Source organism: Ceratotherium simum, chromosome 25 (assembly GCF_057802395.1).
Source record: "Ceratotherium simum simum isolate JZ-2026a chromosome 25, ASM5780239v1, whole genome shotgun sequence".
In the NCBI taxonomy this organism is placed as follows: Eukaryota; Metazoa; Chordata; class Mammalia; order Perissodactyla; family Rhinocerotidae; genus Ceratotherium; species Ceratotherium simum.
This window is the reverse complement of record NC_141924.1, coordinates 19,711,759-19,764,200: the sequence shown is the minus strand read 5'-3', so window position 1 is coordinate 19,764,200 and position 52,442 is coordinate 19,711,759. Positions and strand designations below refer to the sequence as shown.

The 52,442-nt window shown below is 36.5% G+C and overlaps 1 protein-coding gene across 1 annotated transcript; it reads left to right on the top strand.

Annotated features, from left to right (window-relative positions):
• The first annotated feature begins 3,484 nt into the window (after positions 1-3,484).
• On the top strand, positions 3,485-47,189 carry HCFC2 (host cell factor C2). The gene is made up of 15 exons (XM_004418043.2): positions 3,485-3,657; positions 5,076-5,224; positions 6,383-6,543; positions 15,067-15,275; positions 16,302-16,386; positions 17,869-17,975; positions 18,087-18,275; positions 23,824-23,991; positions 24,515-24,567; positions 29,782-29,959; positions 33,285-33,488; positions 34,058-34,131; positions 36,073-36,210; positions 37,642-37,827; positions 38,455-47,189. Exons 1-15 carry the CDS (start codon positions 3,495-3,497, stop codon positions 38,767-38,769), a joined length of 2,379 nt encoding a protein of 792 aa, XP_004418100.1. The 5' UTR covers positions 3,485-3,494; the 3' UTR covers positions 38,770-47,189.
• Positions 47,190-52,442: the final 5,253 nt, after the last annotated feature.

The following is a 52,442-nucleotide window of genomic DNA, read 5'->3' as shown; positions in this document are numbered from 1 at the left end:
ACCACAAAGGAAAGGTCAAGAGAAATTCAGAAATTCAGAGCTGCTACCCAGCACTATGAAACCACTGAACTGCTGAACTAACCCTGGACCCACCTACCCCAGATTTCTTGTGCAACATAATTAAGAGCCTTCTCATTTAGCCAGTATATATGGGATATTCGCTACTTGCGACAGAAGGCATTTCCAAATGACACATTCTCTTGCTATACCTGAATGTTTGTGTCCCCCGCAAATTCATATGTTGAAATCCTCACCTCCAAGGTGACTGGGGCCTTTGGTATTTTGTTGCCTAGGTCATGAGGGTGGAGTCCTCACAAGTGGGATTAGTGCCCTTAAAAAGAGGCCGCAAAGAGCTCCCTTGCCCCTTCTACCATGTGAGGATACAGCAAGAAGATAGCAGTCTGCAACCTGCAAGAGGGCCTTGACCAGAACTCGCCCATGCTGGTACCCTCATCTTGGACTTCCAGCCTCCATAACTGTGAGAAATAAATTTCTGCTGTTTATAAGCCACCCAGTCTGTAGTATTTTGTTACAGCAGCTCAAACAGACTAAGGCATCTCTATTGTACCTTCAGTCTTTCCTTTAGAACTGGATCCTTCTCCCGGGCCCACAATCACGCTCAAGTCTCATCCATGCAAAATAATAGAACAGCTTGTCCTGTATCCATTTCTCCCCTCCAACCACTGTTCTTTCTTTCCTTACAAGGGCAAGTCTCTGCAAAAAGTAGACTACACATGTTATCTGTACTTCCTTACTTGTTATTCATTCTTCGATTTTCTCTGGCTTCCCTCCTCCCACTGCACTGAATATTTTAATCTAGGTCACTAAATAACCTCCTAATTTGCAAATCCAACAGACACTTCATTTTTCTCTTATCTGACCTCTCTATTGCTATTGGCTTTGATAACCACTTCCGCCTCTGTGAAACCCCCTTCACGTGGCTTCTTTGACATCACCTCACCCAGTTCTCCTTTGACCTCTCTGGCTACTCATTCTGCATTTCCTTCCTGGGTGCCTCCTTCTGTCTTTACCTCTTAAATGTTAGCTTCTTCAGGGAGCTATTCTGCCTCTCTCTTCCCTTTCTACACTCTCCTCCTGGGTGCTAACTTCCATTCCTGTAGATTCAAAGATTGAAGGTAGCTTTCTTGAGAACTGGGGACCTATTCTAGACTCCTCACTTAGGCAGAGCTGAGTCAAAGCTGTTCTGGTAAAATATCTTTCCCATTGGATTAAGCACTTTGTTATGGATTGAATTGTGTCCTTCAAAAAGATATGTTGAAGTCCTAATGCCCAATCCCTGTAAATGTGACCTTATTTGAACACAGGGTCTTTGCAAATGTAATCAAGTTAAGATGAGGTCATTAGGATGGGCCCTAATCCAACATGACTGGTAAACTTATAAAAAAAGAAGAGACACAGACACACAGGGACAACATCATGTGATGATGGTGACAGAGACTGGAGTGATGCAGCTACAAGACAAGGAACACCTAGGAGTGATGATCACCACCAGAAGCTAGAAAGAGGCAAGGAAGCATTCTCGCCTACAGGTTTCAGAGGGATCATGGCCCTCCTGACATCTTCATTTTGGATTTCTAACCTCTAGAACAACGAATTTCTGTTGTATTAAGACATGCGGTTTGTAGTACTTTGTTACAGCAGCCCAAGGAAACTCATACACACTGCCTCCCTGATACACACTTCCTCTCTAAGCAACCAGTTATAACTTGTAATCTCTCTTGTCTTAATATTTTGCCTCGTTCAGGGATTTTCAGACTTTCAAATATCATAAACCAGATTTGTTTTGTTTCTTAATTTGAATATGAACATTGGGTTTGCAATTTTTAATTTTGTCTTTTGCTGGAAGGGCATAAAAACAAAAAACATACCATCTGCTTACAGCATCATTCATAAAAGTTAGGACATTTTAACACCAAACTCTCAGAATAAAGTACAGTTTTTTAAATTAAATATTTTAAGTTTTATGAAAAACATTGCTTTATCCCAACTTTTCCAGTATTGTTTCAGATACACAATAGCTTTATAACAGAAACATTTAAGAGCCCACGTTATGTATGTGACCAAAAAAAATATTAATACATAAATATTCATAGCTTCCTTTCTTCATTCCCAGCCATCTTCCCTCTCCCTTCCCAAATTGTCTTTGACCATAATATCAAATTGGGGTAATAATCAGTGAGAGGAAGAACTTGAGAAGTAGGAGCTGGAAAGAATAGTGAAAATCCCTTTTAAAAAGGTAGAGAATCACCTCTAGAAAGTTTAGATGGATGAGAAGGTAGAGAAGTTTGAGGGAGTTGGGGCAGGGTGGATGAGGCAGGCATATGAGAGAAACTGAAAGTGATAAGAGACGAAGAAAAAAGAATTTTAGGAAATTTGATGTATGCTGTGTGTATTCCCCCTTCGGTACCTTCTTGAGCATGTGAGGCAGGGATTTAAATTGCTTTCATTTTTTTCTTTTGTTTTTCTTCCTGCTGGACTTGTATCTCTTTGAGTGTGACTCTCTCTGTGTAGGACCAGATCACAAGGCAGCCCCTCCTTACCAGGGTTACATATGACTGTGTATCGTACAGAAGTTAGAAGCAGGAGCTCTGGAATCAGAAGCCCCGCGTTTGAATCCTGGTCCCAATCCTTTTCTGCTGTGTGCCCATGGGAGAATGATTTTACTTCTCTGTGCCTCATTTCCCCATCCACGAAAGGGAGAGACAACAGTACCCACTTCGCTGAACTGTTGGGAGCATCATACAAATTAATTAATACACATAAGGTAATTAGGACTGTGCTTGGCAATGGAAGACCTTCAAATGTTAGCTAGTAATAAAACAGAAATCTATATAGAATCTCCCACCTGCTTAAAGAAAACAAAACAAAAAATCTTTCGCGGCTCACCGTTCCTAAACTTCTCGACCTGGCACCCCCAAAACCTGATCCACCTGATCTGCGCTTGCAGGCTAAGCTCCGATCTTCCCTCCGTGTTCTGAGCCAGAGCCGGCGCAGCGTGGTCCAGCCCCCCTCCCTCCCGCACTCGCCGGCCTCCCGACGCCGCGGGGCCCCGGGCACGCACGTCTCCCCTCCGCGGAGGCAGACTGCCCTTTCTCCTCCCGCTCCGGCACCTCGAACCTCGACACGAGCTTCTCTCCCGCCGGGTTGTCATTGTTTAAAGGGTCTGACTCGCCCGCACATCCTAGATGCTCAGTGGAAGTGGCCATAAAGGAAAACGCTCTACCTTCTCCCGCAAATACAAAACGGGAGGCTCTGGCTGGGGAGGGGAGACTTGGCCGGTAGGAAACGTCCTTCCACCCTAAAACCGGGGGTGAGGGCGGGGCTCCCCGCAGGCCTCCAGCCTGGCCCCGGGCGCCCGGTCACGTGACGCCCCCGCCGGCGCACAGCTGGAGGCGGGTCCCCGCCCTCCCCCGGGAGCCGCGGCGCCCGAGCGCGCGCGGTGCATTGTGGGCAGAGGGGCGGGGGTTGGGAAGATGGCGGCTCCCAGCCTCCTCAACTGGAGGCGGGTTTCCTCCTTCACGGGGCCGGTCCCCCGCGCCCGGCACGGACACCGGGCCGTGGCCATCCGGGAGCTGATGATCATCTTTGGAGGGGGCAACGAGGGCATCGCGGACGAGCTGCATGTCTACAACACGGGTAGGCGCGGCGGCGGCTCTTCGGCCCCGCCTGTGGGAGCCGCGGAGGGGGAGGGGAGGCGAGGCGGCGGCCGGGGCCCTGACAGCTGTCACCGCCGGGTCACTGCCTCCTCGGGCCGGCGGCGGGGAGCGCGGCTCGGCCGGGCAGCCCCGGTCCCGCGGTGTGGCGGCAGGCGGCTCCGTTCCCCGGAACCGGCCCTCGGGCAGGCGGTCCCGAACCCCCCCGCCGCAGCCCTGTTGGCAGACGGAGGCGAGAGAGACTGTTTCCACCCGCCTGGGCCTCTTCCCGAAGTCTCGCCCACTCCGGGGCTCCGAGGTCCCTCCCCTGTCAAAACAAAACCGACTCCCAACCCAAGCTCCTGCGGGCCTTTCCCGTCTTCGCCTCCCTTCCTTAGGAAGAAGAGAATCAAGGGCGGGGGGCGCCCGGTGAGGAGAAGAAACAAGAGGCCTTCTAGTACTTTCATCCCCAATACGGCCCAGGATCTAGCAGGTGGCAGTGCAGATTTTTGCCCCATGGGTATAGCCCTCTTAACTGGCGGGGAAGTGGTGCTTGGTGGACGGGCGCCTGTCTCTGCATAGCTGGGTGTGTGCGCCCAAGCTCAGCCAGGCAGCGCTGGGACAGAGGACTGGCAGCTTGAGCACCGCTGCAAATCACAGGTACCCCTGGGCAGGGAGGCCCTGCCTTTGAGTACTTCCCTGGAATAGAAACGGGATTGGAATTTCATTTTTCCCACTTGTAAATAGGCTAGTTTTCGCGAGAAAGCTGTTTCCTTGGTGTAAGGCTCATTGTTGAATTTTGAGTCTATGTCATGATCAATAACTTGTCTTTGACCAAACAGCTTAATCACAGTGGTCATTTAAGGGTTAATAAAATAGTGGTGTAGGGGAAATTTATTTTGTCACCTTCTCCTCCTCCTGGCACCCCAGTATTTAAAGTTAAGAAGTTATTTGACAATTGGGTAAAGTGTAAAAACCCTAGCTTTGGAATAAGTTCGACCTGGTTTGAATTTTGCTCTGCTGGTCACCCAGGATGAGCGCTAAAGTTACTAAACGTGTCAGATTTTCACTTGTAAAATGGAGATAATGATGCTTACCAAGCAGGGTTTTTGTAAGAATTAAATGATATAGATCAAGGTTTTTCAACAGCACCACTATTGACATTTTGACCAGAGAATTCTTTGCTGTAGGGGGCTGCACTGCACGTTGTAAGATGTTTGGCAGCATCCCTAGCCTCTACCCACTAGTTGCCAGTATCACGCCCCCCGCCCCTTACTCTAGTTATGACAACTAAGATTTTTTCATTTGCCCTTGGGGGGTGAAATCATCCCCAATTAAGAACCACTGATATAGATGATACGTGTAAAGTACATACTCGTGGTTTGTGGTAACTGTTTATTATAATTTTATTTTGGCAACTAGTTACAAATCAGTGGTTCCTACCAGCTGTTAGAGGAGACATCCCTCCAGGCTGCGCTGCCCATGGATTTGTCTGTGATGGTACCAGAATATTAGTATTTGGGGGAATGGTTGAATATGGAAGATACAGCAATGAGTTATATGAATTACAAGTAAGTCTATTTCAAATTTTTATGTCAGTTTCAAGCTTTGCTAATGATATTGCTCATAATTCTTAGAAAGATTGCAAAGCATTTTATTAACATACTTAGTGTGAGCTTCACATTTTATAGTTTCAAAGAAAGTGTTTCCATTTCATTAAAAAACCAACGTTTCTATTGTAAGTCTTTTTTCAAGACCGACTGCAACATTTGTTACATTAGGATATCTGTTAGTATCAATTGTACATGTTGTATGTTTAGGCATTTGTATCTTAGTGGTAGTTCTTCAGCTTTAGCCTGGAGGGCTTGTGAAAACACAAATTGCTGGGCCCTGCCCCTAGAGTTTCTTAATCAGTATTGTCTGTATTGTCTGTAGTGGGGCCTCACCGTTTGCATTCCTCCCAGAGTTCCCCACCTGCTGCTGCTGGTTCCCAGACCGTACTTTGAAAACCTCTGCCTTAGTTATAGAAATTGTTACCCTCACACTAATAATCACTTTTTTTTTCCTGGCAATACATACAAAAGAGGGGTAACAGTTTTATATATCCTTTCTAAATTTGACTCTCTACTAAACCAGATTTAGAGTCCTCTGTGACAGCCCTAGTTGAATTTTCTTCCTGAACTATGCGTATGTTCCCAGGTCTGTGATCACGAGGGCATCTGGTAATTGGCAAATGTAGGTGGATTATACCTATTTATAAGCAACTCATTTCAAAAATAGTTTTAGATAAAGAAAGCATTCATGGACAGAGAATGAGTTTTGGTGTTTGGTTTGTTAAATGATCTTTATGCTTATTTAAAGGTTAAAATATATACCATTCATAGATATCTAATTTCAGAAAATAAGAATATATAAATTACATTAATTTTAAAGCTATACATAATATTTAATTTTTCATTTAGAAAATATTTTAGAACTGTTAATGTTTATTATTTAAGCTTAGTTTGCCATTGTGGAAATCTGTGAATAAGGAAGACTAGACTGAATTTTTATTGGAACATTTATTTTAATTCTAGAAGTTATCTGCTTACTTGTCATCTGTCCCCAAAGTAGCTTATTGGAGCTTTCTGATTGGATTTGGATTAAAATGTATTGGTATGATGTTATACTACTGACAATATAAGAATGCTTTCCTAATTTTGTCTGAGTGTATTTATTCTCTTTTTTAGGCAAGTCGTTGGTTATGGAAAAAAGTGAAACCCCATCCCCCTTCTTCTGGTTTACCTCCTTGTCCTCGGCTTGGACATAGCTTCTCTTTATATGGTAACAAATGCTATTTGTTTGGTGGCCTGGCAAATGAAAGTGAAGATTCTAACAATAACGTTCCCAGGTATGCAGACTCTTTTTCAGACCAATGAACAAATTTGTGTGCATTTGTGTTTTCCTTAGTCCCTGGAGTGTGTGTGTGTGTGTGTGTGTATCTGTTTCCAAAACTATGCCTTTTCTAATCAGAAACCATCGTATTAAATTGATATTAATATAACTACTTGTAGGAACACATTTGTATATATTGAGCCATAGCATATTTTAGTTAAGTCATAAATGATAGTGAAAGTAACAATTGGTTATTTTTCAAGTTAGGTTTCTCTGGGAATTTAGTGACAATGGTTTGACTATAAAATGAAGGCCATCATTTTCATTTTTCATACAGGAAGCTGTTGGAGTGGTTCACACAAGCAAATACTTTTTGAACTAATCCCCTCCTCCTTTTTCCCAACAGAATTAATCACTGCCTCTTTTCACATAATGTTTTGATCACATTGTCATTATAGCACTCAGGATTTGGAGATTTAGAGTCCAAAAGGCTGTTTTCTGATTCACTGATTATCGTGTGTCCTTTAGTGGAAGTAATCTAAGCCTGTTTTCCTTCACTGTGAAATGGGAGTGATTAAATACCTACCTTACAGTGTCGTTGTGATGGCTAAGTAAGATCATTGGCATGATTTTCAAAGCACTTTCAAATTGCTGACAGCATATAGTCCAGTAGTTGTTATTACCATTATAATGTGTCTTTTTACCTACATTCAATGGATCTTAGAGTCTTAGCTTTTTTTTTCCCCCAAACTTTTAAAAATAACATATACTAAAACATCATGGAAAATTTGGAAACTGGAGAAAAGAAAAAGGCAAAAAAAAATTATCCCATCACACTAATCCAGATACTTTTAGGGCATATCTTTTTTCATTTTTCCATTAACAGATTTTTTTCGATACAAACTTGTAAAAATTCAAGAAATTAGAAAGAATATAAAGTTCTTTCTCACAACATCACTGACCCCCAACGTAGGCAAACACGTAGTTCAATTTGATATGCATCTTTTGGGGTCTTTTTCATGTAACACATTGTATTAGTCAGTTTTTGTTAGGTTATTGTATATAATGGACAAGCTTCTCAAGTTTATGCTGCTTGAGTGAGCAGTAGATACATGCGATGCTTTTTAAAGCCTCTGATGAAAGCTAGCACGTTCATTTCTGTTCACATTCCATTGGTCAAAGCAAGCTGTAAGGCCAGGCCCTGAGTCACTGGTCTAGGGATGGATGTTCTGCTTCCTGGGAGAGGATGGTGGGGAACGTTAATCCAGTCCTCCACACAAACATGTATTTTCTTTTATACAAGTGGGATTTTTCCTTTTTTGTTTTTTTGGTTTAGGGTGTTTACTTGTTTTTGTTGTTTTTTTTCCTTTAACAGTATATCTTGGAGGTCTTTTCATGGCAGTAGATATAGATTGACCTTAATTTTTTTTAAAGGGTGAAAAGTAGTCTGGATTATGCAAATTATTTAACCATTCCCCTACTAATAGACATTTAAATATTTCCTTTTTTTTTTTTGTGAGGAAGATTAGTCTTGAGCTAACATCTGTTGCCAATCCTCCTCTTTTTGCTGAGGAACACCGGCCCTGGGCTAACATTTGTGCCCATCTTCCTCTACTTTATGTGGAACACCGCCACAGCATGGCTTGACAAGTGGTGTGTCGGTGCACGCCTGGGATCCGAACCCCGGGCCACGGCAGCGGAGCGCGTGCACTTAACTGCTACGCCACTGCGCTAGCCCAAGATATTTCCATTTTTTGCTATTATAGTCTTTGCACATGTATAAATATTTTTGTAGGATTGAGGCTTTTAATTGGAATTGGGGAGGTCAAAGGTTATTTACATTTAAGTTTGCTGGGTACTCCTGAATCAAGCTCCACAGAACCATTATATACTCCTAATAACTGTGTACGAGAGTGCCTACACCCTGGGCATACTGAATTGTCTCACATTTCTTAGTTTTTGCCAAACTAATAGGTGAAATATATTTCATGGATTTTAATTTTTTTTAAAACCAGGAATGAGCTTGATTAACTGTGTTTATTGGACATTTGCAATTCCTTTTCTGAAATCGTTCATATCCTTGGTCTTTTTTCTTTTTAAAAAAATTAAAGTATAAATTATATGCCATAAAATTCATTCTTTTTTATGTACAATTCAATGATCTTTTGGTAAATTTACAGTATTATGTAACCACGACCACAATCCAGCTTTAGAACATTTCCATCACTCCAAAAAGAAACTTCTTACTCATTTGCAGTCAGTCCTGATTCCCATCCCAGTCCCCAGGCAACATTAATCGACTTTTCATCTCCATGGATTAGCCTTTTCTGGACATTTCATGTAAATGTGATTTTCTGCATTTATCTTCTTTCACTTTGCGTAATGTTTTTGAGGTTCAACCATGTTCTTTTTTTTTTTTTTTTTTAATTTTTAAGGAGTTTATTTTATTTTATTTTTGTGTGTGTGTGTGAGGAAGACCAGCCCTGAGCTAACATCCATGCTAATCCTCCTCTTTTTTGCTGAGGAAGACTGGCTCTGCACTAACATCTGTGCCCATTTTCCTCCACTTTATATGGGACGCCGCCACAGCATGGCTTGACAAGTGGTGCGTCAGTGCGCAACCAGGATCTGAACCGGCGAACCGCAGGCTGCCGCAGCGGAGCACACTTAACCGCTTGCGCCACTGGCCTGGGCCCTCAAGCATGTTCTAGCATGTATCAAATGTTTCTTCCTTTTTATTGCCAAGTAGTACTCCATTGTATGAATATACCACATTTTGTTTATTCATTCATCAGTTGATGGACATTTGGATTGTTTCCAGTTTTCAGCTTTTATGAGTAATTTTGCTGTGAACATTTGCATACAAATTTTTGTATAGACATGTAGTTATTTCTCTTGATTAGATATCTAGCAGTAAAATTGCTGGGTCATATGATAAATTTATGTTTAACTTCCTAAGAACTACTAAACTGTTTTCCAAAGTGTACCATTTTACATCCCCCTCAGCAATGTATGAGGGTTCTAATTTCTCCATGTCCTTGCTAACACTTGTTATTGTCTGTCTTTTTGATTGTTGCCAACCAAGTGGGTATAAGGTGGTATCTCATTGTGGTTTTAATTTGCATTTCCCAAGTGACCAATGATGTTGAGCATCTTTTCATGAGCTTTTTAGCCATTCATATTTCTTCTTTGGTGAAATTTCTATTCAAATCTTTGCCCATTTTTAAATTAAGTTGTTTGTATTATTATTGAATTGTAAGAGTTCTTAATATATTCTGGATACAAGTTTGTTTTTGTAAATATTAGAAGTGTGATTTGCAAATATTTTCTTCGAGGCTATAGCTTGTCTTTTCATTTTCTTTTCGTGTGTGTGTGAGAGGAAGATTAGCCCTGAGCTAACATCTGTTGCCAATCCTCCTCTTTTTGCTGAGGAAGATTGGCCCTGTGCTAACATCTGTGCCCATCTTCCTCTACTTTATATGTGGGACACCTGCCACAGCATGCCTTGAAGAGTGGTGCATAGGTCCACACCCAGGATCCGAACCTGCGAACCCTGGGCCACTAAAGCAGAGTGTTCGAACTTAACCACTATACCACCAGGCCGGCCACATGTGTTTTCATTTTCTTAACGGTATCTTTTGAAGCACAGAGGTTTTCATTTTGATAAGTTCAATTTATCAAGTTTTCTTTTACAGATCATGCTTTTAGTGTTATGTTTAAGAACTCTTAGCTTATCTCAAGGTTATGAAGATTTGTTCCTCTATTTTCTTCTAAAAGTTTTATAGTTTTAGCTCTTACATTTATATCTGTGATTCATTTAGAGTGCATTTTTGTGCCTGGGGTAAAGTAAGTGTCTAAATTCATCTTTGTACCTGTGGATATCCAGTTGTCTCAACACCATTTGTTGAAAAAGACAGTCCTTTTCCCATTGTATCGCCTTGGCATCTTTGTTGAAAATCAATTGACTATAAAAGTAAGGCTTTAATTCTGGGCTCTCAGTTCTGTTCCATTCATCTATATGTGTAGCCTTATCCCTGTACCACACTGTCTTAATTACTGTAGATTTGTAGTTAAGTTTTTAAATTGGAAGATGTAAGTTCTCAAATTTTATTATTCTTTTTCAAGAGTGTTTTGGTTATTCTGGGTCCTTTGCATTTCTATGTAAATTTTAGGATCAGCTTACCAGTTTTATTTTTATTTTTATTTTTTTTTAATAATTTTATTTATTTATTTTCCCCCCAAAGCCCTAGTAGATAGTTGTATGTCGTAGTTGCACATCCTTCTAGTTGCTGTATGTGGGACGCGGCCTCAGCATGGCCAGAGAAGCGGTGCGTTGGTGCGTGCCCGGGATCCGAACCTGGGCCGCCAGCAGCGGAGCACGCGCACTTAACCGCTAAGCCACGGGGCTGGTCCAGCTTACCAGTTTTAGCAAAAAGTTCTGCTGGGATTTTGATAGGGATTGTGTTGAATATATAGATCAATTTGTGGAGAATTGCTATCTTATTAATATTGAGTCTTCCAATCCATGAACATGAAATGTCTTTCCATTTATTTAGGTCTTCTTTAATTTTTCTCAGCAATATTTTGAGGTTTTCAGTGTACAATCTTGCTCTTATTTTGTTAAATTTATTCCTAATTTTTTATTCTTTTCAATGATGTGAATAGATTTGGTTTCTTAATTTCATTTTTGGATTGTTAGTTGCTAGTATATAGAAATACAGTTAGTTGATCTCTGTATATTGGTCTTGTATCCTGTGACCTAGCTGAATTCATTTATTATTTCTAATCATATTTTCATGGATTTCAGTTTTTCTTTTTATTGTTGATTCTTAGAGGTTCTTTATGTATTTTGTTTCATATGTTCCAAATATTTTTTCCAAGTCTTCTGTTTGCCTTTTTCTTTTAAGGGTTTTCATTTTTATTTTATCAAGTTTGATGATATTTTCTTTTATGGCTTTCTGGTTAGGAAAACTCCTATCCCCAAAATTATAAAAATAATTTTTCTGTATTCTAGTACATTCACAGCTTTGTTTTTTATGTTTAAAACATTAATACATTTGGAATATATTTTTGTGACTAGTGTGAGGCTTTTTACTTTTTCTTCCTAGTGGATTTCCAATTCTCCCACCACCATTTATTAAATAAGCCATGTTTTTTTCCTGTTGATTTGAAGTCCTGTATCTGTCATACCTTAATCCTCATATCAATGGGTCTTTTTCTAGGCTCTTTAGACTGGGGGTTACAAACTACACCTGGTGGTCCAGATTTGGCCTGCTTCCTGTTTTTGTTAATAAAGTTTTATTGAAACATAGCCATGCCCATTCATTTACATATTGTCTCTGGCTGCTTTTATATTAAAAGAGCAGAGCTGAGTAGGTGTGACAGACTTTATGGCCTGCAAAGCCTAAAATATTTACTATCTGGTACTTTACAGAAAAAATTTGTCAACTCTCATTCAGACTCTATTCTGTTTCATTAACATATTTACTCTTCTATCATTAATGGTGATGTTTGCTGTAGGTTTCTTGTGTATGCTTTTGATTAGATTAAGAAAGTTTTCTTAAATGTCTAGTTTGCCAATTAGTTTTTTGCTCTCCTTTTCACCAAAAATGTGTGTTGAGGTAGTTCTGATTCATTTCAGGTATGGAAATGAGCTTACCGTTTCTTTCCTTTAATCCATTAATTTTGTGACATATATTATTAGTTTCTGAAATATGAGCCACCTTTTTATTCTTGGTTAAACCCCACTTTATTGTGTTACAGTGTTCTTTTCATACTTTGCTGAATTCGCTTTGCTAATATTTGTTTATACTATCTATAGTCATTAGTGATTTTGCCTGTATTGTCTTTATTTGGGGGAGTAGGGTGCTATTCTAATCTGATTTGAGTATCAAGATTATGTTATCCCTGGAAACATAATCGAGGCTATGTTCTGAGGTTATGGGCCACTCTCCATCTTTTATTATACTTAAATAATGTCATTTCTTGAATATTTAGTAGAAATTTCCCTAATTGTCTAGGATTATAGTTTAGGGGGGGATTTTTGACTGCCTTTTCTATCTCTCTTATAGTTATTGATCTATTTAGATTTTCTACCTTTCCTTGAATCATTTTGATAATTTATGTTTCCTTTGAAAAATCACTCATTTTATCTAGATTTTTTAATTTATTGATAAAAATTATAAGGTAATTCTCTGGATATCTTTAAAATCTCTGTATCTGTAGTTATATCTCTTTTCTCATTTCTAAATGTATGTGTTATCTTTTCTTTTTTCTAATGGTTTGTTTCTGATGGTTTGTTATTTTATTGGTGTTTTTAAAGAACCAATTTTTAGTTTTATTAATGATCTGTTTTTCTTTTTCACTTATTCTCTTTGATTTTTTCATTTCTTTAAATTTTTTCCTTTTTTCTAACTTTTAAACTTCTACTAGTTTGAATGCTTTTTCTAACCTTTTTTTCTAACTTCTAATAATTTGACTACTTATTAGTTCATTTATTTTCAGTGTTGTTTCCTAATAAATGCTACACATTTTCCTCTGGTTACAGCTTTAGCCATGTTCCGTAGGTTTTGATATGTAGTGCTCTTATTGTCATTAATTTCTGTTTTCTCTTTAATCCAAAAGCAATTTGACATAATTTTTTAAAATTTCCAAATGGAAAGTTTTCTTGTTGTTGCTAATATCTAGTTTTATTATATTGTGGTCAAAAAAGCATTCTATGAGTTTTCTCCTTTTTGGAGATTTCTTTGTGGTCTATTTCACAGTCAATGTTTGTGATTATCCCAGAAGGGTTCATAAAGATTGTCACTCTTGACTGTTTGGGTACAAGATTCTTTATTAAATCAATGTTTTAATTTATTGTTCAAAGCTTTTTTATTTTGTGGTTCTAGGTCATATCTACTTCTGAATGACATGTTAAAAATCTCCCAGTGTGATTGTGAATTTGTGTTTTGTTCCTTGTATATCTAATTTTTCAACCTGTGTGTATTATTTTGTTGTAGACTTATCTTTTGTAAATAGGACTAACAACTAACCAATATGAACTGGTATAGCATACTGGCAGGGATCCATTCTGGTCTTTTTATGTCTATGCCCTATCAATTGTTAAATAGTTTTAATATCATCCTTGCTATTAATAGCTTATAGCTGGATTCAGAGTTCTTTTATTTTGTTTCCCCTACACACCCCTTACCCCCAAGAGACTTTGTCTTATAATAGGGAAGTTTTTCCTGCCCTTGTATTTTATGGCTTCCATCTACTCTGCTTGTTGTTGCTCCCTCCACTTCCCTTTTCCTGCTTTGGCTAGATTTTTAAAAACTGTGATGAGGTTGAACATTTGTGTGTATATGTGTTTGTATATCCATGTCTGTGTGTGTATATGTACATATTTATGTAATTTTTATTTCCAGTCTGTGAACTGTCAGTTTATATCCTTTTATCTATGTCTATTGTGTGATTGGTCATTATCTTGATTTTGTAGGAGCTCTTTTACATGAAGAAAATTTGATCTTTTTCTGTGATGTGTACCAAATTTAAGTTTCTCTTTTTTCTTTTGATATTGTTTATAGGGTTGTTTTTTTCGAACCATCTTAATAATTGCTTTCTGTAGACTATGCTTTGCTTATTTTTCCTTTTTTTCTTTAACTTTTTCTTGATTTGTTGTTTTTCTTTGATTCTTCTTTCCTTTCCTTCTAATGATTTGAAAGTTACACATGCTAATTCTGTGCTTCACTTAGTTGCTCAGAAATTATCACACACATTTAAACTGAGAATGTCTTGTCATATTTGGGAATAGATTACTATACCTTTAGCATTCTTTTTCTTACCCCCTTTTTCCATATGTTCCATATATTCTTGACTCTTATTCCAGATAACAATAATGTGAAGAAATTAATTTTTTGGTCAGTTGTTCTTAGTGATTATTTAGACCTCACAACCACAGTTATCAACATCAATTTAAATATAATTATAAATTACTGGTTTCTTTGTACTGCCATTTCTCTTATTCAATGTATTCTTTCTTGGTTTTCTTTTTATTTTTCCTGGATGACATCTAGAATCATTTTTCCCAAAATAATTACACAGCTAAATTTGAAGTTTTATATGTCCTAAAATGTTTTAATTTTGCCCTCAAACTTGAGTAATAATTTGATAGGAAATAGATTCCTATTAAAGTCACTTTGCTTGAAACATTGAAAACATCCATGTCACAGATGAGAAGTTTAATGCCAGTTTCTAGAGTAGAAAAGTGGAATTGCTATGACATTATAGATTGAAAATTTAAGAAGACAAAGAAAGTTGCAAAGCAACCTTTGTAGTATGCCTCATTTATACATATGTGGATATCCATAGAGGGATAAACACATAGTTTTGATAAATATGTGTTGAATGAATGAGATGGGGTTTCTGCTTTCCTAATGCCTTTCTGAACTATATGAATTTTTCACAGTAAGCATGTATTATCCTTATAAATAGAAACAAAAAGCAAATGAAAGGTATATATTATGTTAATGTTTTAATTTCTTTCATGATATCCTAGATATTTAAATGATTTCTATGAGTTAGAGCTACAACATGGTTCTGGTGTTGTGGGTTGGAGCATTCCAGTGACTAGAGGGACTGTGCCTTCTCCAAGAGAATCCCACACAGCTGTTATATATTGCAAAAAAGATTCTGGAAGTCCTAAAATGTATGTTTTTGGTGGAATGTGTGGTGCTCGCCTGGATGACCTATGGCAACTTGACTTAGGTAAGCTTAACTTGACTCAGGAATTGGTTATGATTGATAAAGGCAACTATAAAAATTACTTTGGGGGCTGGCCTGGTGGCGCAAGCGGTTAAGTGCGCGCGCTCCGCTGTGGCGGCCCGGGGTTCGCCGGTTCAGATCCTGGGCGCGCACAGACGCACTGCTTGGCAAGCCATGCTGTGGCGGCGTCCCATATAAAGTGGAGGAAGATGGGTACGGATGTTAGCCCAGGGCCAGTCTTCCTCAGCCAAAAAAGAGGAGGATTGGCAGATGTTAGCACAGGGCTGATCTCCTCACAAAAAAAAAAAAAAATTACTTTGAAAATATTTTTGATTACAGTATTCATTTAGTTGCAGTTAGATTTATAACTAGCCCTTGTAGCCAGCCCCAGGGTCAGCTGAGGTGTAATGTGAATGGTTGCTGGTCAATCAGGTTGAACAAATAAATGTTTGATTTATGACAGTAACTCTCCTGCACTCCCTATAAGTAGGGTCACCATATGTCCTGGCTTGCCTGGGATGGCCTTGGTTTGTGCTTATTGTTCTGTGTAATTATCAGTAGTACCCCCTTTTACTCTGTAAGGTGTCCCAGTTGGGGATGATCAAATTTATATGGTTACTCTATCTACAGGAAATGTCGCATTAGTAATGTTATTGCTGATCAGTGAAAAATCTTTGGGTAGCTCTTTTTAAAGGAATCCTAGGAATGAATGATTGGAGGGTAGGTGTGCCTCTCACTTTTGACTATCTTCTACGCAATGTGCTCTTACTTAAAATTCCTAATTTGGTCTTAATTCAAAATTGGTAGCACCCTAAGTACACCTCTTCTTTACAAGTATTAACATTTTAAAGTATAAATAGATTTCGGGGATTGGCAATTATGTCAGCTGGAAATGTTTAAGACAAAATTCAAGTAATGGTTTTGAAATATTTTTGCTTCGTTTTGGTTGTTTTTTTTTTTTAGTTCTGCAAGTTGAAGTAATTGGCTCTTATTATATCAAGTTGCTAATTTACTTATTTTTACTTTTAGAAACTATGTCATGGTCAAAACCAGAAACTAAAGGGACTGTGCCACTTCCACGAAGCCTTCACACAGCCAGTGTTATAGGAAATAAGTATGATTTTTTTTTTTGTTTTTTGTTTTTCCTTTTTTTTTTTAAACCAACTTAAGAAAGATACAAAGAAGAGTGATGCTACTAGTTTCTTGGAAATAGATTATTGAATTTAGTAATGTTCAATTGTGCTTACTGAAGCTAAAATAATATGCCTGCGGAAGCTAAAATACCTATGTGCCTTTTTCTTACCATGATGCCTCTTATGCTTCTTTACGTTCCTTACAGTGCCTTGCACAGAGTAGGTATTACGTAAGTTTGAGGCAGTGTTGTCAAACTGATCTGTTCTCCATCAGCAGGTTTGACACACCTAACTCACTTTCTTTTTACATACTTTTGGTAGTGCTTGATTTGTACTCAGGTATGTACTCAGTATGTACACTCAATGATTACACTTTGGCTAGCGTTATGATTAGAATACAGACTCTGTAAGCAGATTGCCTGAATTCAAGTCTCAGCTTTGGTACTTGTCCTGTATGACCTGGGGCAAGGAAATTTAATCTGTCTGTACCTCAATTTCCTCAGTATACAACGTGGATAATAGTAAAAACTGCTTCACAAGGTTGTCATGGGGTTAAATGGACTCATACATATCAAATGCTTCAATGTCTGGTACATAGAGAGCACTCCATAAAGGTTAGCTATTGCTCTCATCAACAAGTTACCTTATTTGTGCAACACTGAGCCAGGATTAGGGGTATTGTTTAAATAGAATTTAATTATATACTTGTGTAGGGACTATACCTAAAAGCAATGTTTTAGGAAACAACTAGTTGTAATTTAAAACTTTATTAATTCATTTTAAAAAATAGCCATAAACAAAATCTAGTAAGATAAATTTTTTTTCAAACAGCAGAACCCTTTTATAAAATGTGGTTTTCCGTTGGAACTCTAATATATAAAATGGATTAAAAATAGGGCTTTTCTGGTTGGCATGAGGTCACATGGATCCTAAACTCTACCTGATGAGCCTTTCTCCTTCAGCAGCCATTAGGCATGTCTCAAGAGCCCCTAGGGCCCTGAGGAACATAGTTTAAAATTTTTTATTTGAGTGATATCAGTGACGAAAGTTATATGAAACTTAATCCTCTTTGGTTACTATATGTATGTAATTCTAAATTTGACTTTGGATGTCATGGATCATTTGAGTATCTTTCTGACTGAGGTACCCTTAGTATATTACATATAATATTGATTTTCAAATGTATTATAATTGAAATATTCCCCACTTTAAGTAACTGGCCAACAAGAAATAATTTTGATTCTGTGTTGCTTCAGAAAATTATAAATTCTTGAAAGAAGTCCACTTTATTCATTACATTATTCCTATTATCTATTCCTAATGATGATAAGTGAATGAGTAGTCGTGAAGCTTTGAGTCAACAAATAAGAAATGTAAGTGTATTCTTAGCATTTTAAATTTAAAAAATGAAAGCTTTAGGGAAAAAAACCAACTACTTTATGTTCTCTTTTTTTGTTGTTCAGGATGTACATTTTTGGTGGATGGGTTCCACATAAGGGGGAAAATATTGAGACTTCACCTCATGATTGTGAATGGAGATGTACCAGTTCATTTTCTTACCTAAATCTGGGTGAGTCTTTTAAGAGTTACTTATTGAAATAAAATTTAATAATAAAAGAATTTTTGTTATTTTGTTGTTGAAGAACAATAGATTAGTCATGGATATTTCATGTATTTTTAGATACAGCAGAGTGGACCACCCTAGTATCAGATGCTCAGGAAGATAAAAAAAATTCTAGACCAAGACCAAGAGCTGGACACTGTGCTGTTGCAATTGGCACTCGACTGTATTTTTGGAGTGGAAGAGATGGCTACAAGAAAGCACTCAATAGTCAAGTTTGCTGCAAGGATCTTTGGTATCTTGATACTGGTAGGTAAGAGTATTTAACAAATACAGTTTTTCCTTTACGTAAATTACTCGAATAACGTCTGTCTTCTGAGACTTACTGTAAATGCCACTGCCTCTCTTTCCATAATTAAAAATGAATGGGAGAAATAATATATGTCGATACTTCTCACTCCAGGGGAGTTTCTTAATTTCCCTCTCCTTGAGTGTAGAGTGGATTTAGTGACTCCTTTCCAAAGAACAGAGTATAGAAAGGGAAAATAGTAGCTTTACAGTGGAGAAACCTGGCAAACACCACCTTAATCAAGTAATCAAGCTTAATTTCACTAGAGATAAGTCATGTTGATATCATTTATCCCCACATCCCATATCATGTGATAAGAAGAAACTTCACCTCTGTGATACTCTTCCCTAAAATCCATAACCCCACTCTATGAGAGTTCGGACAAACCCAAATTGAGGACCATTCTAGACATTCTACAGAATATGTGATCAGTGCTCTTCAAAAGTTTTGAAGTGATAAAAAACAAGGAAAGACTGAGAAATAGTCACGAATTGGAGGAGACTAAGGAGACATGATGACTCAATGCAAGGCGGTAGCCTAGATTGGATCCTGGAACAAAAAAGACATTAATTGGAAAACTGGTGAAGTGAAATCTGAGTGGTCTGTAGTTTGGTTATTTTTTTTTTTATAATTTTATTTTATTTATTTTTCCCCCAAAGCCCCAGTAGATAGTTGTATGTCGTAGCTGCACATCCTTCTAGTTGCTGTATGTGGGACGCGGCCTCAGCATGGCCGGAGAGGCGGTGCGTCGGTGCGCGCCCGGGATCCGAACCCAGGCCGCCAGCAGCGGAGCGCGCACACTTAACCACTAAGCCACGAGGCCAGCCCTGTAGTTTGGTTAATAGTATGCTCCAATGTTAATTTCTTAGTTTTAACAAATGTGTTAGGATTAATGGAAACTAAGTAAAGGTATATGGGAACTCTTTGCAATTTTTCTATAAATCTAAAATTATTCCAAAATAAAAAGATTTTTTAAAAAAGTATTACAACACCAAAAAATTTTAAAATATGGAACTCATCTATATTTATGAATATTTATTGATTGACATCTGGGTACCAGGAATTGTTCCAAATGCTGAGAATAGAGCAGTGAACAAGACTGATAATGTCCCTACTGTCAAAGAACTTATAAGAGAGTGTGAGGGCAGGGGATGACAGACAATAATCAAACAAATTAGCAAAATAAGTCCAGTTTCTATAAGCATGTGAGGACAGTAAGACAGAACATTGAGAGAGTGATGGTGGGGGTGGCTACTTCAGAATGGGTAGTCGGAAAAGGATGAGATGGCATTTGGGATGGAATACAGATGTGAGAAGATGCTATCCATGTACAAAGCTGGGGGAAAAACACTGCAGGAAGAGTAAACAGCAAGTAGAAGGGCCCTGGGATGGGAATACTTGGCATGTTTGGAAATAGATTTGAGTGGAGTAAAAGAAGACAGTGTAGAAATGGAGGTTACAGAGGTGACCACAGGATAGATCATGTAGGGCCTCGAACATCATGGTAGAGTTAAATTGTTTTGAAAGTATAATGGTAAGTTATTTATGATTGAAGGAGAGAGGTCTCATGATCTGACGTACATTGTGGAATGGTCACTGCAGTTATGAAGAAAATAAATTGTAGGAGAGCAAAAGTGCACACAGGGAGACAAGTTAGGAGGCTTTTGCAATAGTCAGAGAAGTCTTAGACTATAGTGGTGACAATGAAGATGGGGAGAAATGGATAAATTCAGAATTCCTTTGGAGTCCTTGTTGACAGAACTGGCTGATGAATTAGATGTGGCAGATGACAGAAAGAGAGGAATGGAGGATAAGGTTTTTAGCACGAATAATTTGATGGTATTTCCATTTACTGAGATGGGGAAGACTGAGGAGAAAACAGGCTTGTGGAGAAAATTAAGAGTTCCATTTAGACCATGCTAAGTTTGAAGTAAGGAGATCAAGTAGGCAGTTGAGTGAATGAAGAAGCCTGGAGGCCAGTAGAGAAATCAGATCTGGAGATGTCATATGTGTTGTTATATGAGAAAAGCAGATTATAAAACATACCTGTGACTCCAGTTTTTTTTTTAAAGTGTATAAACAGAAAAATCTGGAAGGGTATACTGTGTATCAAAGTATTACCTAAAAGGAGAGATTATACATTTTCTTAAAAGTTTTTTTCCTTACCTATATTTTCTACAAAAGCATGCATTGCTTTTGTAATGTAAAAACAGTTTAATCTTAAAATTAAGGTAATTGAAAAAACAATAAACGGAACAACTAAGAAACTAAATGCTTTCTATGGAAGAAGCACATACTAGCAAGCAGGAAAGAAATACAGAAAATTCAACTTACTGATTCATCTTTGAAATTGAGAATTATTAACTGAAGTCCAAGGATAAGCTTCAGTCTCTGAGATTGAAAGAAAAATCTGTGTGTATAAATTTTTCTTAGTAGCAAATATGTTACTTAAAGCAGATTTTCTAAAGGATCTGTGACTTTTAAAAGGTTAAAAATCATTAGCTCTGGGGCTGGCCCAGTGGCCTAGTGGTTAAGTTTGGTGGATTCCTGGATGCGGACATATATCTCTTGCCGGCGGCCATGCTGTGGTGACCCACATACAAAGTAGAGGAATATTGGCACAGATGTCAGCTCAGGCAGATCTTCCTTAAGCAAAAAGAGGAAGATTGGCAACAGATGTTAGCTCAGGGCAAACCTTCCTCAGCAAAAAAAAAAAAAAAAAACATTAGCTCTGAATGGTCAGTTTTTCCATAAACCTTTCCAAAAAAGGCTTTAGACATGAGTATCTATCTAAAAGTAATCATGACCACAATCATAAGGGCAAAATTTAGATTTTGCTTTTCCACCTGATAAGTTGGCATCAGTTTTTTGGGGGGTGTGGATAATGAGGGCTCTTTATCTTGCCCTTTTTCACTTTTATTAAACTTTCTACATTTGGTAACATTTAAAAGAATTATATAATTCTGTAAGGCTTTTTATGAAAAATAGCAGTCTTTTGCTCCCACCTTCCTCCCATTTTCCTTGCTTCACAAGTGTCTGCTTTCAACTCTGTTCTTTTGGTATTTACTTTCATATCTCCATATAACATGAATATATTGTTACTTTGATTTTTTTCAGCTTAGGCATAATATGCTCACTTTCTGCTATGAAAGTTAAGGATTTCTTTCTTCTTCCCACCATTCTTCACCTCTTTCCTATGCACCTTTCCTACCCTCTATTTTCTCAATATAATTACACCATAATTTTGTTAGATGAATATTCAGTGTTTACATTATGACTGTATAAACACTATTCACAGGTGAGCCATGTAGAATATTGTGTATACCTTCTTTGCACTATTTTTTATTTTCTATGGATTAATAATTGTCACTTTTATTTTTTTTAAAGATTTTATTTATTTATTTTCCCCCCAAAGCCCCAGTAGATAATTGTATGTCATAGCTGCACATCCTTCTAGTTGCTGTATGTGGGACGCGGCCTCAGCATGGCCAGAGAAGCGTTGTGTCGGTGCGCGCCCGGGATCCGAACCCGGGCCGCCAGCAGCGGAGCGCACGCGCTTAACCGCTAAGCCACGGGGGGCCGGCCCTGTTTGTTTGTTTTAGATTTGTATGTATTTACTGCTAATTCAAGCCATACTCTCTACTATTTGTTTAAATCTTCTCTCATTATGGTTAGATGCATCAGATATTCTATCAGATTTCACCATCTTGAAGAAATTTCTCCTGCTCCAATCTGGGATGGTTGCCCTCCACAAATCAAGCACAGCTATCATCTTGGAGTCTCCCTTCATCATCTTCTGGGGATATCTTTTGCCTCTCACCTGTGCTGAATTCCCTGTTTCCTGGATCCCATGTTTTTCCCTTTCTTAGTTTAATTCCTCGTTTTTTTATGGAACACATCCCAGGAAAAGGGTGCATAGGTGATAAATTTATTTTGAGATCTTGCATTGTTTGAAAATATGTTCTGTCTTCCTTCCCACTTAATTGGCAATTTGCATGGAAATAGAACTCTACATTGGAAGTCATTACCCTTCAGAATTGTGAAAGCGTTGTTATGTTGTATTCAAGCTTACAGTGTTTTTGTTGACAAATCCAAACCACTTCTGATTTTTAGTCCTTTTAAGTGTGAGTTTCCCCCTCATCCCTGGTAGCTTTTAGGAGTTTTTCTTTGTCCCCACTGTTCTTAAATTTCATGATGATGTGCCTTGTTGTGCATCTATTTTTAATCCATTGTGTTGAGTACTCACTGGGCCCTTTCAGTCTGGAAACTCATGTTCTTCAGTTCTGGGAATTTTCTTGATTTATTGCATTGATTTGCACCCTTACATTTTCTCTATTCTCTCTTCATGTAACTTTTATTGTGTGGGTGATGTACCTCCTGGACCTGTCTTCTTGTCTGCTTTTGTTCAGATATGGGTTGCCTTAGTTTGAGAAACAAACAAACTGGATTGTGAGTGGGATCGTGAAGGAATTTACATGAATAGTTGAAGGAACTAGGCTTAATTATCTTCTAAAAGAGGGTCATCAAATTTTTTTTGTAAAGGCCCAGATAGTAAATATTTTAGGCTTTGTGTGCCATATGGTCTCTGTTATAACTGCTCAACTCTGCTGTGGTAGCATGAACCAGTTATAGAGAATATATGAACAAATGAGCGTAGCTGTGTTTCATTAAAACTATTTACAAAAACAGGCACAGACTGGATCTGGCTCATGAGCCATAGTTTGCTGACCCCTACTCTAAAAGATACAAAGAGATAGGTGTTAGACTTGTTCTATAAGCATTAAATAATAGCTTATAGATTTTAACCACTAGAAGAATAAATTTTCTTGTGTAACTGTTCAAAGATGGAATGTACTGTCTTGGGAATTGTGAGTTCTCTGATTTGGTAGGTAAACAAAAAGAGGACAAGGATATTGTGGAAATAATCTCAGGTCCTTTTTCCCAGTTCTAAGAGTCTGTGATCGTTATTTGTTTTGGAAATGTTGGTAATATTTTATACCCAAGTAATTACCTGTTTTGGGAAGTGCAGGTTTTGATAAGAGGGTGTTAGCTTCAGAGAAGTTATGTTTTTCCAAAATATCACGTCCAAATCATCTTTGCTAACATTAGCAGTATTTCAGACATGCATGCTGTTGGCCAAAAACTGGCTCATAAATATATAAAAACTTATAAAGAAGGTAAAATAATGCAGCTATAACTATATAATACCTGGTTCCGCCCCCCACTTCTAGGATTAAACATTTTTTCTGAATTTGATGACTCAAGTAGCTTGGAATTAGATTGTAGATTTATTTGTATAAGGAATTAAATAAATAAATAGAATCAGAAACCCAAACTGTTTTCATTTGACCTACTATAGTATGTTTATCAGAGTAAATTTTCTCCCTCTTGGTAAACAGATGAAATACTCATTGCTGACGTTTTCAGAGCTTCAGTCCACGCAAACTATATAGGCAAACTGTTGATGCATTTGAAATTTAAATGTGTAATATCAATATTTTTCTTTAGAGAAACCACCAGCACCATCACAAGTACAACTGATCAAAGCCACTACCAACTCTTTTCATGTCAAATGGGATGAAGTGCCTACAGTTGAGGGCTATCTTTTGCAGTTGAATACAGACTTGCCATACCAAGCTGCATCATCAGATTCTTCAGCAGCACCAAATATGCAAGGTAACGTAATTTTCATGCTTAAAGCATGTATACTCCTATGCTTTTAAAAAAAGCTACTGCAGAAAAACCTGTGATTAGACCTGGTTTAAGAAATTTTATGTTTCTTGCCTGGTAAATCAAATATGTTGTGTTTCAACTCTGAAACTTGACTGTCTTACTGTTATGATGCAGTAGAACACAAAGACATGTAGGGTAGAATGCTTTTTCTGCAGTTCATTTTGATGTACTTTCTTAATTTGACATGCTACTTGACTTTAGGAGATGGTTTTAATTAGCTTTCAAAAATATTTCAGATTTTTTCAAAAGTATTTTTAACTAACAGGCACTTGGAAAGTAAAAGCAAAGTTAATCTTATATGTTTTTCGAGAAAGGATTTCAGTAAACTATTAAGAAAACAGGTAAAATTTGATAAAGATACTACTTTTTTAACCTTTAATGTGTAACTTCTAAAAATATTTTATTGTAATATATTTTATTGAAGCTAATTTAGAGCATATTGGTCTGAACCTTCTTATTCCTACAGGAGTCAGGATGGACCCTCACAGACAAGGCAGTAATAGCATCGTTCCTAACAGTGTAAGTTAAAAAAATTTATAATGGTAAATGAATGTTTGTGGTTATGGTCCCAATTTTTATTAATATTTTTAACATATTACCCTAGGACAGGGTTTCTCAATCCTGGCTGCACATCAGAATCACCTCTGAGACTGAAAAACAAACACGGTCCCAAGCCTTTCCTCAGATCTGGTGAATCAGAATCTTTAGGATGACACCCAGGTAGCTCTGTTTTTAAAGAAAGCTCCATAGATCATTGTGACAGTAGCCTGAGTTAAGAACTTCTAGCCCCAAGAGATTGAAGGCTAGCCTCATTACACATAGCACCAGAGGCTAATCAATTCTAATCTATACTTACAGTATCTTGAAATCTGTATTTTGACATTTCTAAGTATCATACAGACATTCGTTTTATTTTTTTTATTTTTTTAAAGATTTTATTTATTTATTTTTTCCCCCCAAAGCCCCAGCAGATTGTTGTATGTCATAGCTGCACATCCTTCTAGTTGCTGCATGTGGGACGCCGCCTCAGCATGGCCGGAGAAGCGGTGCGTCAGTGCGCGCCCGGGATCTGAACCCGGGCTGCCAGCAGCGGAGCACGCGCACTTAACTGCTAAGCCACGGTTCCGGCCCCCCACACATTCGTTTTAAATTTCTAAAGATGTGCTCCAAAAGTGTATATGAAATATATTTCTTTACTATATATTTTGTTTACCAAAGAATATGAGTTGCTAGGTTGACCACCTTTGTTTGTGAGGCTATTTCTTTATGAAATACTTCACAGTAGGTATTTGTGGAGACTAATGAATAAGTTACTAGGATTTAAGCTGTTTTTATCTGGCAAACTGCTATCTACATCCACAGTAGACTCTTTTCAAGGGAAATGATGTAGGTAGGTATAGGCTCACAGGTTCTGAACATGGTTGAGGATCAGTAAGGGGCACAAAAGGCTATAGTATGTCAGGAAGGGTATGTAACAAGTAAAGCCCCTACAGTTATTTCTGAATAGCCGTACGTATACACACACACATATATGTTATATGTTGATTATATATATTTTATGTATATATCTTACAAATTTAGATGGTACTACAAGGTTTATAATGAAGAATAGTTTCATACTCTGTCCCTCCCTGCTCTTGATTCCACCTTTCCAGAAACAACTACTTTCAACTATTTTAGCTTTCTTCTGGTATCTACCTTTGTGCTTTTAAATAAAATCCTTATGCCGCCACGTCATGACTTTCTAGTTTTAGATCAGTTGTCTTCAATAATGGAGAATGAAGATTTGATGATCTCTTAAAATATTGCCATTTCCTCCCTTTCCCCTTCCCACATCCTTTAAATATTTTTAGTTGAATCCTTATTTCATGTTTACATTATGACGATAACATGTAGTATGCTATGAGCATTGTTTCTTTTTCATGTAACTTTTTGTTTTTCCTGGGATTGTTAACTGCCTCACTTTTTCATTTGCTTACTTTTTTTCTTGTCTGTCATTAATTCCTACTCAAATTCTCCAACAAAATTATAAAACTTTTCTCAAAATATTCAAACATATAAGGTAGTTTCTCTCCCCCCTGCTCCACCTTGAAACCATCCCTCCTGAGCCCTCTGTCTTGAGCTCTAGTCTGTACTAGTTCTTCTCTAGGCCTGCTACACAGCTGTCATCTTAGAACTTTCCTTTGTTTCATATTGGGATTTTCTTTTACCTTTTTCCTGTGTTAGAACCCGTGTTTCTTGATCTCATTTCTTTCTCTTTCTTGGTGTTTTCTCTTATTTTGTTGTAACACTCCCTCTAGTAGTTTCCTGAGAAAGGGTTTATGAAAGGTAAAATTTTCAAGATCTTGCTTATCTGAAAATGCCTTTTATCTATTCACATTTGATTGGTAATTTGGCTAGGTTATAGAATTCCATACTGGAAACTCTTTCCTCAGAAATTTAAGCGCGTTTTCCTACTGTCTTTTAGCATTCAGTGTTGCTGTTGAGAAGTCTGATGCCACTTGGATTCCTGATCATTTGTATGTGACCTAATTTTTTTCTTTTTATTCCCAGTATTCTGAAATTTCAACAATGATGTCCCTTGGAGTGTATGTCTTCATTCATTGTGCTCTGCACTCAATGGATCCCATCATTCTGGAAATTCATAGCTTTCATTACTGATTATTTCTTCCCTCCATTTTCTCTCTCTCATTTTTTTTAAATTCTGTTAATTGAATAATGGTCCTCCTGAACTAATCCTCTGATTTTACTTTTTATTTCCTATTTTCTGTCTTTCTGTCCATTCTGCTTTCTGAAAATTTTTATTTATATTATAAATTTTCTATCCAATTTTTAAATATATTCAACCACATATTTAACTTCTAAAAGCCTTATATTATTCTTTATTTCTTTTATAGCATCTTATTCTTGTTTCATAAATATAATATCTTTCCTTATCTCTTTAAGAATTATGCTTTTTTTTTTTTAATTTGAAGTTATATTCTCTCAGCAATATTTCTTTTTTTCAAGTTCCTTTTTTTGAAATTTGTTTTGGTCTTGGACTTTCATGTTACAGGCTGTCATCAAATGTCTGGTAATGCTTGACTGTCCTTTCATGTTTAAAGTGAGGCATTAAAATGGAGCTTGGAAGATGTCTTAGTCCATTCAGGCTGCTATAACAAAATACCATAGACTGAGTGGCTTTTAAACAACAGAAATTTATTTCTCACACTTCTGGAGGCTGGAAGTCTGAGATCAGGGCGCCTGCATGGTCAAGTTCTAGTAAGGACCCTCTTCCAGGTTGCAGACTGCTGACTTCTCATTGTATCCTCACGTGGTGAAAGGGGCAAGGGAGCTTTCTTGGGCCATTTTTTTTTTTACAGATTTTATTTATTTATTTTTTCCCCCCAAAGCCCCAGTAGATAGTTGTGTGTCATAGCTGCACATCCTTCTAGTTGCTGTATGTGGGACGCGGCCTCAGCATGGCCGGAGAAGCAGCGCGTCGGTGCGCGCCCGGGATCCGAACCCGGGTCGCCAGCAGTGGAGCGCGCTCACTTAACCACCAAGCCACGGGGCCGGCTCTTGGGCCATTTTTTATAAGGGCACTAATTACCACCTGAAAGCCCTACCTCCTAATACCATCACCTTGGGGGTTAAGTTTCAACATATGAATTTGTGGGGGACACAGATATTCAGACTATAGCAGAAGGTCTATGCATATGGGCATGGCTTATTGATTAGTAGACCTTAAGGAGGATAATTGGGTGGGGACCCATAAATATCAATATCTGTGGGTCTTTTCTCTTGGACCAGTGAGTTTCCCCTGAGAATTCTCCAGCCTCTTGCCTAAGGGTTATAAGCCTGGCTGTTAGTATTCTGGGAGCTTAGTGAGGGAATGGGCGGGTGGGTGGTGTCTCTCTGTTCAGCATGCAGACTTTCACTTGATCCCCGTTTTCAGAATGGGTGCGTCTCCTCCGCCCTCACCTGAAGAACACTGTACCATAGTCCAGAGCCTCGCATTTCAACCTTTCTGCCTATTTCCCATTTTCAGTTAGAATGGGGGAGAGGAATTGGTCTGGCTTGGAGTACTGGAAGAGGAGAGCCGGGGCTACAACCACTTTTTATACAGTCTTCCGTCTGATGGGCGTTTACTTGCACTCTGCACCTCTGGCTCCAAAGAACCTGATGTCTCCAATTCCCAAGCCTTTCTGGACTCGGGCACAAATGGTTTGCCTCTTAGTGACTTTCTACCTACAGGCTTTCAGTTTTCAGCTTTTTCTGCTTTATATCTTCTTACCTGCCATTGTCTCTTCTCATTTTCCTTTTCCTTATAAGTATAGACCTTTATACTTTTTTTTATTCCTTTATGATCATTTGAGTTGGGTTTTTGGAGCAGTCTTCTGCAACATGTGTCTAATCTGCTATGTTTAGCCAAAAATCTCAGGGTTTATTTATTCTTGTTTCATACAATTCTAGTGTAATATCTAGGATATTATATCAGATATCTAGGATATCTGATACTGGTCTTTTTAAGCAAAGAGCACATTAGAGACGCTATAACATGGAGACTTCGGAGTGAAGTAAACCTAGGTTCAGATTGTAGCTCTGCTACTTACTGTCTGCCTAACTGTGGGTGTATTATTTAAGATCTCTGAGTCTCATTTTTTTCATCTGTAAGCTAGGGGTCATTACCCAATTTATAGAATCCTTCTGAAGATTAAATGAGATACAGACTTATAAATATGTAGCATAGTGCCTGTCACGTAGTATCATGCTCCCTAATGGTTGCAGCTGTCCTTTTCATCATTTATTAACAGTAGCACTATCACCATCAATCAGAAGAGAAGTACAAGGCATGTTATGGACAAGTATCCTTAGAACTGTGAGAAATTATAATTGACAGTATAGTTGTAATTGACAATAAAGATGGAGACAGAAAGGTAACAAAAAACAGGTACCTAAAAAGGGGCAGCAATATTGGGGTATTTGAATGAAGTCAAATCACTTTTATGGTTCAGTAGACCTATAGGTATTGCTATATAATAACTGAACTGAATAACTGAGTGTGAACATTGATGACTTGAATTATCAAAAAATTTAAATGTTTGTTTAAGAAGACAAAGTGTGTTTAAGAAGACGAAGTGTGTTTATATTGTAGTGTGTTTAAGAAGACAAAGAAAAATGTATTTAGGAAGATTCCTATCTAAAATGTTTAATGGTAAAGAATACTGATATGTATTTGTATTAAATCTTGATATCTATATGGAAAATTTAGTCATACAGAATAATTCATTTGCTTGAAGGTTTCATATAACTGAGATTTTACTTTTAGGAGTCATCAGATCTTTAGTATACATGTCTGACCTTGTTAAGAAAATTTGACCAGAATGTTAAACTCAGTAGCTTTGGTGTTATCTCCTATGCTACATACATATTTACTTGAATGCTAACTACCACTTGTAAAAATGTAGGGGTTTTTTTTTGCCTCAAAATATACCCTCCCTTTCCCCTTCAGAACTGGTCTTTTGAGAAGGGCGATTAAGTGAAAAGAAATTGTTTTTTTAAACTGTTGTAAAGTTTAAAGAATAATCCTATACAAATTGAGTATAATTTAAACTGTTTTATATTTTGATAAACTTATTTTCAAAAGCATTTAAATTGTAAATTATTTTGCATTTTAAGTTGTAAGTTATTTTTTATATGTATTTCTATTTGAATGTTGCTTGCTACAGTAAACTGTTTTATTTCTTATAGATCAATGATACAATGAACAGTGGAAAAACTGAACATACAGCTGTGAAAGGAACTTCAGTGAAAAACAAACCAGATTTCAAAGCATCAGCTGATTCTAATACCATTTTACATTCATCTTTGGCAACTAATGCTTCTAATCATAATAGTTGTGTGGTGGATATGCTAAGGAAAACTGAAGGTATAAAGATGACGTTTTAAATAAAGCTCAAGTGTTTTATAATAATGGTGGGGAATTTTAGAGTCTTTGAAAAAGTAATTGTTCTATGATTTTGATCCATTTTCAAAATAATAATATACCTACCATATTGACCCTAGGTAGAGGGATGTCAAGACACCAAGCAAGCACCAGTCAATAGTAAAGATTAGTTATGACCTATGGAATTTAAATGAGGCAAGCTCTTGTATGACGTTTGAGGTTGGCCAGTGTGTCAGTGTCACTATCTCATTACTCTGTTTTCCTAGCACTTATAACTATCTGAAACTACTTATTTTGTGCAGGGGTTTTCTCTGTCTTGTTTACCTCTATGTCCCCAGCACCCAGATCCATGCCTGGTAAATAGTCGTTGCTTGGTAAATGTTTAGCAAGTGATTGGATTATCCTCAGAAAGATAGTTTATTTATGAGAGCTGTTGATTAGTCCATTGCATTCATGGGATAGCTTGTAATTTGGTGATCCTTTTATTTCAAATAAGTTCATTTGACTATTCTGATGTCATTTGAGGTATGTTAAGCATTGCCTCTGATTTCAATATCTAAATTATTTTATAAATCTCATTCTGATATATCCCTGATGCAGGGACATGTGACTTTAATTTGAAAAAATCATGACAGCTCATATAAATCTAATTCCTCTTCAATGATTTGGACTTAACAGAATGACTATTCTTTTTATTTCCATTTTTTTATGAGTCCATGGTATATAAAAATATTCAAGGAAAATAACTTCCTATAATTTTTCTCATTTCATTACTTGTGGAAGAAGAGAGCTTTTTCTTTATTGATTTTCTGATGTAAGGGAATCTTTTGGTCAAAATCATAAAAGCTTGGTTCTGGACTGCAATTTAAATTTCTTTACTATAGTGATTTTCTATGTCTACGTTTATTTTTGGTGAGGAATACTGGCCCTGAGCTAACATCCATGCCCATATTCCTCTATTTTGTACGTGGGACTGATGAGCAGTGCATAGGTCCGTACCCGGGATCCGAACTCGCAAACCCTGGGCTGCTGAAGTGGAGCGCGTGAACTTAACCACTATGCGGGCCCTGTGTCTATCTTTTAAAAAAGTTTATGCTCTTGAAAACAAATATGAGCTTTGAGATTTCAGAGTCTTAATGCACTCTAAATCCTACACTGTAAGGCAGTTTGGATGAAATTAACACTAGGCAAGTGGGGAAACCAAGTGGTTGAACAATGATTCTGGCACACCGTGGACATTTAAATGTGTGAATGAATGGCTACCCACTCTCAGGTTAACAAGAGGAGACTAGGCGTTTTCTCTGCAGGTTGGAGTAGCTAGTATGTTTCAAAAGTGGAAGAGGAACACGATTAGCTTTTCTTTTTTTGGTTCGGGGGAAGAACACCCTAGCCTCACCATCAGGATGAACTATAGTAGGAAATGATTGGGAGATGTGTTAGGGGTTTCTTTTAGGACTCTAAGAAATGCATAGAGGCTAAAGCAGTGAGTGGGATGGAGAGGAGAGAATACATCATTTTAGAGACTTTTAGAAAGGAGCGTCTATTAGACTTGGAAACTGGTTGGATATGAGAAATAAAAATAAGTTGAACACAACTCCCAGTTTTTTGTGTTGGACATTCGATAGGTGATGATTCTCTTCATCAAGATAGGAAATATAGGAGCAAGAACAAATTTAGGAAAAAGGTTCAACTTTGAACTTACTGTTTTTGAGGCACTTGATGAACATATGGTAAAGATTTCTAAGGGGCAGTTGGTTACTTAGGTCTGGAGTCTAGGAGGCAGTTCTTGGCTGAAAGTATAAATTTAGAAGCTAAGGGTATCTAAAATGTCAGCTCACAAGAGCAGGGACCTTGTCTGACTTGTTCACTGCTTGATTCCCAGCACCTGGCACAGTGCCCCAGAAATATGTATTTGAGAGATGTATAATTAGTGAATGGTAGTTAAAGCACAGAGAAAATATGTGAAGGGAGAAAAGAAAGGGCTTAGGAACGCCTGCATTTAAAGAGTCATTTGAAGAAGAGACGCCAGCTAAAGAGATTGAACAGGGGTTCCTAGAAGGTTAGGGAAAGAACCTAAAAGATTGGTGTCATATTCTTTTTCCTCTGTTGTGAGCATCACAATTTGTGACTATACGTTTATTGTGTGTGCATGTCTCTCTCTACCGCATGACTATAAGTTCATGAGGTATGAACCATGCCTGCTTTGTTTCACCATTATAGAAACAAGCACAATGGCTGGTGGATAATAAATCTTCAATATTGTGTAATGAATGAATATAAGTTATAGAAAGAAACAGCTTCAAAAAGAAATATGTGGTCAGCATTGTTTACATGCAGAAAAGTCAAGTAGATGAAAATTGAAAAGTATCACTTAGAAATCATTGACATTTGCCAGAGCCATTTCCTTAGAGTACTATGTGCTAGAAACCAAATTTGGGGAGGTCAGGAAAGTAGAGACTGCTCTGAAAGAAATTAGCAAGAAGAGATGGTGACTGGAGAAGACTTGTGAGGTCACGGAAGATGCATGTTTGTTTGCTTGAGAGACTTGATAATGTTTATGGACTGAGGGCCAAAAACTACTGAAGAAGAATCTGAAAACCTTGAAGAGAGAGGAAGATTGATGAAAGAAGGTCCCAAAACATGGGGGAAGGAATGGGACCAGGAGCACAGGAGGACAGATTAAAACTTCCTTAGGAGAGAGGTCAGCTTATACTCTGATATGGAAGTCAGAGAAGATGGCACAATCATCGATATGTTTCTACTTCAGGGCAGGAGAAGGCAGAAAATTGATAGTATTCATGCCTGATGACCTCTAGTTTTTTTCTCTAAAGTGGAGGGCAATTAAGTGCGCGCGCTCCGCTGCTGGCGGCCCGGGTTCGGATCCCAGGTGTGCACCGACGCACCGCTTCTCCGGCCATGCTGAGGCCGCGTCCCACATACAGCAACTAGAAGGATGTGCAGCTGTGACATACAACTATCTACTGGGGCTTTGGGGGGAAAAAATAAATAAAATAAAATCTTTAAAGTGGAGGGCAAGGCCTTTTGATCTATGATCTAGTAGAGTTGGAGAACAATGATTCAGTGTTTAGAATGGAGGAAGGGGCTGAGCAGTGGGACATCCATTATGGATATAGTGCACTTAATTTTTCTAAACATTTTATGCCTAATTCATATGAATGATATTTGCAGTGCTCACGTGTATGATTTTAAAATTGAGAATATGAAGAATTGTATGACAAGAGCTATAAGATACAACAATTATGTGTAGGTATTATGTTAATATTTGATCTTTTCCCTTTAATTTTAGGTCCTCACACATCAGCAAATATAGGTGTTCTAAGTAGTTGCCTGGACTTAAGAACAGTAATCCCTGAAACTTCTGTATCCAGTACTGTTGCCAGCGCACAAACTATGGTAACCCAGCAGACCATTAAAACTGAATCATCCAGTACAAATGGGGCAGTTGTTAAAGATGAAACTTCACTAACAACATTCAGTACCAAATCTGAAGGTTTGAAATGTGTTTCACATACTGTATTTTGAACCATTTTTGTATATAAATTCATCAAACTTATTTGTTTTAGATGGGAATTGCATTTCATCTTGGATTGAATCATATATAAACAGATAAGGCATTTCAGTTAAAATCATTATATAATATACTTTTTGCTGCCTTTCATAAAATATTTAAATCAGCACACACTGAAATACAATCAGAATGTATCTTTCCTACAGTGAAGATATTCAGCAAATTTTTTTCCGTAGAAAAGATTAGTTCTAGACTATGGAGTAACAATTCTCCCAGCTTGATTGATTTCTGATTTTGTAACTTCTCATTTTATTCTTTAGCAATAGGAATTGTGTTTCATCTTTGGTCAACATTCTCTGAAGTTCTAGCCTAGTCATTAAACCCTTGAGACATGAATTTTGTGAATTAGTTGGAGTTAGAGGGGTCCATATTTCTAATTATTGTGGTTTTCTCCTTCTGGCTGCTTTTTGTATATTTATAAATTATATTTTATTGTATCTGTTTGATAAGTGATTACGTAAGTCTTATCTGATGAATTGTTTAATTTTTAGTTGATGAAACATGTGCACTGCCTGCAACTAAGATCAGCCGTGTAGAGGCACATGCTGCAGTGATGCCATTTTCTGTAAGTATTTGACCTGGAGATGATACATGTTTACAGATGGTTAAGTATGCTTTAAATGCTGAGCAACTTCAGTAGAAATTTATGAAAAGATTCTTGGGTGTCTTCTATTAATGATTTGACATAGATTGAGAAATGAAGGGTTGAATAGGAGAATGTTCACAGTCTGATGTTAAATGAAAAAAGCTGGATAAAAAATAATATATATATATACCGAGGTCCCAATTTTGTTAAAAAATACACAGAATACAAAAACTCACACTCTCCCATGAGTCCACACACATCCATGCTACAATGCTAGATGACTTTCTCCAGGTTGTGGGGCCACAGATAATTCTTATTTCTTTATGCTTTCAACATTTTTCTGTAATAAAATGTGTTACTTTCATAATGAGAAATATGTGCGTGTGTACATATATATGTAAATTACATTAATGGTTTAAAGAATAAAAGGACATGTTATGGAACATATAACTTGAATGGCTCTATTGCTAGCTACTTCATAGGAGAATACCAGAATATTGCAATATTGAGTTAGACATACCTGTAATACATACCTGTAAGGGTAGCCCAGTAATCTCTGACATTAGGTTGTTTTATGGGAGGCCAGAATTGGTCTGCGTGGCACCAAACTTAAAGTGCTGAGAATGTGCCTCACAAATATGCCAAGATTGTCTTAATTAGATAAATATAAAGATAATACATGTGTGTGTATGTGTATATACTTTTTAATTTATTTTTAAATTATCAGTCATTTCAACTGCATTGCTATGAGCAAGAGTTTTAATTTGACCTAATATTTACCTTTTAGATTCTTCAATAATTACCTATAGTTTTAGTTTTCTTTCAATCATAATTTTATGGATTTTGATTGTATATTTACCCTTCATCAGCTTTCACCTTTCCAGAATGTTAATTAAGTCCTACTGTTCTTAGATTTTTCTCAGAGAAGAATTATTAAAATGGACTTTTTTCCTCTTAAATCTATTTTGCAGTGCCTCAGCCAGAGTGGTGTTTGTTATTTTAGTTGGAGCCAGTTGTTTTATAAAAGTTGTTGAAGAGAGTTTTTACAACTTTAAAAATGAAAATTTAAAGCTATTCCTTTTTTTAAACCTTAAAGACTCTAGTTATCTCACTTTGTCATGTGTGATAGCTTAAATAACAAATAATGTGAATTATAAGCATGTACCTCTGCTGTTATATATTTAAGACAGAAATAAATAACTGAAGTGCACATTTGTTTTGAGCTTCTGGAAACAGTGTCTCATTTATAAAGAAGATGGCTTAAAAAGGTTAGTTCCAGGGATAAGTATAATTCACTTATCACTAAAAGTAGCTTAAGGTAGAGAAAGTTTATTTGTCTTAAAGCAAGGTAAAAAATGTAAAACTGTTTGATTTGCTCTCTTTAGTATATACTAAAGTATATTCAAATTGCATTTTAGTTTTGAACATCTTTTCTCCTTTTAGGTTTGGAGAATCACAGGTATTTCAAGTGCAAAGATCACTGAATTTCTGCTAGTTGTTTTTGAATCTAGAAATAAGCCAGCTTGGAATGAATTTTTTCTTATTAGCTCCTTTTGGAGCAAGTTGTAATGTCACACTAAAGGGATTATATTTTCTGAGAGAGTCTCTGAAATGACAATGTTCTATAAAACAGCTGGCATTTTAACATATCACTGATTGGAAAGCATGCTAACTCCAGCCAGGTTGATAGTACAGAGCTACTGACTTGGAGAATGCCTGTCACTCCCTATGTTTGAATTGGCATCCCTGTTTCACTGTCAGTTGACCTAATCTGTTAAGAGTTTATTTACTTATGAGCTGTTAATGTTGTGGTGTTTACCCATATACCTACTTGTAGATCACTGCATGGATTTATTAAATCTTGACATTTTGTATATGCTCAATAAGAGTCTTCATAAATTTTTCTTTCTCTGAAATTAGAAAGAAACTCCTTCAAATCCAGTGGCCACAATGAAAGCAGGAGAACGACAGTGGTGTGATGTAGGAATTTTTAAAAATAATACAGCTTTGGTGAGCCAGTTTTATTTGCTGCCAAAAGGGAAGCAAAGCATCTCAAAGGTAGCTATTGATATATTTTCTACACTGTGAGTTATAACCTCAAGAATGAGATTTTTTTTGTATAACCCTGATTCAGGTCACTTGAATGAGTGAAATTGGGATCTGTTCACAATCTATAATTGAGAGTTCTATATATCTAGTTATCTTGTATTCTTTTTTAAGGCTCTTTGTATAGAATATATCACAAGCTGGTCCTTTAAAAAATCTTATACAACCACTAGGCTGAATTTTGAGTCATAAAAAATAGTCTGGCCAGTATAGATAAGGATTTCTTGAAATATCTCTAATTTTGTTACCTGGTGTGTTTAGAGAATGGAACATTTTTTCTTACCGAGAACTTTTTTTTTCTTGATTTCACAATTAGAAAAATTTAAAAGCCCCTGTAGGCCATTGAATATAATCTAATTTCTCCTTAATTCTGAAGCCCCTTATAGAGGACCTCATATATATAAATGAGACATTAACCCTCTGAGAATTATGAAATAGATAAAGCTCCAAAGCATATTGAACTAATTTTTTTCTGCAGTAGAGAATTTCAGAGAGGGAATTGCCAAGGAAATAGATATTCAGTTTGAATCTCCCAAAGATCTGCACAAATGGAGAATATAACATTTATCATTATATTTTAGTTTCTCTAATATTGCTTCTGGTGTCCCTCTTTTTCATATTGAATTCTTCCAAATCTTGGTAAAAATAGAAATCCTGGTTAATAATTTGTTAGTATTATGCCTAATGAAATTTCTCTTTAGTTTGATTATATATATAAGGAAATATCCATATCTAAGTGCCCAGTAGCTACCGTTTTTTCCCAAAAGAAAGAACATAAAATTTGGAGCCAGTAAACCTGGATTTGAATCATTCATTTCACTGCTCAACATTGTGACCTTGGATAAGTCGCTTTAACCTTTCTGAGACTTAGTTTGGGAGAATATGTAATATCTGCTCCAATATTAATTTTAAAATTAAATTAATTTTAAAATGCTCTATACTACATGCTAGTCACTCCTTTTCTGTCAGGCTTGCTAGCCTATGTCCAAAGGGTGTTGTTCCTGGCTAGTCTATTTGGCAGTAAGTCTTCTGAGATTTCTACTCCAAGTTAAGTTTATATGGAGATGGGATAGTTGTTACTTTGTTTATAATGGTTGTGAATTTTTTTCTACCTTCATACTCTTCATGTGCAGAATACCCTTACATTTCTTTTTAAAATCAGTGATTCTCAACTGGAAAGGGCACTTTTCTTCTGGATAAGAATCACCAATTTATGGGCTTACTTGCTTTTGTATTGGAGGATTCATTCCATATGTGAAAGAGGGAAATAAGTAATGTGAACTAGAACCTTATAATGTAATTCATTCTTTAAAAGTTTTGTTGTTTAATGAAAAAATAATTAATTGCACCTTTTCTTTGACTTTTGCACATATTACATTTTAGATAGGAAATGCAGACGTACCTGACTACAGTTTACTTAAGAAACAAGATCTTGCTCCAGGCACAGGATACAGATTCAGGGTTGCTGCCATCAATGGTTGTGGAATCGGCCCTTTCAGCAAAATCAGTGAATTTAAAACTTGTATTCCTGGTTTTCCTGGAGCTCCTTCTGCAGTCAGAATTTCAAAGGTGAGACGTCAGGTTCAAGACTTGGTGATTTAAATTATTGAAACTTTGTACGTGAAGTAAAACTGTGAGTTTCGAGATTCTTGTTAGTGTCTGATGAAATGAGAGATCTCTAAAAGGGGTGAATTAAAAGTTAAAAAATATTTCTTGCTAATCACTCTTGATATTTTTAAGGATCAGATTTCAAGCAGAATTACAGCATCCAAATTACAGAAAGTCAGAGAAATCTGTATGCTTCTTAATATTAATTTTGTTCTTATTATGCAAACAAAGAGTTTGTGCTAGAGAATTTTAATAGAACACGTGAAATTGGATTATATTTTATCCTAAGGACCTGTGTCTCCTTAGAGAAGTAAAGGTCTGCTTTCAGGTAAGAAAAATCCCTTTCTTAGCATAGTACAGGCAGACATCTAAGCCTAGTTATGTTTTTGAAAAGTGGGCATAAATTAAATATTATAGATTCAATGAAGGTAGATTTTTAAAAATCAACAATAAAATTTCTAACATCTAATGTAATTGCTTTAGCGGAAAGCAGTATTTTGTGTTCTAAAGATAGATTCAACATAATAAATGATATCAGAGAAAACTTCAGAACCTTTACCTGTTTTTTTTTTTTCCCGTCTCTTCAAGAATGTTGAGGGTATCCATCTTTCCTGGGAACCTCCAACTTCACCTTCTGGAAATATTTTGGAATATTCAGCCTACTTGGCTATCCGCACAGCACAAATTCAAGATAATCCAAGTCAACTTGTGTTTATGAGGATTTATTGCGGTCTTAAGACTTCATGTATAGTAACTGCTGGGCAACTTGCAAATGCACATATTGATTATACATCCAGGCCTGCCATTGTGTTCAGGATATCAGCAAAGAATGAAAAGGGATATGGACCAGCTACACAAGTTCGATGGCTTCAAGGTAACAATAAAAAAGCACCTTTAAATTGAATTTTTTTTTTACTGAAGCTATTGTGATGATTATTTATTAGTAACTGGTTATGAAGATTTGTCATTTAAAAGAGTGTTCTCTGACTGTATTTCTGGCAGTTATGAGTTTGAGTTTGTAAATTGTTCTTAAAATGTATTTGCTCAATTCTAGATCCAAATAAAAATAGAAAAGAAGCAAAGACTCTCTGAAAATTAGTATATGGATTCTTCCTTAAAGTTATAGCTCTTTTATAAAGGAAAATAGTAAAATTAAGATAAAAACTAGAAGGCTTTATTACTCCAATATCTTTTATAAAGGCCATGTAACTCAGTCATCCTAGAGTTATTGAGATGATTCTAGTAACTGGCTGTTGTACACTGTGCAGTCTTATATGGTAAATGTTCTCTACACATTGTAAAGGCCCTGTCTTTGAGTTCTCCCTCTCACTTTATTCTATATGAGCAGTGGTCCTCTAACAGTTGTCTTCTACTGGATAATATTTGTGATACTGATTTTAGTAGCCGTTTGATTCATTTCTTTGTTTACCTACAGTTAGCACAGAGCTTAAATTAAAAAAGAAAGAGGCAAGTTCAGAAATTCTGCTTTAGAATTTTTATTATTTTCCAAGAATCATGGCAAAATACAAAAAGAATAATGGATTTTCTTGATTCAGACCAGGCTGATATATTGGAATGTATTTTTGGCCAAAGCACTTAACTTATCTGGCCCTCAGTTTCCTCACTAATAGATGAGAGAGTTAAAAGAATTTACCTTTAAGGTCCCTTTCAGCACTGAAATTCTGTATTTTCATCAGAAGTGAAGTATATCCCTGAACATTTTCATATCTGTCTTAATGACTCTAACTTTGCTTTTGCTGAAATTAAAATGTTCATAATTTAAAATCCAGAATTCAAGTATGTCCTCCTTATTGCAGAAAGAAAGAAGCACCTTAACAGGACACAGCTTTTGAAATAATGTTTTAAGCATTTGTAAGATTTTTGTAAATGCTCTAAATGTTTTATTTTTGCATTGTTTTTACCTCGAAATTGTATAAACTTTTTTACAACTGAAATATAAGCATTAGACAGCTTACTCAGGTTCCATTACAACCTTAAAGATGCAGATAGGCATTATAGATATTCTGCTACAGGTAACTTGTTTTAAACCTTTTAGGAATTTCATAGTTCCACTGCCTATTCAAATCTGGAATGAATATACAGAGCAATAATTGCAGAAAAGATATTTCAAACTAAGAGCTGCAGTAACTGCAGAGGCACAGGTCTGTCTTTTTACACCATGTAACCTTATGCCAGTTTAGGTTGACTGAGTAGCTATGTCCTCAAACTTCATGTATAATACTCCCAGCAAAGATGGATTTAATTGTGCAGAATTGATATATATGTATGTTCCAGTTACTAATTTAAAGTGTATAGAATATTTTAATATATAATTTTTGTAAAGAACTGGGGTTTTTATACTACAGTATTTGTAATTAATGTGTCTCACGAATTAAGTTTCTCTTGAAGAAAATATGCAAACTGTTAGACACGTCATGGGTGATTTCCAAACTCTAAAGGTAAAATAAATGCACTACTATGGTGTTGTTAGAATACCTTTTTTGTGGCTGTATGAATCTTTCATCTTTAAATGTGTACTTTACAAACAATGTTTACAAGGAGCTTCTCTGGTTTGTTGTCCCAGCACCTCCCTTGGTGAGAGCTTCATTCTGCATTTGTTTAACTCATATGCTTTGCTTTTGGCATATGCTTGCTTTTTGCACTAGTAGAATTTTAACTTACCTCATTATGATGTTTGTAATCATTTGTATAGCTTCCATAATATGTCTGATATAGTCTAAACAAATAATAACCAAAGTTAAAATAAATGGTAAGCAGTTTTGCACACGTTCAATGCTAGGGTTTGTTGTGTATGTGTGTGTTTAGTTATAAAAAGAGTAAGAATGGAAAGTTATAGTAACTACATGTTTTAAGCCCAATTATTTTAATGATCCATTTGCTTTATTAGGAAAAGATCTGGCTTTTAACCCCTTATTCTCTGCATTAATTAACGATTTGCATCTTGAAGCACTTCTTTTAAGGACAAGGAATAAGTTGACTTTAAGCAAAGAATAGAATATTTGTTTGAATGTGTACATTTATACTATTTAGTATTTGGTTTAGTTTACTTTGCTTAAATGCCTCTAGTATTCTAGACCAGGAGGTAAATATGAACCTGTGGTTCTAAGGTATGTCTTATTTTCTAGAAAGAAAGGCAGTCTTTCTATACCAAGGGATTCGTTAAAATAACAAATGTTTTTGCTTTGAGAATTAGCCCAGATTCTGTTATTATTTTTGGCATTTGTACATTAAGCACTAGTCACATTTATCTCTCTGATAAGATTGGTGACTGAAAGATGCCACTGAGAAATCTCTGTGGCTTTGACGTTAATAGTTAATAAGAAATCTTTGAGCTGTGTGTTCATGAATAGAATGGATTAGGGTAAATAACAAGAGAAGTGCATTTAGCTTCTTATGATTTGCACATTTTCTAAGTGAAGATCCCTTTGAGTAGTAGTGGGCTATATCATGCAGATATCTTTTGTAAGATTTACAGAGTTAAATTGCTTTCTTTACTCCTCCAAGCTGAATAAGCAATTCAGATGTACAAGCCTTTGTGCCACAGTCCTCTTCCTGGACTCTGCAACTTTGGTTCACATATATAGTAAAAATATTTTGATGTTGCATGCTCTTAGAATTATGTTTTCTGAAATATTGTATTGGCTTCATTTTAGTTTAGTAAACTGTTTCGGCAATTTAACTAGAAATAGGATATTATAAACTTGTATCTGCATTTAAAAAAAAAAAACAGAAATAATCTGATTGCATGTGTGAGGCCCCCCCTGCTCTATAACCCAATCACATAAATATTATCATCTGTAAGAAGGTGAAACTTGATCCATTATTTCAAAGACTTGTAGACTAGCAAAGATTTGTTCTGGTTAGAGATATGGTCTACTATTACTGAAGATATTTTTATTTTTAAAAATTGCAGCACTTGTAGCATACAAATCATTTGTAACATTGGATATGAAGAGATTATTAGTATTTAAAATTATTGTAGTCATCTGATCATAAATGAAATAGTTTGCAAAATAGACTTGGTCTTTGACCATTTAAGGTATAACTGACAGTTATGTTTTCCAAGACTGATTTTAGGCAGTTTTATGTATTGTATACCAATGATATGTAAAATAAAGCACCTTTTCTACCATAAGCAATTACAGGTGTTATTTATTTTGAACTACATGAAAGAAAAATTAATGATGGTAGAGTAAATCTGTAGAAATGTTGATTTTATATCATTGGCTTAAAATAATATAGGCAGTCTCATAAAGAATGGATTGTGTCTGAAAACTTGTTTTTAAATTAGTGGGTTGTGTTTGGGAGTCATTTTCTTATAGAAATGTAAAGCCTGTCTAACCCTTACTGTGGCTGAACTCATTCCTTTGAAAGTAAAAAGGCAAATGGCTCCAAGAAGCAGTCTCAACTTGTTGTCACCTCTTTTTTGTCTTCTATTTACTCTTAATTTTTTTTTCTTTATGCTTTTCACCCATTTTAATTCACAGTAGCCAGGCTTCTATCCTGCTACTTCATCAAAATGGCTCTAGCAAAGGTCAGAGATAACTTTCCAGTTCCCAAATCCAGTGTATTCTTTCGTTGTATTTAATCTAGTCATTTGAAACTTGTAACCGCTGCCTTGACACCTGCGCGTTTTCGTGGTCTCTGTGACCCCACGCTCTCTACCCTTCTTGTGTGCCTCCTCCTGCCTGCAGTCCTGTTTCCACTCTCGCCTGGCTCTCTTCCGTTTCTCAAGATTCAGGTCAAATGTTGCCAACCTGATGAGGCTTTCCTGACATACTCCATTTCCAGGTAGCTTCGACCCCTTCTTCTTGTGCCTCCACTGTCCTTTGTTAAATCTTCTGTCATAGCAGCCTAAAAACTTTGTGCCCTGACTCATTAGCATTGTTCCTCTCCCTCTGCCAGGTGGTAGGTCTTTGAGGCAGAGACTGGGTCTTTATATCTCTTCCATGTCAGCCATTTAGCTGGTACTTAACTATTTCAGTAAATGGTTAAAGAAAATGGTCTCCTTTCATCTCGCCATACTCTCATTCCCACCTTTCAAATTGGGGTCAAATTGGGAGGGCGGCTTTGACAGGGAAAGAGATTTTAGCAGATTTACTAAGCCTCTGGAGGAAATACAAACTCAAGCTTTGTCTTAACCTACCCTGCTATTACATAGGTTCCTAAGAAAATTCTGGGATAAAGAAGGGATGTGTCACATATTTACTAGGCTAAAAGGGATTTAATGTAGGTATGTATAGATTTCAAGAGGAAGTCTTTGATCTAAAAAGATCTGAGCATTTAGTAAAATCACCTGGGCATTGCTGGATTGTGATTTTTAACATTAGATGATCAAGAAAATGAGCTAAAAATATTTCCAGAGTTAATCTTTCTGGTTTCCGTATAGAAAAGCCATAGGCAATTGTGTAACATTAGAAAAAATTCCCTACCTATTTAAGCACAGGGAGCTGCTGGAAGACACGGAACACCAGCATTAGAACCACACTGGATTCTGCTGCATATCAAGTCAGGTCACTGTTGTCACCTCCGAGCTTATAGGATAAAGGATTCTTACACTCCTGGAAAACAAGATGACATTGGCACACCTTCCTTCCATGTTTCCCAGTTATAGTTGGGAGTCCCTATACTAATCTATTTCTATAACTCAGGAAAAGTTTTTGTTTTTTTATCATGCCTGGAAAAACATGAACTACAACATTCTGGGGAGGAACAATAAATTCTGTAAACTGAATGAAGAAAGAAAAGGCTATAAAATCCAAGTATACCAGCCTCCTTGTTCAAAATAGATTTCTATATTTTTTAGTATCCATTTGCTTCTTTCTTGTCCTCTGCAGAACTAAAATAAGGAAAATGTCCACTTGTGGGACTATTAATCTCAGCAAGTTCATCTGAAACTGAGTGTGAGGTTCTGTTGTTTTGTGTATTTGGTATCTTGAAGAAAGTAAATTGAGCAAGGGCCTGGTACTTAAAGGTCATCAAATCTGCAATCTGACTGCCACTCCTGCCACTACCTCAAATTGAAGAGTCTTGAGAATACAGAGTTACGAAGCCTTTGGCCTCGGATAGAAAGAAGACTAGGAAGTCACAGGTATGAGGCTGTGGAGGCAACAGAAGGATTCCCTGTTTCCCTATTTGATTTTGCTGGTTCAAGAAAAAGTCTTTGCAGAGTACTCAAAGATGTCAGGGTGTTTACATATAACCCCTGAAAATAAAAGTACCAAAAAGTATGAATTGGTGGCATATCAGATATGAAAGGTATAACAGAGAAGGAAATGGCCCCCCATCCTACCTACTTCCCCTTCCTGGTCTCCTTATCACCCAGAGACAAGAAGCTAAAGGATACATCATTCCTTAGCTTGAGAAGTGAGGAAGGCACAAAGAGAACTCTTTGGGTCTGAGCATATACAGGTTAAAAATAAAAGGTAACAGCTAGTATTTGTTTCTGAACGTAGAGTAACTCTGTCCACTAGTAAATCATGGTCCAACAAATGTCCAGCTCTGACCAAAAGGATTATCCATTCCTCTTCCTATCTGAGGAGATACAGTAGAAGTTACCTAAGAACTTGAGAAAGGTTCCCTCCTAATTTCTGTTTCCTGTTGGGGAGGGAGGAAAAAGCTACAGGTATAATAAATACCATCCAGTGTAACAAAGGTGTGGATGGTTCACTTATGGCAGCATGGCACGGAAGAGAATGGGCCGAGTTCTGAAGGTCCAACTGTTTGATCCAAAATCATCCTGCTATCCGTTGCACTTTAGCACCCCCTGGTGGCATTGTCCATTCCAGCTTAAATATGGGTAAGATTTTGGGTCTGGAACTATCTGGTGAGTTGGCACCCCTGTGTTAGACCCAGCTGGGGAGATTGGACCTGGAGAATACACTTTCTCCTTCCCCATTTCCTGGGCATGGGTTGCCAGCCATTTGCTGCCGGGCCTAGTCTACCACTTTCACCAACTCCCTAACCCAAGATGATAACTTTAGCCTGCCCTGTTAGGGTAGAGGGGATGGAGCAAATGTTTCAAGACCTATTTTTTTTTTTTTCAAATTTAAAATCGTATACCAAAATTTATAGCTAATTCCCTGAATCAGGAGAAATTGCACCTTAAGTATGTCTTGTTTAATCAGCAAAATGGCACTGCTGGAGGTGACCTTGGCAGACATGATTGCAAAATTATGATGGCATTTGTGTGACCATGCTGGCACCTGTTATTGATCAATGTGGAGAGACAGTCAATAGCCACCATGCACTTTCTGTGTGTACTTAACACATAAATGCATTGTTAGGAGAATGTGCCAAAGGGAATTTTTCCTTTTGAAAGTCAACAGAATTTAGTAAATAGGCAGTGTCTTTGTCAGTTTATTTTGGTATTTGCATCACCTATCAGTTCATTCTTTGCTTTATACAAATAATTATACCCAGTGAACAAAGTAACCCGTTAACCAGAATCATGCCAGTGACTCTGAGGCAACTTGGCAGAGCAGTCCTATCATACTGCCACCTCGTTGGATCCTGACCCTATGGGAACCTAGCTCACTTCTGTGAGGAATAGCCCATACTCATTCCTTTCTTCATATTATCTTGTGCTTTTTCCCTACCCGTTACAATAATTGGCTGATTTGCAGTGCACAGCAGTGGCTGAAACATGGGGAGATGTTCCTTCTCTTTGTTGATGATGTATTGCATAACCTTCTATCTTTTTTCTTTTAAAATATTTGTTGTGAAATAAATAAAATGATCATGCATATGCCCAACTTTCAGCTTAAGAACTATAACATTCTCAGAAGCCTAGAATCCCCCATTTTCCTCTCTCCTCACACACCACGAGGTAAACATTAATCTGGATTTTTTAATAATTCTCATGTTTTTATTTGTGGTTTTACCATCTATGTATGTATCCCTGATAATATGTTGTTTAGATTTACCTGGTTTTGAGCTTTTGTGTAAGTAGTATCATGCTGTAAGTACTCTTCTGTGACTTCTTTCTGACATTGTTTTTGAGATTCCCATCCATGTTTATGCATGTAACCGTATTTCATTTGTTTTCACTGCTGTATAGTATTCCATTATGTGACTGTATCACAGTTTATTTATCTGTTCTTCTGTTCATGGAGATTTGGATTGTTTTCAGTTTTTGGCTATTATGCATGATGCTGCTATGAACATTCTGCCAATTACAATGTAAGCTCCGTGTGGGCAGGGATTTTGTGTGATTTGTCTGATTTGTCTGTTTAGATATTCACAATGTCTAGAACAATGCCTGGCACATGGTAGATGCTCGGTAAATATTTGGGGAATGAATGAATTCTTGTACATGTCTCCTGGTGCACATGTACAAGAGCTGCTCTAGGGTAGTTGTTTTCAAAGTGTGAGGCCTTTTCAGGGGGTCTGAGGACAAAACTATTTTCATAAGAATACTAAGATACTATTTGTCCTTTTCAGTCTCGTTTTTCACGAGTTTTAAATATTTCTCAGATATATGATGACATCATCACTCTGACAGCTAACTCTGACAGCTAATCAAGTATGTACTCGTGTAATTTTGTGTTTTGAAAATGTCTGTTTTAATTTCTAATATAGTAAATATTGATAAACATAACCCACATGAACAACAGCAATTTGATGTCCTCAGTAATTTTTAAGGATGTAAAGAAGTTCTGAGACCAAAAATTTGAGAACTGCTCTAAGAAGCGGGTTTTATTTGGTCAAGCTGAACTGTTGTCTAAAGCATCTGTACCAATTTCCACTCCACTGGCAGTGGTGGAGTGTCATTGCTCCACATCTTAGCAAACACTTGGTCTTGATTGTCTTTTATATTTGCCAGTTGGATGCCTATTATATGGTGTCTTACTGTGGGTTAAATTTGCATTTCCCTGATTACTAATAATATTGAGCATTTTAAAAATATATATAAACGTGTTTCCTCTTCTGTGAAGTACCTATTCATGTGTTTTGCTCATTTTTCTATCGAGTATGTGTCTTTTTTTCATTGATTCATATTATTTCTTTATGTATTCTGGATGCCAATCCTTTGTCAGTTAAACATGTTGCCTATATCTTCTCCCAGTTTGTGTATTATCTTTTGTAATTGTATTGAATCTGTTGGTCAGCTTGGAGAAAATTGATATCTTTTCAATAATGGGTCTTTCCTAGCCAAAAACATTGTGTATCTCTCCATTTATTTGGTCTTCTTTTAATATCTCTCAATAAACTTTGATAATTTTTCTCCAGGCCTTCATGTCTTATATTAGATTTCTTCCTAGGAGTTTTATATTTTTTAATGCTGTGGTAAGTTTTTTAAAAATTACTTTCTGTTCTAACTGGTTGTTGCTGATTATGGATATATTGTTGCTATGTGCTGATTTTGGATCCAGCAACCATGCTAAAGTTTTATTAGTTCTAATAATGGATCTAGATGTCCTTTTGAATTTTTTATATAATCATATCATCTGCAAATAGTGGCAGTTTTCTTCTTTTCTGATCCTTATACCTTTTTAAAAATTTTTTTCTACATTTCTACACCAGCTAGGACCTGTAGTACAGTGTTGAAAAGAACTGATAATGAACATCCTTGTCATAGCCCCAGTTTAAAGAGAATGCTTTCAACATATCAGTTCGGTATGTTTGTTTTTTTCCATAAATGGCCTTTATCAAGCTAAGGAGATTCTCTTCTATTTCTAGTTGCTAATAGTTGTATTATGAATGGATGTTGAATTTTACTGAATGCTTTTTTTCTCATCTATTTAAATGGTGCAATTGTTTTCTCTTTTAATGTCAATGTATTAAATTATGGTAGTTGACTTTTTAATATTGAACCAACCTTTAATTCCTAAGATAAATCCAAGTTGGTCATTGTGTGTGTGTGTGTGTGTATGTGTGTTTTAATACATTGCTGGACTCAATTTGCCAATATTTTGTTTAGGATTTTTGTTCCTATGTTCATGAGTGAAATCAGCCTATAATACTCCTTTCACGTCCTGTCATTGCCTGGTTTTGGTATCAAGGTTATACTAGCCTCGTGAAATGAGTTTTTCAATTGTCTAGAAGAGTTTAAGATCGGAACTTGTCTTTAAAGCCATTTGGTCATGAAGAGAAGATTTTAACTATTGATTCCATTTCTTTAAAGGTTATAGGGTCATTAGGATTTTGTATTATTCTTGAGTCAGTTTTACTTAATAAATTTTTCTAAGGATTTCATTTCATCTTAGTTTAAATTTTTTTTGATATTGTTATCCATATTATCTTTGTATCTTTAGTTTTCCACAACATCTTTAGTTATGAACTTTTTTCATTCCTATTTGTTTCTACCTTCTCATTTTTTTCTTCCAGAGGTTTGACTATTTAACCCATTAGTTATTTTATTTTATTATTTTTATTTATTTATTTTTTTGGTGAGGAAGACCAGCCATGAGCTAACATCACACTTAATCACTTGCGCCACTGGGCCGGCTCCCCCATTAGTTATTTTAAAAGTATATTTCCAAATGCCAGGGGTGTTACAGTTGTCTTAATCTTTATTTCTAATGTCATTTCCCTAGAGAATATGAGCTGTAAGATTTCAGTTTTCTGAAATTTGAGACTAGCTTTATGATTTATTGTGTGATCAGTTTTTATACATACTCCATGTATACTTGAAAAGAGTGTATTCCCTAGTTGTCCATTAGATCAAAACTTATTAGTTGTGCTGTGCAGATCTTTTCTTTACTGATTTAGCTTATACTTGATTTATTTCCTGAAGAGTCTCAAGATCTCATTATGATAGATTCCTCAGTTTCTCTTGAAGTTGTATTTGCTTTCTTTTTCTTTTGGCTTTATGATTAGATGCATACTAATTTAGAATTTTTTTAATCTTCCCTGGTGAGTTGAACTAGGGAAGATTATAATTATGTAGTGACTCTATCTCCGAATGCTGTTGCCTTCATTTTGTTGCTGTTGTTACTATAGCAATATTTTGGTTAGTCTTTATCTGAATATCTTAGATCTTTCTTTGGCCTTATATTTTGAGTTTGCAGAAGACACACTTAAAAGATAAGGCCAAAGACGATCTGTCTTTTTAACTGGATAGTGTAGTACATTTATATTTATTGTGATTACAAATATAAGTTGGATTTATTTCTAGGTCCTCATCATAAACTATGTCTTTTTTTTTGTCCACTCCCTTCTTGCCTTGTCTTTCATTTTTTATTTTCTTACCCTTTTTTTCCCCTCCTCTATTTGTTGGGTTTTTATTTTCAATTACTATATTTTTCTCTTGTGAGTTCTATTTGGTTTTAAATCTTCTTTGTTCTCTGTGTAATCTTTTGCTTCTTATTCATATCTTCCATGCTTCTATTCCTTTACACATCATTAATTTTTCCTGTGTTGATACCAATATCGAGTCTTTGTGGGTGCTTCTACTATTGTATAAACTGTTGTTTTCCACTCATGGTGCAATTTTCCCTTCAGTTTTTTGATATTTTCAACTTATTTTCCTTGGAAAATGGGATTTTAAGTATGAACAGAAATTGAGATCTTTGAGAGAATTTGCTCTGCCAGACACCAAGGAGCTACTAACCTAAGACTACTTTAAATTATTAGCTTGAAGCTTCCGTGATTTCAGATCACAAACCTTGAGGGCTGGCCTGTGATCATGAATTTGACGGTGGTGATGATTTATCCCCCTCCACACAGCACCAAAATTGAGACAGGCAAGGTTCCTTGCTGCCCACTTCTCTGTGGTGGCCTTACCAGACTCCAGCCTAGGGGAGCCTTAGGCTTTCTGTCCAGTCCCCCCTCTACTGCTGGTTCAATAGAACCCTCAGGGCAAAAGCAGCCTTCGGTGCTGGCTTACCTCACAGGTTTCCTATTTTCACTTCATATTTGGAGTTTTGCAGATAACTTACTTTCATGTCAACTCAATGATAAATTTTCAAAGTCATTTAATATTACTTTACATTGTTTCTTTTATTTTATTCAGCATTTGGTTTTGTAAACCAGGAATTATTGAGGGTATCTAGACTGTCTTACTCTTGGAAATGAAGTCTAAATTAAAATGTGTGCTTTTTGCCCTTGATATGAGTAGGAAACATGGTAATTTATAGTCTATACAGAATTATAGGATGCCTAGTTCTCTCCTTTGCACCATCCTGCAAGAAAGCACTCTTATGGTATGGGGACTGCTACTTGCAAGGTTGGAAATGTACAGCAAGAAACCTTTTTTTTTTGTTATACTCTTCCTCCAGAGTAAGGAATGGCTGTTAGCCCAAATATTACTCCTTTGTGTTGTTTGATTAGTGATTGCTTTGGTCTGAAAAAAGGATTTGGACTTGGTTTCTTATAAACCTAACATTGGGGATTATATAGGCATGAAAGAGCCTTCTTGGGATACTTGTTCTGGCTGAAAGGCACTGTCTGTTATGACTTGTCTTTGCCCAGCAACTTGTTTTCAACCAATTATCCAGTTTTTAAGGTTCAGAAATATCTCATTCAGATATACTCTGAAATTGAGCCCTGGAAAACAGGTGCAAAAGAAAGGCACAAACCTTACTGTTTGCTCCCAAAGACACTCAAGAAAGACCTAAATTATACCTTAAAGAGGTAAGAGTTTATGCTGCAGTGTCAGAATTTTTTCATCTTATATATTTTTGTGGAAGATGGAGAAATTACCTATCAACTTGTAATTTCCTCCCCTAAAACTAATATGTGGCCATTCGGTTTCTACAGAAAGAGCCAGCACATATTTTACTGACTTGACTTGCACATTTGCTGGCGTTAACCTTGGCAAAGGAGTTTTTGTAATACATTGACTTGCACAGGTATCTATTTAATATGCATTGCAAAAGGAAGCTGTCTCCCGAGTAAGGTCAGGGAAAGCTGTAACTAGTTAGGCAAGCTTACATCTTGAAAGGTGATGGCCAGAAGCCAGAGAAATGAATCCATCCCAATGCCAGCTGTGGCCCATGATTTGAAGGGATTCTGCCTTATGGTTTTAAAATCCTTAAAATTAGGTATTAAAAGAAACGTAGTCTTGAAAGAATATCTAAAAGGTGACAGCAGCCACCGTATAGGCTGTGTTACAGAACTACTCAGTTTTGGGTGGTGCCATTTTCTGTATTTGGTGATTAGTATGTTTTTACAAAAGTTGTAAAGGTTCTCCTGATGAAGTTTAAGCAGAAACCTGAAGGATGAGTGGGACTTAGCCAGGCAAAAAGAATGTTCTAGGCAGAGGGAAGTATGTGTTTAACGCCATGGCAGAGGGGTGGGAGGAGGCAAAGAACTTGGCACAAGGAGCCAAGAGATCAGGGTGGCTGGAGCATTACAAGCAAGAGGAAGCTCAACTGGGTGAAGTGAGCAAAGGAACATTTCCAGCCCTACAAGAAACTATAATTAAAACTATTTTTCAGGCAGTATACTACAGCTCCTTGAAAAACAGAGTAGGGTATTTCTATTGTTTACTCATGTGCACACTATATGATGAATATATATTGACCTTAAAGTCATATTATTACATAAATAATATATAAATTGTCCACTTCAGGAGACCAAAAATATACATTTAAAATAGACTAGCTTTTGGTAAAGATCTGACCCCTTATCACTAATTTGAGTGACTCAGAAGTATTTTATCACATAAAGCAACAAATATTGTCTTGTTTTGGACTATTGATAAAATAACTTTTCCCTAAAAGAAAAAATATTTTTTAAAACAATCTTGCACACACAAGATTACATTCTTGGAAAATGGTAGAAACTTTTTTCATTTTTCATGCCTAATTGCTATTGCTGAAGAAATCCTTTTAGTTGGGCCCTCATACCTATGTTCAATAGCATTATTCAAGGTAACTGGTACTCTTGTAACCCACTAAGGCAATCCAGAAATAAGGCATATAGGCATGTTTTTGAAGAAAGGAAAATACTGCATAGCTATTACACTGTAGGAGGAAAAAAAATACAAATAGCTTAAAACATCATCATACCCAAGTATATTACATTAGGGAGGTAGTATTAAAAAAAAAAATTCTCTCTGGACTAAAGCATCTCCGTTATAATCAAGTAGTGAGGGGATAGATGGGATGAAGTCCCTTCTATCCATGATTTAGTCACTGAAGCCCATTCCTCTCTTAGATACTCATAAAAGCAATATGTATAAAGTTATTTAAAAAAAAAAACACTTTTAGGTTAATATAGGAACTTATATACTTGAAGTTCTGGGGGAAAGCAAACATGACATTCAATTAAATGCAACATAGGCCAAATAAAAAGCCAACACTACCTCTCACGTGCATAGAAGATCACGTACCATGCCAATGTTCTTTCAGAGTATGAAGGCCATATAACCCAAATTTGACCTGATTTTACCTAGTCTTACAAGTTTTAGTACTACCAGCAAATTATTAAATTTAGAAATTTGTTTTGGTATATATCGTAAAGTTGTCTAATTCCTTTTTTATCTGATTCTTAAACATAACCCAATCTTTAGTTGTAGAGAAAGAATCGGATAACCAAAGACTAAGTGCTTTTATCAGTTATATAGTGACATACTGCCTGGATCAAATGGAAGATATTTAAAAATACAC

Excerpts from the sequence above, each read along its gene's own strand:
- HCFC2 (XM_004418043.2), top strand. The coding sequence starts at position 3,495 with ATGGCGGCTCCCAGCCTCCTCAACTGGAGGCGGGTTTCCTCCTTCACG. Across the intron at positions 36,211-37,641 it reads GGAAGCAAAGCATCTCAAAG|ATAGGAAATGCAGACGTACC; the intron begins GTAGCTATTGAT and ends ATTACATTTTAG. Across the intron at positions 37,828-38,454 it reads CTGCAGTCAGAATTTCAAAG|AATGTTGAGGGTATCCATCT; the intron begins GTGAGACGTCAG and ends CGTCTCTTCAAG.